This window comes from Phycodurus eques, chromosome 21 (assembly GCF_024500275.1).
Source record: "Phycodurus eques isolate BA_2022a chromosome 21, UOR_Pequ_1.1, whole genome shotgun sequence".
NCBI classification, from domain to species: domain Eukaryota; kingdom Metazoa; phylum Chordata; class Actinopteri; order Syngnathiformes; family Syngnathidae; genus Phycodurus; species Phycodurus eques.
In genome coordinates, this window is record NC_084545.1 from 14000381 (window position 1) to 14061328 (window position 60948).

Sequence of the window (60948 nt, forward strand, 5' to 3'; positions counted from 1 at the left end):
CAGTTAAATATTTAATTTTCGAATGTAATACTGACAGACATTGTCTATTTCTACAGTGGAATTGATAATAAGGTGTTAGATAATGGCTAATGGAATGTACTGATATTTAGAGCCTTACTGAAAAAAGACACTTGATAATAATAGTTAAAAGTCAGAATATTGGATTTTTCTACCTTACTAATTTATATGCTGCAGTACCTTTTTGACCTTTTCATTCTGTCCACTTTTTACAAAAGTACAAAAAGTAAATTTGTGTTCTTGTGATTTGTATTCAACCTTCTGTTACAATTCCATTTGGGAGGTACTTTATTTACTCTTACCCACAGGCGTGTTTTCACATTTGTTACTTCTTGTTTTAATACACACACAAGTAGTGTACTTTAGTGTGCATGCACAGCAAAATGTGTCCTTCATGTTTCGATTGGTAACCCTATGAATGGACCATTACCTTCAGTCCAGGGATCCAGTTTCTGCTTCACAGCTGGCCCCGCTTAACGCAAAAAACTGCTGTTTCTCTGATCTCTCAGTACACGTCATGCATTCACACACTCCATGCCTTCTTCATTCCATTTTTGTCCGGACAGTGGTCATCATGGCGGAACTGAGTTTTCCACAGGAAGTCTACGTGTTCTAAAATTTCTATAGTCACAACACTCGAGATTAGACTGTACTTTGCTGATTCACTCTTTTTAAAAATCTTTGGATAATCAAGTGGCGGCACGGTGGGCGTGTTCTGAGGACCGGGGTTCAAATCCCGGCCCCGCCTGTGTGGAGTTTGCATGTTCTTCCTTGTGCGTGCGTGGGTTTTCTCCGGGTACTGCGGTTTCCTCCCTCATCCCCAAAAAGCATGCGTGGTAGGTCGATTGAAGACTCTAAATTGCCCGTAGTTGTGAATGTGAGTACGAATGGTTGTTTGTTAACATGTGCCCTGCGATTTCTTGGCGGCCAGTTCAGGGTGCACCCTGCCTCTCGCCCAAAGGTAGCTGGGATAGGCTCCAGCACGCCCGCGACCCTTGTGAGGATAAACGGCACAGAAAATGGATGGATGGATGGATAATCAAGTCATTTCCATGCACTAAATGAATTCCAATCTATTTCCATGAGTCATCCTTTATGGTTCACCATGCCTATTAGGAGTTCTTCCCAACTTATTATGTCAATCATCATCAAGTACAGGGTCTGGTCGCCAGCCAATCGCACATATATAGACAAACAACTGGCCATGCTCACATTCACACCTACGGATAATTCAGAGTCTTCAATTAACTTAAGAAACATAGTTTTAGAATGTAGGAGGAAACTATAGTACCCAGAGAAAACCCTTGCAAGCCCAGAGAGAAAATGTAAACTTCACAAAGGAAGGCGAGAGACCAGAGTTGAAGCCCGACCCTCAGAACTGTGATACAGAGGTGTTAACCACTCAGTCGCATTAATCCTAGCGACATGTCACATCATCACAAACTCCCCAGAAGAGCAAATTTAGAAGTTGAGAAAGAAAAGCTGTCAGTGACATCGTCCTTTGTCATGGTATTACAAATTTTTGGTGGAGGTCAATTTTGGAATTGACTAAGAAAGAGGCAGGTCTTTGGGCAATAAAGGCGCCTCTTTATGGTTCAGTTGGCAACCTTAGACACAGCAACAGATTAATAATCGGAATACATTTAATTGAAGTTATCGGTGTTTATATTTTCTTTATTGGCAATGGGCATAATAATCAATAAAGTGATTGTTAAGAATTTGCCGATTGTGTGGAATTGGGGCAAAATGGATTGCATGACTTGAAGAAATTTGTCAAATACCCAGTCAGTTTAGTTTATATACTGTTCTATTTCTTAAAAAAATAAATAATAATCCACTCACGAGGTTCCAGTCCCAAAATGTCCTTATAGCATCTTATGAAGATACTATGTTTGCTTATTAAGATTATATTTTTGTAAATCTATAAATGTTTCTTCAGTCATAAATACATGCATGCAACACCTACTGTATATCGGATGCTATCCATAACATACAAGGAATTGATTTGAACTATTATTGTGTCCTCAGTTGGTTAAGGTCATACTCATTTTTATTTTTTATTTTTTGTTCCATAGAACGGTTTTGAATGTCTTTGTTTTCTTATTATTTTTTGTTTTCTAAATTTGATTTTTAACATCTGAGTGTGTGGGTGTGCGTGTTTCTGTGCGTGCATGTGTGTGTGTGTGTGTGTGTGTGTGTGTGTGTGTGTATCTGGATGGGCATCAAATTGTACACCGCTGGGAAAAGGCCAGAATTTTTTACATTGCTGTCACACCCACCTCATATTTTTAATTGTCAGTTTGGATTTTCCTTAAAAAAAAAAAAAAAAAAAGTATGTATTGGTACTAGTAGGTACTGGTCACATATTCTCTATGAGTAAAAAAAGTGTAATTTGGACATTGTGGAGAAGTTAATTTTGCTCCTTGGGTCTCACGTTTTTTACGCTTACAGAATGAGACATGATTCCAAATGATCTGTGTCACTTTTATTTACTGTACTCGGTGTCTGTAGCTTCCTCTTTTGGGGGTTCTGTTTAAAAATACGAACGGTATTATATTTCCTCCTAATGTGTGCTAAGGAGAATTAAGTAGGAAAACTATTAAAAGTAAAACGCCGTATTATGTATGATCTGAGCTATTTTCCAGCAACATATGCAAATGTTACATTTAGTTGGACGTGTGAGGTCTATTTCTTACAGCTAACAACATTATATTCTATTCCTATGTGTCTGCAGCTTCCCTCAATGAGCCTTCAGTTTAAAAACATGCACATGTAGTGTAGTTCTTCCACAAAGCAGAGTAAAGAAAAGAGTCAAAAAGTGGCGTTGGGACTAAAGGTGTTAGAAGGAGCATTGCGATGCGACGTTAAGCGCCATTGTTGAAGTTTTGTTCAGATCTTCAAGGCTGGACGAGGTCCTGCTCACAATTCTATTCAGCAGAATCGCATAACAATTTCCCCCTCTACTTACCTTCTCGCGCCATCTTTTTTGTTGCTCATTTCTTTTCTTGCCTTGACACTTTTCCTTTTTATCCCCGTCACCACCCGCACCCCCAACTGTACAAATATTATTACACCCCCTCCTGTCGTCCTCTACCCCCCCTTTTTTCTACTTCCTTCTCTTTATCTTGTCATTGCCTGTCAGTAGGGATTCTATCTATGTTGAGTGTTGTGTGCGTGTATATGTGCAAACACACTGAGACCGAGATACACTTAAGAGCTCATTGATTTAAAAATACCTTCGATATCGGCAGTCCCCTCCCGCCGATTCGTTCAGGAGCTTATCACGCACGTAGACATCCGCACACGGAGATATGCATAAAGCAAAGCTCTTACTCCAAAGTTTCTCCTTAAACTTTGTGATTGACCTAGTTACCGTGTCATTTTGACAAGGTGTCTGTTTTGACACGACATTCTCTGGTGTTTATCAACATTCATTCTGCCTATCACACGCTCACATTGGGAATTGGCGTACACGTGCTCCTCAAAGATAAATGAAACTGAGATTTCAAATTTGTCAGGGATTGTGCGCATTGTATTTGCGGTATGTAGTTCTAACGCCAAATACTGTATACTGTAAATGCCCCGGTCATTGTTTCATTCGCTTATTGCGCTGCCATTATACAGAATGTGACAAAACACTCCACCTTCCATAAAATGAGTTGTAATAGAAGTGATACATATAGTGCCGAATGTATGTTTTTCTCATTCCCCCACTGCAGTAACTGTGGTTTAGTGTATGGCAAAGAGCCTGGTGGCTGACATCCAAAGGTGTGAGGTCAAAGAGCCAAGTTAACTCCATCAATCCCCTTGGACAATTACAAATGAGCCCTCAACTCTCGTCAAAACAATCCCTGGATCCTTCGGAACCAGCAGGAGATGGAGAGCGGGAGGCAGCAGCTGGCTCAATTTATCACAAAGAACCGTTTTGAAAGTTTCGAGTAAACGTGTTCACTAACACTAAATGTATGCATTTGATTGAAACTTCTTGCTTTATTGATTCAGTTTCAATTTAGTTTCAGTAAATATTAAATGCATGTTTTGGTTTTTTTCAAAAATATGTTTTTCTAATCTCCTCTGAAAGCTTGATCTTTTGAAAAATTTGTGAAAGTAAAAAAATGCATTTCAAAATCCATTAATTAAAAAATGTTTGCAATACAAGGCTGCAGATATTCCACTGCCCCCCGAACACAGAAATATCTTGATAAAATGCAGACTAGTGAATTCGGTAAAGAAAAAGAAATCCATAACATTTTCCAGCAAAGTCAATGGTATGCAGCCGTGCGCAGACGCACGCATGCTTGACACACACGGCGTCCTTCAGTAAAAGTGGGTAATCAAGGGAGCTCACCAAGGAAGCAGACATAATGAAAGCAGTTGTCAGACACACTGTATTTCAAGAGCATAAACACCAGTTTCACTGCATATATTGTCTTCCGCACACCACTGCGCTTATCTTAAAACACAAGTCCAATAACATGAATATTTGATCTCAAATTGTGCACACAGCTGCCTTTACTTTGACAATGTAGAACCCTGGGAAATTGGGAAATCTTTTTTATTTTTTTATTTTTACAGATTCAAAAAAAGGGAGATAGAGATATATACGCTTTTCTTAAGGAGCTCAGTGAGAGTAATGAGAGGCTGACTGACAATCGGCAAAAGAAAAGAAAAAGAATGAGCAGGCTTTATCTTCTAGCAATAAATGACTGTGAGATCAATTGTATGATAAATACATTCACTGGACACTTTATTAGGTAAGCCTGTACAATCTAATGAGATAAGGACTGCATCAACATTTTTTTTATTTATTAGCCTCGCTAACCTATAAAACCCTTCTCATTATAATGTAGGACTGTTTCCACCACTGCAAACTGCAACCACAATAAAACACATATTGGTGAATGAATACTCCAAAGCTAAGCATTATTGTCTTGGTAAAGGCTGCATCTTTTATAAAAAAAAAAAAAAAAAAAAAAAAAAGCTTTGGATTGTGGAGATGCACTTAATGAAGTAGCAAAAGAGTATTTTTTTTTTTTATGTGTGGTGCATATCATTTTGCTCGTTTTTCTACTTGCTGACCCAGGAGAATAAGTCTTTGGTGACGTTATGTGAGGAGAGGGTTGATCTGATAGCCAAGATGAAGGATGTGAACACCCAGCATGTTCACCTCAGTCACGCCAAAGACACACTGGAGGTCGACTTTGCTCTGTGCCGAGAAGAACTACATACTTGTCACTTGGAGGTGCATGTTTATGTTTGTGTGAGGGTTTTTTTTCGTTGTTTTTTTTTTTTTGTTTTTTTTTTTTTCTTCTCTTTCTTTCCCCCATAGGATGTCTTTTTATTTTCTGTCTGGTCAGGTTCACAGCAGAGATCAGCTAATTCTTCAACTGCGATCCGAAATGAAGTCAGCTGAGGAGACGCATCAAACAACACAGCAGCGGGTATGGTGGACTGTGTTTGCCAGTTATTTTTTACATTTTGTATTCAGTGTTACTAATTTGGAGCCAAAGGAATTTTTGAAATTTTCATTTTTTGCACAAAAATGCATGTGCTATAATTAGTTTATTTTTATTTATTAAAATGCATTCAATTAAACTAATTATACAGAAATCTTGTACACTTTTGTCTTACACTTGAATGCAATTATGATTATTCACATATGCTATGCTCCATTAAAAAAAAAAAAAAAAAAGCTAACTTTTTCTACTTTCAAGTTTGTGTGCTAATCAAATCTTCTTTAAAAGGCTAGAGCTATTTTTCTTTTAGTCACCATTTAAAGACTGCACTAATACCTTTGTGGGTTTGTTGGCTTTTTCTATCTGACATCAACCTTGCTTTACACCCACATCCACCTGAGGGAGGTGTCTTTTTCTGAGCTGTTGCATTACAGCCGTGGGATGTTCTCAGCGGCTCCTCAAAAGTTGCGAGCTAAGGCAAGGGGAATTATTAGTCACTCGTGTTTGCCATGTCCACATTTTCCAATCTGTGTGGTGGGACTAAATTGGGAAAAATATCTGACTCAAGATTGAGTCATTGACTTCAAAGTTTTCTTGCAGCTCCCCGTTCTGTATTTTCTGTGTCTGCATGTGTGCTCCTCACAATTACGTACATTCCTATAACCATTTGGTCTTCCCTTTCCTTCTCAAATGACAACACCGTATAGTGAAGTAAGAACATTTTACCAAAATGTCAACGGTTACCAAGAAGAGGCCTGTTTACTAAGGAAAACAGTCAGAGAGAGATTGAGCACCTTAAAAAATTGACAGAATAAAAGAGAGGAGTAGCAATACAAGTAGCTTTGTACCAATTAAAAACAAGTATACGTGTTGCGGTACAACACCTCAGTGTGGTCTCATGCCACTTTGAACAAGATCAGAATATAATGATGAATCAAAATTCTCCTCGACAATCAAGCAAACTGAGCAGACGTGATGATCACAGAATGAAGAACATCAGACTGCGGAGATCAGAGTGACGTCTTTTCCATCTTGTTTAATGAGGCTTGTTTGTTTCCTGAAAGCACCCGCTTACTTATTATGGTCACAAGACAACCATGGTCTTCCTATTAAGACGTCCTATGAGGCCTTTCATCCAGCCAAGCAGAGCGACACGTAACTAACCACTAGCAAAGCACATGGTTCAATGTTACAATAAAGGAACATACACCGTTGTAGAGTCATATGACAAAACAACACATTACTTGTGCTCTAAATCGCACTCTATAAAAGTGCACTGTGAGCCTTTACAAGAGCTGAATCAAGAAATCTAACACCCACACATCAAAAAGTTTCGTTAGTTTCTTTTTTTGTTTTTATAGAGATTTAAAGTTAGTGGTGCACCTCCTCGTCCTTCCTCCCTTCCAACGCGTGTGCAGGTTTTCTGCTAAGATGCGCCGAGCATTGATTTGAAATGGGACTGAGCAAATCCATGGTTAAACCAAGCTGCGACGGACCTCTGCAATCTAACTAGTTGGCTGTCATTAGCTGTAAACCGCCAGGTTCTCATCCAGATTACAGCCGGATTAACGTGGATGAACTCAAGATGAGTGTTCTAGAGCCGGTTTAACTTTCTCAACCTCTCCCCTCGAGAGGTGAGCTGTGGCGGGATTCTTGGTGTAACACCAGGATTAAGCCTGGTTTCACCTCCTGGGTTCCCTTTTGTCATGATGACAAGCGGTGACTTCAGAGTAGCACTTTCTCTAGTGTTTTAATTGCATTTTAAATGACTCTCTCTACAATCCTTTGAGCCCAGTAGTCCACATTATCAGCATTTAGCTTTTCCTCATAATTACTGAACCAAGATTTGTTCTCATCTCCACGCACGTTCCGTTTGCTTTCAGTTTGCGGCATCAGAGGAGGAGTTACAAAAGCAGCAGGTGGATCTGGAGCTCCTCCATCAGCAGCTGAAAGTAGCCCGGGGGGAATTCAAAGGGGCTTGCTTGCAAGCAGAGGAGCAGAAAGAAATGGCTGTGATTTTTAAACACAAATACACTGCTGCAATGGAGAAGGTGCACAGGGTCCAAGGGCAGGTGAAGCATTTGGCTGAGGAGCTTCGATATTCCCAGCAACGGGTGGGAGATGTTTGATTTGATTTTACAGTATCAAAAGGGAGTTGGTTTTCACTTTAAAACTCACTTCATGCAATTGGCAGATAAGAGAGTCCCAACAAGCAACCCATTTACTGTACAAAGAACTATCTGAGCTGAAGCGGCGCCACCAAGACAAGGTGGGCCAATGGGAGAGCTCGCAGGTGGCCCTAGACCAATTGACGGACGAGCTCTATGTCAGTCAGAATCTGCTGACAGAAAGCCAGCAAAAGGTGGCCCACTTGGAAAGCCTTGAGTGTGGCCTGCAAGGGCAAGTGGAGACACTCAAGCAGCAGGTCAGGTCATACAGCGTCTTGTATATTTTTTTTAGCACCATAAATCTACAATTTATTGACATGACCATGACCCAGCCATTCATTATTTTTTTATTTTTTTTTAGAGCCAGACCATCGCAAAAAAATTACAGTTGGTGACTCACACCCGCATATTGAGCGACTGGATATACGGACACCATTTTCTGTTTAAATAGCAAGGTCCATAAGGCATTGCTATTGATGAGTTCGGTGTGAAATAACTCAAATGCCCTGACCTCCACTCATTCATTTGCGTTGAGCTCGAACAAAACCTTACAGAAACCAAAGTTCCAGTCGGTCTCTCATACTCTCCCATGCTGCACGTCACTGAACCCATTCAGTGATGTGGCATAATAATAATCTTTAACCACTCTTCCTGCTTTATTTATTTATTTATTTTAAATATAACTACGTCAAGCAACAGATGAATCATCTTTATTACGGAGAAATTTAATTTGGATGAACTTAACTGCTGCTGCCAAGGTCAGACGGGAAGAATGTCATTTTAATCCAATCAACTTTAATCTGTTGGTTATAAAAGAGTTAGGCTGCTGAAGAATGGCTGTATCTCAGGCCCTTTATTACGCCGGCTAATGACTTTGATTGTGTGGTGCCTGTCAAGAGGTTAGAAGTTCTTATGGAGCGTCTGGACATTGCTGCTTCTCTGCACTGTGCTTGGCGCAGCTTGCCCTGTTGTCAATGTTTACAGGTCAAAAATATATTTTAAAGTGAAGTACAGTTTATAATTGAACAAAAACTAATTTAAAAAAAAAAAAAAAAAAAACCCTAATAGGACAAGCGGTATAAAAAATGGATGGATGGATAAAAAAGTCAGCAACTAAGACCATCTAGCTTTTTTAGTTAACGATAATATTTACTAAATCTGAAATGAATGATATATTTGAACAGGCGGCACGTTAGATGACTTGTTAGCACATCTGCGTCACAGTTCTGAGGACCCCGGTTCAAATCCAGCCTCGCCTGTGTGGAGTTTGCATGTCCTCCCCGTGTTAGCGTGGGTTTTCTCTGGGTACTCCCATTTCCTCCCACATTCCCAAAACATGCACGGTCGGTTGATTGAAGACTCTAAATTGCCTCTAGGTGTGAATGTGAGTGTCAATGATTGTTTGTCTATATGTAAACTGCGATTGGCTGGCAACCAGTATATGGCACCAGTCCCAGATTTAATTGTTCATATGAAGTTGCTACGGCTTCATAATCGTGCTAATAGAGCTAGAAAGGGATGTCATGTGTTGGTATTGTCCGTATCGTGTACTTATATTGAAGTTATGCATTTGCCATCAAACAGCAAATCTAAATGCAAATGTGTGCAACACATACTGTACGTACGTATGCAACACATCAAGGTCATTGTCACTTTTAAGTAGAACCAAACAATCTGTTTTGAATCGCGCACATGCATCTTTTAGACTTGTAGTTTTATCATGAGAATGATATTGTATTTGTGGCATTTTATTGAAATTCCCATTGTTGAAACAAGGCTTTCTTACTTACTAAACATCCATCATTTGTAACTTTCATCAAAGCATCTTAAAATAAGGGAGCTCAGTGGAGTGGTGACCTCTGCCAAGGTCAAACACTCCTAAGTTGGATCCGTTGCACACCTCTATATGTATTCACTTCCTTTAGTTTGTCTTTGTCTTGCAATGTTAAAATCGGCACCTTTATTCAGAAGTTATACTGTGTATGAATGAACCAGATGGAAATGTAGTCTTTGGTGGAGCTTAAAAAAAAAAAATGAGGGGGGGTTGAATTCTTTCCCTGTTATGTTTCTGCAACGATACATATAGTGCTCCAACTTGAGTGTGATCTAATAAAACACATTTCCAAGGGCAACAAACACTGCTTTTCAGTGTAGCGATAAGCAACTCTGACATATGCTCGAAACGACTTTTCCTCCCGTCTTTATCTCTGCTCTCCTCTGCATGTAAAAACTCGTGTTGGAGTGTGACCTGCAACTTTATCAGCAGAGTCACTCTCACACGGATGAGGACTACCTGAGCCTGCATAGTCACAATCAGAAGCTGCAGAAGGTAAGGCCATGGAGTCCCAACGCACTATTATCATCTCATTGAAATAATTTTTTTAGAGGACTCCAAAATGAACAAATGGAAAATGCACACATCTCTGTAGGTTGCAGCTGAGCTTGACATTGACAAATATAGTGATGTTCTCACCTTTTGTCTGTGCATGTGTGTGTGTGTGTGTGTGTCTGTATGTGTCTGTGTTGGTTTTAGCGCTGTAGTGAGCAGGTGGAGCGCCTTGTGGAGTGTGAGAAGGTTATTCTACAGATGAAATCAGAGCTGCAGAGACAGTAATAATGGCATCTATATGAAAACTCTTTGCTGATCCCAGTTCTGTCCTTGTCCTTTTTCTTTTGCCCTTCCCATCCCCCTCTGCTGCCAGCCCCTCACCCCGTCCCTCTCTTGCTTCTGCTTCTTTATAGTCTACTTACCAAATGGCGCACTATAGTGGACTTTATGTGGCATGCAAAATTTATCATTATCTCTTTAAATCTTTTAATTCAGAGAAGCTGTTATATGGTTTAATCTCTCATTTCAGTGTGTTCATTGGGACTTGGTGCTGCTTTGCATACACTGCTCTTTGGACATTTGAGGCCCATGGTGTGTTTGCTCTGCTCCCCCCAGAAACCAAGAACAGGCCTGCCGTGCACACCTAAACCGGCGTGGACAATTGGAACAGGAAGTGGCGCAGCTAAAAGAGGAAGTTGCACGCTTAGAACTTGAGCTTGCAAACAGTCAAACGGTATTTCTGCTGACCGAAAGGGACTCATATAAGCCAGAGGTTCTTTTAAGTCCTCTGTCCATACATAGACTGCTGATTTTTATACCAATTTATTTCTCTCTGTCCACACCAATAACGTGAGTCTGCAACACATTTGCAGGCTATGAAGTTTAATCAGAAGCATTTGTGTAAAACGGAACAGATTGGAGCAGAAAAAATATATATATTTCTACAAAGCTAGAAATAATATGCTATAAAAAACTATACATCCATCCATTTCTTTAGCACTCGTAATTTATTAGGGTTGCGCGTGATCTGGCACCTTTCCAGGTTGTCTTTGGGCAAGAGAAATTTTGCAAAGTCTTCAATCTGGTTGGTGATTTCTGATTTCGTATATGTTGTGCACACACACACACACACGTGCGCGCACGTGCATACACACACATACACGCACACACTTTACTCAGCAGTCATGTGATTGTCCCATGCTTTGCCTGCCAGAAACAAATTGTCTTACCATTAATTAAAGCAACAAACAGTGCCAAAGCTGATGTAATTGACTCCAATTATGAGCTCAATGGGACACTTAATATTTAAATTACTCAAAGTGGCGCCTGTAGCCTGGCAAAGTGCCAACGTCACAAACATCACTCATGCCAGTGCGTGTCCGCGTGTATCATTGTGTCGCAGTGGCATTTTGGTGTGAACGCATTTATTTGTGCGTCCTCTGGGTTAGCACAAGTGCAACAAATCCATCATATGCACACGTAAACACACACATTCATCCTCACAGCTATGGTGCCCGTATGAGATCATACTGTCGTTGTTCTCTCATTGTCAGCACAAAAGCTTTTATTCAGCCTGTGGAGTTAACAATAATAAGTTTCTCCTAAGTAAGGACATGTATTACAGCCATGCGTTATGTATATACTCCGGATCATTCTTTATCATTACTAACATGTACAGTACATAATTACACACGAGTGGAGAGTTGACATCATACACATGACCACTCAGCTCAGTGCTACTGATGAGTTATATATATATTTTTAAATAAAACAAAAAAGTGATTCAATTTGAATAGCATTTGCATATGACGCATATTAGATGAATCCATCACAAGCAGATGGTTCAACTGAACAATTAACACACTTGAGAACACGATCTCTCTCAGGAGTGCGTAACACGAAGATTTTCTCAAGTGGTCAGAAATACGTATGCAGTAAATTATCTATAATCTTGCCATGAACATTAACATAAACATTTTTAAACAGTTTATTTCTGAATAGGAAAACAACACAGTCCAGATTTCCATGCGTCCTGGAAAACAGCTGACTATTTTGATCAGAAAGTCAGTTCAAGTGTGTTGGCGTTACTTACTTTGCTTTCAATACAACTCTCCCATCCAATCAAAATAATAATTTTTTTAAACACCAATTAATCAATTGGGTCAATAAAAAAATATTTACTCAATATCCCATCTCACAATATATTTTCCTGAGATTAATATTATTGTTTACCTTGTGGGACATTTCACAGATGTTTCTATTGAGGTTTTCCAGAGAATATTTTCTAGCTTTAAGAATGTTTATTTCATTTATTTATTTATTTATTTGCATTTTTGTTGTTGTTGTTGTTGTTATATACCATGCTGTAAGTGTAAACAGAGGTATTGGTGATCTCGTCCAAATCTTGTACTTCAGAGCTGCGTGCCTCTTCTCCAGCAGTCAGAGGAGGCTCTCCAGGAAGCCAGGAAGGAGCCCGTGAGGTGTAGCGGTGAGGTGGACGTTCAGCGGAAGGAGGTACAAAGGCTGGAGGATGCGATACACAAAGAGGAAGAGAAGCTGAAGAGCGCTTACAGAGAGAAACACAGTCTGAGCACTCATGTCAGGCAGCTGAGTCAAGAGCTTGAGGAGCTGCACTGCAAACATCATACAACAGGTAGCAGCAGTCTTACAATGTGATACTTACGATAGAGTATTATTTGTTCTTCTACTGAGTACATGAATGTGCTATTCATTAGTTACTCTTTAGGACTACCATACCCTTAAAAGTGTGTTGACCTCCACAATGGTTTTCAGTGTGCGTTTGCTGCTTGACAGGATCACTACAATCCAATCCAACTTTATTTATAGAGCGCTTTCAAAATAACATAGCTGATCAAAGTGCTGTACATAGCAGTAAGGTTAAAACATGACAGAGAATAATAAATGCGATACAGACGTGTGAAATGAGTTAGAAAAAAATACAAATAACAGCTGAAATAATCCATATAAAATAAAAAATAAAAGTCAACATCTCCAACTTTGTGTTAAAAGCTAAAGAGAAAAAGTGGATTTTAGTAGATGACTTGAAAACTGGAAGTGAACTGGTCTGTCTGATGGGCAGAAGCAGCTCATCCCACAATGTTGAGGCAGCAACTGAAAAGGCGTGCCCCTCTGAGTTTTCCCTTTGTCTTCGTAGAAACTCACAAGTGCTGTTCTGTTGACCTAGGGAGCGTACAGTGGTATAGGGCTGGAGCAGGTCGGACAGGTACAGTGGGGCGAAACCATGGAGCCATGTAAATACAAAGAAATTATTTTGAAATCAATATAGTGTGTTCTCGTTTTTTTTTGTTTTTTTTTTTTGCCAATTCAAAGCTTTGCAAAATCATTCTGAACCAGCTGCAGTCAGGCAAGTGATGTCTGGCTGAGCCCAACATAAAGTGTATTGCAATAGTCTAAGAGATTCGGGATTAAAGCATGAATTAAAACTGATTCAAAATGACAGCGAGGAAGAAAAAGTTTTTTCTTTTTTTGGGGGGGGGGGAGATGACACAGTTGAAAAAAAAGCTAGATTTGACCAAAGCTTATTTTCCATTTTCACACCCAGATTTTACACCGTAAATGTTAAATATTGTCTTAAGCGTCCCATGTTCACCTGAAGCGTGGCGGCCTCTTCGGCTCAAACAACAGGACCGCTGACTTTATTGTTAAAATAAAGGAAGTTTAGTGACGTCCTTGTTCTGATTTCTTCAGTCCAACCTATGAGATGTTTCACAGTATGCATTCTCTAGTTTCAGTTGCATTTATTATTGGCTGTCATCAGCATACAAAATATAAGAGATGCCATGTTTTCAGAGGATGGACACAGGTCGAAGTCGACAGAGGATGAAGAGGAGAGGCCCAAGAATGGCTCTTGGGACACTCCAGGTAACAGTGGAGGTCTCAGCAGCCCCAATCGGGACACAAAAACTTCTGTTTGTCAGGTAGGACCTGAAGGACTACAAGGCACAACCGCAACTGCTCACCCAGTCCAGTCAAGAGACAGGAGAATCTGCTGGTCCGTGGTATCAAAGGCTGCTTGACCAATGCCAAATGTGTCACATTGTTCATGGTCGACCAATGGTGAAGCAAAGTAGCAGAAACTTTAAGCACAGCATTTTCTGTGCTTTGAGTTTTAAAACCAAACTGGAGTTCTTCGAAAATGTTGGACACATTTTAAAACATTTTCAGCTGACCATAAACATCTGACCATCTTCTCAATGGCTATATTGTCCTGTGCGCACAAGTCAGAAAACTTTTCTGGCTACATGCACTCTCCCATCCACTCAAATGTCATTTACACACCCTCATGCCAGGTACGCACTCAAGGAGGAGCAACCTGAAAATGTGGGCGTTTGAAATTGTCATATACTGCCCTGCAGTTCCATTACTGGAGGCAGGAGAGTGCCTTGCGCCCTCTCTCTCTCTCCCCCCTCCCCTCTCTGTTTTCAGCACCTGTCTCCAATCATTATTGGAGACAGGTTATATACCACCGGTATATAAGCCTGCCTGTTCCAGGAAATCGTCGCCAAAGTATTGCAGTTACTTCCAGCGGTACCACGGCCCTTTTTCCTCACGTAAGTCACTCTATTCATCGTTCACTTTTTTTACTTCTGTGTCTCCTTGTTCTCAGTGTTTTCCCCCGTGTTCCTGATCCACGTCATTCCTGCCGCCAAGCCAGCCGCCAGTCCTCACCACTGCCTGCCACCTGTCCACGCCACCGCCTGCCAACCCACCTAGGACCACCGCCATTACCTTTCCTCAATAAACTGTTCATCATTTTACATCTGCCTCCGCCTGCTCTTGGATTCAGCTACTCCCCATACATGACAGAAAACTTTGGCCATTATGGACCCAGCAACTCCCGAGGCACTGATGAATGCACTCACTCTCCAAGGAGCCCACATAGGAAGAAAAGACTCTCCAAGAACTCATGGAATCCCTACACTCCCTCACACAACAAGTATCCCTCCTTTCCTCGACGATGCTATCCAAACCTCCGCCTGTAAGTACGCCTTCCGATCCCGCAGCCTCAGAGCCACCCTGCCTCCTGTACAAAGAACCTCATGTCCCGCCGCCCGAGCCCTAGTGTCCCTCCGTGACATGCTCAACCGATTCGTGTTTGTATACCTCGATGACATCCTCATTTTCTCCTGCTTCCCCGAAGAACATCGCATCCATTGACAACAAGTCATTCAGCGTCTCCTTGAAAACCGTCTGTATGTTAAACCTGAAATGTGCGAATTCCACCTCTACTCTGTACACTTCCTGGGTACGTCATCTCCAGAGTACAACTACCACCCGACTTTGCCAAGATCAAAGCAGTTGTTAACTGGCCCACTCCCACCACCCGCAAAGAACTACAACATTTCCTTGGATTCGCCAATTTATACCGTCGATTCATCCGTAATTACAGCAAGGTCGCTATTCCCCTCACAAGCCTCCCATCCACCAGCTCCCTCTTTCAATGGACCCTGGCAGCATCCCAAGCATTCAGTCAACTCAAGACCCTGTTCACCAGTGCGCCCATTCTTCGCCACCCCGACCCCTCCCTCCAGTTCGTGGTCAAGGTTGACACCTCGGACATGGGGGCAAGGGCTGTCCTCTCGCAGCGAGACCCCATGACCCAGAAACTTCACCCCTGTGCCTTTTTTTCCCGCCGTCTGTCCCCTGCCGAGAGGAACTACGATGTCGGCAACTGAGAGCTACTGGCCATTGTATGGGCCTTGGAAGAGTGGAGGCACTGGCTAGAGGAGACGAACTACCATTCATCATTTGGACAGACCACAAGAATCTCTTTACCTCTGTTCCGCCAAACGCCTTAACCCTCGACAAGCTCACTGGGCTCTCTTCTTGAGCAGGTTTAATTTCAATCTTTCTTTCCGTCCTGGCTCCAAAAACAGCAAACCAGATGCCCTGTCTCGACTTTACTCACCCCCCAACAGCCCTGACAAACCGGAACCCATTCTTCCTTCCTCGTGCTTTGTTGGAGCAGCCACTTGGCAGATCGAACAGGGGGTTAAGGAGGCCCAAAAGACTCACCCGGATCACAAGACTGGGCCTCCAAACCGCCTGTTCGTACCAGATTCTGCACGCTTTGACATTCTTCAGTGGGCTTACAACTCCAAACTCACCTGTCATCCTGGCATCACCCGCACCATTTAGTTCATCCGGCAGCATTTCTGCTGGCCCAGCCTTGTTCAAGACACCCGGTAGTTCCTCCAAGCCTGCTCCGTCTGTGCCCGAGGGAAGTCTTCACACCTGCCCCCATCTGGGCTGCTGCGTCCATTGCCTATCCCTAGCCGCCCTTGGTCCCATATCGCTCTGGACTTCGTTACCGGTCTACCTCCTTCTGAAGGTAACTCTATCATTCTCATTATTGTCGATCGCTTTTCCAAATCTGTACATTACGTACCCCTGCCCAAACTACCACCCGCCTTCGAAACTGCTAACCTCCTTGTCCAGCATGTCTTTAGACTCCACGGTATTCCCATCGATATTGTCTCTGACAGAGGTCCTCAGTTCTTATCCCTGGTATAGAAGGAATTCTGTAAAGCGGTGGGCGCAGCAGCCAGCTTGTCGTCAGGATATCATCCGCAGACCAACGGGCAGACTGAGCGGGCAAACCAATTCCTAGAATCAGCCCTCTGTTGTGTTGCCGCACACAACCCCTCCTCCTGGAGCTCATTCCTCCCGTGGATTGAGTATGCCCACAACTCCCTCACCAGTTCCACTACCGGTATGTCCCCATTCATGGCTTGCTATGGTTACCAACCACCATTATTCAAAGAACAGGAGCAGGCAGTGGCAGTCCCCGCAGTCAAGGATCATCTCCAGAGAATCCAGGCAGTGTGGAAAGACGGCGGACCGGGTCAACGCCGCAGGCAATAAATAGCTCGCGGACCGTCATCACTCCCCAACGCCCGAATACAAGGTGGGCCAATCTGTCTGGCTTTCTTCTCACGACCTCCCGCTTCAAACTGAATCCCGTAAACTCACTCCCCGTTTCATTGGCCCTTTCCCAATTACCAAAATCATCAATCCGACTTCCGTCCAGTTAAGAGCTTCCACAGTCCTTAAAGATTCACCCAACCTTCCACGTCTCGTTGCTCAAGCCTGTCTCCACCTGCGCCCTTGGTGGTTGTGCACGAATTCCCCGGTTACCGTGGGTGTATCAGAAGTCTGGAAGGGAGAAGGTGCCTAGGTGAAAAAGACTTGTGAACGAACAGAAAAATATGTTCCTAAGATATAGGCCTAAAATTTGAATTTTTTTTTTTGAGTTCTAGACCAGGCTTCTTGATCAGGGATTGTACAACTTTAAACTGGCTGGTGAAGTCCCTTTGGCCAGGGTAGGTAGGACCTCTTTAAGAAATCGAGATGTAATTCGTTCAGTTGGGGAGCCAGAGGGCGCATGTGACCGATTATATTGTTTTAAAAGGACAGACTGACATGCTCGAACATGTCCAAAACAGCAGCACAGGTAAATGAAATAGACAGGTCATAAGAAGAATAATACTCTCAACCTTGTCTGTAAACAAGCGAGCAAACCTGTTACTAGCATCGACTGATCAAACAAAAAACAACTTTCTGGAGACGCAAACCCAAAACATTTTAAATGTGATGACAAATGTATTTATTTTCAATGTAGAAATACTACTGAAGTGAAATTACATCCTCAAGCTGTAAGGAAATTGAGCATCTAAGAGGAGTTTATTTCTAAATGAAGTAGTTTTGTTAACAATGTGAAATAGAACACAATTTTTGACATGCTCCTTAATTTCTCCTGCTCCTTAAAAGACTAACCAGAATGATAACAAAATGGGAATCTTTGTAGGTGTACACCAAGGTTCTAATAAATGGTTTGGCCTAGGCAGAGGTCTGCTCTCTCCTAGATTTCTTTCTTGTCTGTTAGGTAGTAGAATTACACATAACGGCCTCTTTCCACGTAACTTTGTACAAGAGACATCTGATATAGAACGAACCCATCCAGTTGTGGTGCAGAACCAGATAAAGATGCAGACGTTTGGCTTACATTCCTGAACTAAATAATATATCCTTCATAATCAAATTAAAGGATGTGAAGGAGTGTCTTTGAAGGTGTACAATGCTTTTCCAAATAGGATTGTTCAACCATGGTGGAGGTATGCACAATACTTAATAATAGTTAACTCTTAACAAGTAAGGGGGGTGCATCTGCTTTTCATGCTTTTCTTTTCCAACTCTTGCCGAAATATGGGGGTTTGTTGCCAATTAGAATCCCACTGCATGCAAAAGAAACCATGCGACTTTCTTGTGCCTTGTGCTGCGTAACTTCACTGCCGCTTGCTCTGTCCATGACTTAACTCAAATTAGCCAGCAGTGCTACAACCGTGAGATTTGGTAGCAAGCTGTCTGCACGTAAAGCCACAAACAAACACACGCACATACACATTATGGCGAGAGGTTTTATTTAATGGCTTCTTTAGCACATGGTAATGATGTGTGTGCGTGTGCATGCATTGCACTGGCTTTTGTAGTAGTGTGTCATTGCAGGAATAGCGATGTCTGGGTTTTCTCCAGGCACAGAAATGTCTCATTAAGAATTAATGTATACCTCTTCGGTCATTCCAGGCAAACACCTCTCTTGTACGTGCGTACACACGCGCGCGCACATACATAGCAGCCATTTTTGCCCGACTCCCACTGCTTTAATTAGTGCATGCACACTTGCTCTCGGAGGTACAAACACACACATCCACACAATCACCTATTGTCCGCCGAGAGATGAATCTGAGGTCTCTTGTCTGTGGCAGCAGGCTTACTCGTTGAACTCTGCTCATTAACAAGATCGAGACAGAAAGACAACGCTGTGTGGCTTGGCCTTTGTCTGTGATCAAAACTCCCAGCCCCGACTCTTCGCTCAACACAAAACCGCATATTATTCCGCTTTTATCCTCCGCAAACACAATCTAGCACTATAGGGCCCCTTTGTAATGACTTCAGAAGAATAAATATGCATTACTGAAACAAAATACACGCCATTGTTTACCGAGATGTAGCATTGGTCTGAATAGATTGGGTTGAAGAGTCAGCTGGAGAAATTACTGTCATGAACAAAACAGCTTTTTATTGTACAAGCCCTTAATTGAACTGTTATGGGCGACACGGTGGACGACTGGTTAGAGTGTCAGCCTCACAGTTCTGAGGACCCGGGTTCAATCCCCGGCCCCGACTGTGTGGAGTTTGCATGTTCTCCCCGTGCCTGCGTGGCTTTTCTCCGGGCACTCCGGTTTCCTCCCACATCCCAAAAACATGCATAAATTGGAGACTCTAAATTGCCCGTAGGTGTGCATGTGAGTGCGAATGGTTGTCTGTTTGTATGTGCCCTGCGATTGGCTGGCAACCAGTTCAGGGTGTACCCCGCCTCCTGCCCGATGACAGCTGGGATAGGCTCCAGCACGCCTGCGACCCTAGTGAGGATAAGCGGCTCAGAAAATGGATGGATGGATGAATTGTTATGGAAAAGTTGCTTGATTAGAGCAGTCAGGTAGGAAGTCACTTTGTTAGAATGGCATGTAGACAAAACACGTACACGTGCAAGTGCAAGTGCAGTTAGTTGAGCTAATCAACTTGTCTGCACATCGTTTATTGTCCTTAGAAGATTACGAAGCTTGGTGATATTTGCATTGTTGATCTGGTAAATAAAAATACATTATAATAATATATAATGACATGTCAAGATGAATACTAATAATAAGAGTGACAATCTGATATTGATATACGGTATATATTAGTCATAATATGTAAGTGCAATATATAACAACAGAAACATTAACAATAACAGGAATAACAACAACAATAATATAATATAATGCAGATAAGAGTTTTTTAACACCTGGATGTTACTTCACTTTTAATATTGGACAAAGACTATACTATGAAAGTCAATTCTTAAGAGCATTTAAATTGAGACAAGGGGATTGGAAAGAAGACCAAGGTATTTGCTGATCTGTGACACATGCAGCACTTCACAATATTGAAGCTTCAGACTTTTAATATTTATACACTCAAAAGCCACAACATTTGCTAAAACTGCAATTTAATGACATATTCAATAATTGTGCCATTCCCATGGTGAGTAGTTTGGATTGAAACCGTCAGCTATTAAGTTAACATTGCTTCTCGTTTGCCCTCTTATGTCTCAATGATGTAAGTAAAATAATAATTTGTGCAGTACATAGAGTTCAGGGGGCACGGTGGCCGAGTGTACGAGTGTACTCTCTGTATAGTGTACTCTACAGTCAGAGAAGGGAATGAAGACCCACGAAAGCAGCTGCATTCAAGAGAAGTGCACCTATCCAGTACGAAATTACTATTTCGCAGGAGCATTTGCAAGCATTGCTCCATTTAAAGGGGACATATTTTGCCAGACCAACTTTTCCTCGTGTTTGAGATGTAATATTGTCTCTATGGTGCCTCAGTAAACATGCGAAATATGAATTAAAGTCGTACACGCATCCCTGAGCTCCAGACGTTTTTCTGCCGAGAGGCCTGACATCAGGTCATTCGAATTTGTCAGGCTTATTTACGTCGCTAGCCAAGATCTCCGCCTTCCTCTTTGCTCCCGAGCCAGTGCTGTGACATAACAAACGTGTGCTCTCACAAGTGGGTCCGCTACACGGCGGCAACCAATCAGGGCAAAGAGGGCGGTCTTAGCCAAATATGGACTAAGTGAATACAAAACTGGGTCAAACGGAAGTAGCTGTCAGAGGGGCCTTTTCTGGACACTCTTATGACAAAACCAAGGTGTTTTCCAAACTGAAATTGACACTTTAATTGCTAACTTATACATGCTAGATACTCTTTTCCTCAGGAGTGGTCTATACATAATGTATCGTTAAAGTAAGTAAACCCTTATTTTGCCGAGAAACAGAAACACATTTGATTGAGAAGCAAATACACAGAACTAATGTATGAAGCATGTACTGTATGTGTTGTCATTTAAAAAACTTGGTTATCATTTTAACAGAAAGAGGCACCCACCAGTGACATCCATCCATCCGTTTGCTCAGCCGCTTCTCCTCACTAGGGTCGCGTGCTGCTGGAGCTTATCCCAGCTACCTTCGGGCGAGAGGCCGGGTACACCCTGAATGTTTTTGGGATGTGGGAGGAAACCGGAGTGCCCGGAGAAAACCCACCCAGGGAGGGGGGGGGGACATGCAAACTCCGCACAGGCGGGGCCGGGATTTGAACCCCAGTCCTCAGAACTGTGAGGCAGATGTGTTAACCAGTCGCCCACCGTGACATGATTAGAATAAATATTCATATGGCGTTCCTTCTTATCTTATATCTAAAGTTAGTTTCATATATGAAACAAATGTTTGATGACATCAAATGCAATAACAGTACAAACAAAAATTCAATATCCACATGTTCACACTTTCACTAAAATAGAAATGTGATATTTCTTACGGGGCGGCACGGTGGACGACGGGTTCGAGCGTCTGCCTCGCAGTTCTGAGGCACTCCGGTTGCCTCCCACTTCCCAAAAACATGCATGCTAGGTTAATTGACAACTCCAAATTGCCCGTACGTGTGAATGTGAGCGCGAATGATTGTTTGTTTGTATGTGCCCTGTGATTGGCTGGCAACCAGTTCAGGGTGTACCCTGTCTCCTGCTCGATGACAGCTGGGATAGGCTCCAGCACGCCCGCGACCCTGGTGAGGAGAAGCGGCTCAGAAAATGGATGGCTGGATGGATATTTATTACCTCACCTCTGAGCGTGCTGCCGATGCGCATCTGCCTAAAGATGATGACATCGTCATGGGGCGCATATGTGTGCATGTGCCCATGTGACAGTATACATGTATATGTGTGTGTGCTTCTTTCTGATCTCGATCCCTGGGCACACATGTGTACAGGCCTCTCTCCTTCAATTCACCTCTATTACTAGCTATAATCCCATTTCACACTCTATCGATCCCCAAAACCGTTGTTCACCGGAACTGGCAGAAAACACTGGAATTTCTCCCCATCATTTCACCGCCACTGTTCTTTATTACACAAAGAGGCCACCCCTTTTTGTGCCAGAGCCTTGCAGAAGTATGAATTATAAATGTATAGCTAATAAAATCGGGAAAGAAGAGGGGAGAGTCATAGAGAGATGGGAAAAGAGCGAGATAGAGAGAAGTGGTTGGTGGAAACATCAGAGAAAATGACTCCTTTACAAGAGTCTATTGATCAGTTTCTATCAAAGAGGGATGTCAGACATGAGATTACCTGGCAGTTTGAGCATTAGGTGCCGTGTGTTATAGCCCCGGGCCCTTGTACCACTGCCAGAGGATTGTAAATAAAGCGGAGAGGAGAGTTTGTTGGGCCGATGCCTGTGTGAGTTTTAGATCCTATGTGTATGTGTTACTTTGTCTTCTGAGTGTTGTGTGTGCTCTCTCTACCTTGTGGTGTATTTGTGTGCATAACGGTGTGTGCAAAGACACCTATTGGCTTATACCCAAAAGCAGTGTTGCAAGTCCATGAAACTTCTGAAACATAGCGAAAGAGTTGGGAGGCTTTGGGCCGTCTCACGGGAGCACCTTAGCCCACTGCGAATCCCGCAACAAAGCCAAAGCAAGCTCCTGTGAAGCCTTTTGAGTCTTTTATGAAGGCCCGGTCCTGCCCAACAACTGACTCTAGGTCAGATGGGTTTTCATCCCTGTCATGTTAAAGGTTAGCTCAGAGAGTTTGGTAATCTGACCGTGGATCTGTGATGCGGCCTGACGGGCTTTGAAGCTCACATGGAGGGAGTGATGGAGGGAGCGATATTCTTATGGACTAATGTGGAAAGCCAGTATAAAAGGGTCAATAAAGTGATAGTGTAAGGAGAGCCAAGATCTAAGATTGGGCTTTTATGTCATAACATAACAGCTCATAAAAGATTGTAAATCTTAGCTTATGGACTACTGGTCAAGCTCCTTAAAGGTTTTGTGGAGTCCACAATTTTCTGTGCGTTCTTACTAAATGTGGAAGAGTGGTTATATATTAGTATTAGTGAGCGGGTTTAAAAAAATGTTTTGCTTTTGCAATTCTTTTCTGTACAGTGGAAAGGTGACTCGCCCGATTTGGGTGCAGGCAGCGTGGTTTGGGTCCCACTCAGGCACGGTGTGAATGGTTGTCTGTCTCATTATGTACCCTCTGATTGACTGGCAACAGTCTTGCTTTTTGCCCAATGTCAGTTGGGAGAGCTTCCTGCTCTCCGGTATAGAAAACGGATAAGATGGCGTCACTAAAGTCACACAGAAAGGCATATAGGTCAAACCACCACCATGAATGACTTGAGTAATAAGGAAATGAATCCACGTCTGTTTTGCTTTTCCTGTGTGACTTTCCTGTGTGGGTGTGATGACCACCATAAAACTGTGAATAAAAGGTTTTGCGACATAGCAGTAGTGCTTTGTCCTGGCTGCTCAGTTCAATATCGTCCACAATAACATTACAAGAATGGGATGTACTACGGAAAATGAGCTTGCGTTTAGTCTGGGTAAAGTGGCTCACCTCACAAACACGTATTATCGCTGCACGTTTGCTGCCGCATCACTCCTCATCAAAGTTGAAACTGAGAACAGCGTTTTATCGCTTATCAACATTGGTTGTCTTCTTTTACAGGTGAAGAATGACAGTGTAGGCAGTTAACATTTTACATCATGCACTGCCTTTATGATGCTCACAGTTTTGCTTGGGAACTGATTTATTCAATTTCCATTATTTCTCATGGAAAATTTTTTCTTCCACATCGGGACAAATGGGAGATTGACAATCTTCCTGGAACGGATTGTGTTTGGCCTCTGAGGTTTCACAGTATTTCCACAAATGTAGTGCATGATTCCCCATGTAGGTGCAAATGCCAGTGGCAGTGTTTTTGTGATGGACCAGTCTTTGCTGCTAATTGCTCTGTCCAGTCTCATTGGTTTCGCCGAGGTATCCCCCCCAACCCCGATTCAAGCTTTCACATCTCTGCTTTATTGATCATTTGAGACTCAAGGCAAGTGTTCACCTTGAGCTGAAATAGTCAGTGAAGCACACATGCACACATTATAAGACGTATTTGGGAGGCATTAAGTATTAAATATTTATTAGCAATGCTTCAATTTCTCCAGGAATCCAATTTTCCTGGTTTAAAATCTTCAAAACCATAAATTAAATGTATATTTGATTAAATGTAGATGTTCGCATATCTTGCTATGTGGTTTGAGCTCTTAAATCAAGTCTGTTTGCCCATCGCAACATAGCGCCTGGCACTAAAAGCATCACACCAACGGCTCTGTTACACATACTCTAATACGCATTAATTTTCGCAAAGTCAAGGTCCGGCCTGTAAATATTCAGCACATGCATGCACGCACACACACACACCTGCATGTTAAGCGCTCACTCCTCCTCAATATTCACCAGCCTTGACCACTGACGGCTGACAGTTTATGTTCTGTTGAATGAATACTGAATTGAGTGAAAAGGTTTTAAAGACCTGTGAGGGAACATTGACTCACAAAACAGGATATACAAAACAAAACAAAAAATGATGGGGGTAAGGAAGGAAGTCCTGAAAGTTCAGCGACAACTGAAAAGGTCTTGCAAAGCGAAGGCAAGCAAACCAATGAAGCTGCCCGGTGGTTTATTATGCAGCCACTCAGTGTGCCGCACCACTAAGTGTGGGACAATGGGGTTTTATTGCATGTAGACGGAGGATGGAGCCCGAAAAGGAAAATGATTGAAGGGCAGCAGTAGGAGTGTGTGAGCACAAATAGTGTGCTCAGGGTAAAGAGTGCCATCTATTGACAAAGCAAGGGAGCGCTTCTTTTGTTTAGTTAAGAAGTTGTGACAAAATGGACTGACATAGCATATTTTGTATATTGTATAGTGCTTTCCTTTTTAAACGTTGGACATAGAAATGTATTATAATTTTACCTCTTTGTTTTTTTTCCATTTGCCCGTTTTATAATGCATGCTTTTTAATGCCTCTTTTTGCTCTACACCTTCTCAGTGCAGGTTTTGGCGGCCCGTTCAGAGGAGGCAAAGCACATGGTCGTGTGCCTGAATGAGGCAAAGCAAGCGCAAGACAAAACAAGGTAGGGACCAAGAAGCTTCGTTTCCTTTGCCATCATCCCAAGTGCATGCTCGGTAATCCAACACATCGAGTTCTGCTATGTGCGGCAGTTAAAGTGAATGTGCTGAACAGTACAGTCTTAACAAGACAAAATGGTTCAACATACACCGAAAGATAAAATATCAGAAGCGCTCTTGAACTATCGTCCATGGATTTGAATATAATGTGTGTGTGTGTGTGTGTGTGTGTGTGTGTGTGTGTGTGTGTGTGTGTGTGTGTGTGTGTGATGGGACACATTGGAAAGGCAGATGAGAGTGTACAGTGTTCAAAGTTCAGAGGTGAGGCCCCTAGTTCACCCCTGCCTGCCGCCAAGCGCTGTGGCGGTGACATCAGCAAAATGCAAATCGCTTTTGTGTGTCTCTGTGTGTGCATGTGCCTAAGTGTGTGCGTGTGTTTTTGCGTGTGTAGATGTGTCGTTGTGGTTGTGGCTTTGGCTTAGACATGACCTCACTGCAACAAGAGTGCAAGAGGAGCTTGTGGAATGTTTTTTTTTTGTGTCTTTTTAAAAAAAAAAAAAAAATATATATATATATATATATATATATATATATATATATATATGTAGTTAACCGACAATTTAAAAGTCAGCATGGAACCTTTCTAGGTTTTCATTGTGAATGATTACACTTTATTAAGTTCCAAGCAATTTTAGGTGAACCAATCGCTGTGTCTGCGTTTTACATTTAGAGAATGGTGCTGTTTACGGTTAACTCAGTATTATCTAATAACTGCAAAGACATGAAAGTTTTTTTTTTTTTTTTTTTTTTTAAAAAGCAACAACACCATGCTAATGGCTTCCATCTGGGCAGTGAGAAATCCCCTCTTTTCTCCACGGGATGCCTCCGTCCGTCTCCTTTCCCCTTCTCGCTTTGACTCTGTTCTTCCTGTCATATGTTTTCTCTATGGACCAATCTATCAGCCGTATGCTTTCCTTTTTGTTTTGGCTGCCCTACTGCTGCGTTTCCCACTACATTATGCTGCTAATCACTCACAAACATTTATTGTGTAGAAACATACTGTGATACATTTTGATGTAATATTATTGTATTGATTTTTTATTTGTGAGCAGTGAAACTGCTATCAATTTGTGCTCGTTCTCTTTAAAAAAAGTCTTCTTTTGTCAAAGTGAACTGATAAACATTTTAAAGCAAATAATGGGCGTATGGATGGGTTTCTTTAACTCATCATGTCATCAGTTTAACGTCCCACAACATTCAGTAAGCTTGATCACCATAAAACCTTTTTTTCCATTGTGGTTTGAGTTTACAATGATGTAGACTGTATGCATCGTTTAAGGAAAAAATAAAAATAAAACTCTTGTCGGGATGATGATGCATTGAACCACTACAAATAACCACAATAATAAACATTCAATTGTGAAATTAATACCTCTATGACAATGTCAAGCATTACTATCTTTCTGAAGGGAGGATTTTTGATGTGCTCTTTTATTGGATTGTGTTAATTTTCGCAAATGTTCCTAAAGAAGTGCCTAGAATGTTACGTTTATGTTTTCATGTTTTACTGTTTAAAAAAAAACTAAATAAATAAAAAATAAAAACAGTCCTATCATGTAAATAAAAGCCTACAGGTTTATATAGTTGTATCTGTCTGTAACACAAACAGAAACGAGTGGCCCTACCTACACTTTAGATGTGTTATTGTAACCGAAAAATCCATAACAAAGTAGCTACAGATTGCTGCCCCGAGTCTTTTTATGCTCAGATACATATAACTCCTTGTTGTTTAAGGTTTTGGATTAGGATTGTGGGTGTTTTGTTTTGGTATATATATATATATATATATATATATATATATATATATGCGTTTGTGTGCACGTGTGGGATGGGATCGAGGGGGATGTTGAGGCCCACTGATCGGCCGGAGCCAGGCCACGGAGGGAGGTTTGTGGAAATGGTAATCATTTGTTGTATTGATCCTGCTGTAGCGGGGGCAGCTGACGAACACACACACACACGCACATGCTCACACACACACACACTAACTGACTCGCATACAGACAGTGGTTGTGCAGTAGTGTGGCAGGAATGGACCCCTTCGTATTGATCTCTATCACATTCTCTTAGCACGACTGCCACGCACACACACACACACACACACACACACACACACATAGACATTCACATTGTACCCAAGCAAGTATTCACTCAAATTTGAGTCATTATAAACTTTCTATTCTTCAAGCCAACAATATACCAGACATCCTTGATTATATGCTTTCACCTGCCACAACATAAAGTACACTAACTGGATCTACGACTTAATTCAAATGTTATCGTTGTGGCTCTAATTTGCTGTTGTAAAACTGCATGGCTCAGATGTCCTTCTTTTGTAACACAAGAGGCACACAATAATATAAACAACTCTCAATATGATGCAGTTCAATTCTGGTACTGCAGAAGTGTAAACTACAACCACAATAATAAATGCATGACATTGTAATTCAAAATTATTTATCCATCCATTTACTATACGGTTTCTCTTGTTCCGGGTCACTTTCATGTTCACACTGTCACTGAGTGGGAAACGGAATCATTCTGCCTGCAACAAAGTCGGACAAATGTACCACTATACCATCAGTGACATCAATTAAAAAGTAAGCTTAATTATCACATTTAAGTACCTAATAAAGTGTCCTGTAAGAATAGTGACATATCATGTCTTTATGTCCCCAAAGTGTTCTGTAAATCGACTGTCTGTTGTACTAGAGCGGCTCCAACTACCGGAGACAAATTCCTTGTGTGTTTTGGACATACTTGGCAAATAAAGATGATTCTGATTCTGATTCTGATTCTGATCATTTTGGAAATATTAGCATATGATGTTCATGATAATGTCCATTGTTTGGGCTGTGTGTAGTTTTATGGCTCGGAGATTGGAATCGGAGGTTGAAGAACTCAAGAGGAACCTTCAGCGGGCTGACATGGAGAAAAGGGAAGCAGAAGCCCAGGTATGTTAAATGATTTCGAATGGATTCACACAGAGGAAGGGGTCAAACTCAAATACAATGTAAGGTACTTATTGAGGTGGCACGGTGTACGACCGGTTAGCACATCTGCCTCACAGTTCTGAGGACCCGGGTTCAAATTTTGGCCTCAACTGTGTGGCGTTTGCGTGTTCTCCCCGTGCCTGGGTGGATTTTCTCCGGGTGTTCCAGTTTCCTCCCACATTCCAAAATCATGCATGGTAGGTTAATTGAAGTCTCTAAATTGCCCTTAGGAATGAATGTGAGTCTGATTGATTGTTTGTCTATATTTGCCCTCCGATTGGCTGGCGACCAGTTCAGGGTGAGCCCTGCCTCTCGCCCAGAGTTAGCTGAGATGGGCGCCAGCACGCCAGCGACCCTAGTCGGGATAAATTGTACGGAAAATGGATGGATGGTACTCATTGAAAACTGAATCCAACTCATTGCAATGATGCCATCTTAGTCATGTCTATTTTTGTACGCATTTTATATTTGAATCCCTCCTCATCTTTCACTCAAGGTCTCCCTCACCTCACCTTCATTCCTTCCTCTCTCATCTTCTTCCTTTTTGATGATTAGTGGCATATATCCAGTGCGAGAGCCCGGATTATCTTGTCCAAAGCAGGGAGGGGTGCATGCAAGGTGATTTGGAAAGTTAATTCCAGAGTGTGATATTCCCTGATATTCCCTAATGTTCCGAATGGAAGCGGGAACAATCTCTGAGGGAGAGCAGTTGTCAAAGCTGAGCTGGTGTTGTACAAAGGCAGAATAGATCATTAAGGCCAATGTCGGGACGGGTGAAGCTATGTTCATTTCGATTCGACAAACTTAAAATTCTGTCTTAAGCTGCCGTGAACCCTGCTGTTGTCTTGGATTTTGATTTTACGTTTTGGTTCCATCTGCTTTTTTTGTCCTTTTTCCTTCTCTCGCACTCACCTTCTTGTAAACTCTACCCTTGTAAGTAAGGCAATTAATATAGCTTGGCTTGCCTTTTGTTTTTTCACTGCCAAAAGTGATCGGTTCTGTCTCACGCAAATGAGCCATTGGTAACTCGGCCCCCATGTACTGCTGGGTCAATGTCGAGTATGGCCTTCGTTACCGTGACAGCCAGGGGTGGTGCTAGAACATGAGGTCTACTCCTTGAGTGTAAAGAAAAAGTGAGTGCTCATAAGATCAACTGTTTTCCTCTTTTTCACAATGCCAACAAATTACACTTATCAATTAATCAATGTGCATGTCCCAACTTCATTGGAATTGAGGTTTGTGGCTTGTTGTTTAATTTTGTACTTGATTGATTCCGTCACTGCCCTTTAACAACTTTATTCTGTTCGACTGAACGACTGTAATTCTCAATAAATATCCATCAGAATACAAAGAAACCACGGTGACAGCTTGAAAAAGTCCACTGTGACACAGTGAAACTGTTCGGGTATAAAGGGATGCAGACCTTCCTTTCTGCTTGACCTAACAGCCGAACAGGACAAAATAACAATAATAATAATAATTTCCGACTTGATTGGTTGGCAGACATGCCAGAAAACCTACTATTTGTATAAAAGGAATTAAAAAGTGAAATTTCCATAAGACCCCTTTAACACATAAAAACCTGCATGTGCCCAAAATACATACAACCAATGATACAAGGGTTATCATTGGGCAGAGGTAAAGAGGTAAACAATAATAAAGAAATAATACAAATATGCAACTTTACACATCGTGTAGTTGGACAGCCTGCCTATTGAGTTGAAGTCTCGCAAGATGTGCTGGCCTCACACATGATTATTATACCTGTGTAAGTGTAAAGTTTTGTCACTTTGAGGCAGAATTTTCCCAAAACACTGTTTTTCTCATTCCACTTAATATAAGTAGTTAATAGTGCACCATGCAATATGTCTAAGAATGATTATTTTTGTTGTTTCTTTCTTTTAGACAATCATTGCATTGATGTTTTTAATCAAATCGCTCGTTATTTTTAAGGCATCTACTTGTAAAGGTCAGTTACACTATGTGTCTGCGTTGCATGTTCATTTATGTATATATGTGTGTGTGTGTGTTTGTGTGAGTGAGAGAGCGAGAGAGAGGTGTGTGTGTGTGTGTGTGTGTGTGTGAGAGAGAAAGAGAGAGATTGTTTTTATGTATGTCTGTGTTTGATGGCCGCACCTGCACACAAACACAGTCTCCTTTATCTCCCCTTATGCATCCACTCTGCCTTTCATCATCTCAACAGCAGGTGAGCTTTTTACTGAATGTGCATTTGGAAAAACAGTATTTAAACACCGTCATGATGGGTGTTGTGACTGTGATTCCTTCATTAGGCTCCCAATCTTTTTTTATTGACTTCAAGAAGATGAATTTTCTGCCGGTGGAAAAACATAAATAAAGAAAGAAAGAAATCTGAGGTTTGGAAATAGTAAATGATACACTACAGTGGCTTATTGAGGCAATCTATATTACAAATCGCCTCGGTGCACAGTAGCTGAACTTCAGATAGCTCTGTCCATATGCGTGTCTTCTTCTTCTTCTTCTTTTCCTTTCGGCTTGTCCCTTTAGGGGTCGCCACAGCGCGTCATCCTTTTCCATGTAAGCCTATCTCCTGCATCCTCCTCTCGAACAACTTCCCTCACGACATCCATCAACCTTCTCTTTGGTCTTCTTCTAGCTCTCTTGCCTGGCAGCTCCATCCTCATCATCCTTCTACCAATATACACACTATTTCTCCTCTGGACGTGTCCAAGCCATTGACGTCTGTTCTTTCTAACTTTGTCTCCAAAACATTGAACCTTGGCTGTCCCTGTGATGAGCTCATTTCTAATTATATCCAACCTGGTCACTCCGAGAATGAACCTCAACATCTTCATTTCCGCCACCTCCAGCTCTGCTTCCTGTTGTCTCTTCAGTGCCACTGTCTCTAATCCGTACATCATGGCTGGCCTCACCACTGTTCTATAAACTTTGGCCTTCATCCTAGCAGAGCCTCTTCTGTCACAAAAAAACACCTGACACCTTCCTCCACCCGTTCCAACCTCCTTGGACCCGTTTCTTCACTTCCTGATCACACTCACCATTGCTCTGGACGGTTGACCCCTAGTATTTAAAGTCCTCCATTCTTGCTATCTCTTCTCCCTGTAGCCTTACTCTTCCCCCACCACCTCTCTCATTCATGCACATATATTCTGTCTTACTTCGGCTAATCTTCATTCCTCTGCTTTGCAGTGCACGCCTCCATCTTTCTAATTGTCCCTCCACCTGCTCCCTGCTTTCACTGCAGATCACAATGTCATCTGCAAACATCATGTTCCACGGGGATTCCAGTCTAACCTGATCTGTCAGCCTATCCATCACCACTGCAAACAGGAAAGGGCTCAGAGCTGATCCCTGATGCAGTCCCACCTCCAACTTAAATTCGTCTGTCACACCTACAGCACACCTCACCACTGTTCTGCTGCCCTCGTACATGTCCTGTATTATTCTAACATACTTCTCTGCCACTCCAGACTTCCGCATACCGTACCACAGTTTCTCTCTGGGCACTCTGTCATAGGCTTTCTCTAGATCTACAAAGACACAAGGTAGCTCCTTCTGACCTTCTCTGTACTTTCCCATCAACAGCCTCAAGCCTCCACTACTCTTTCTCATAACTTAATTGTGTGGCTCATCAACCTTATTCCTCTATAGTTGCCACAGTTCTGCACATCAACCCTTGTTCTTAAAAATGGGCACCAGCACACTTTTCCTCCATTCCTCAGGCATCTCACCCACTAGAATTCTGTTGAACAAGCTGGTCAAAAACTCCACAGCCACCTCTCCTAGATGCTTCCATACCTCCACAGGAATGTCATCAGGACCAAATGCCTTTCCATTTTTCATCCTCTTTAATGCCTTTCTAACTTCCCCCTTACTAATCATTGCCACTTCCTGGTCCACCACACTTGCCTCTTCTACTCTCCCTTCTCTCATTTTCCTCATTCATCAACTCCTCAAAGTATTCTTTCCATCTATCTAGCAGACTACTGGTACTAGTCAACATATTTCCATCTCTATCCTTAATAACCCTAACCTGCTGTACATCCTTCCCATCTCTATCCCTCTGTCTGGCCAACTTGTACAGATCCTTTTCTCCTTCTTTAGTGTCCAACCTGCCATACATGTCATCATCTGCCTCTTGTTTGGCCTTTGCCACCTCTACCTCTGCCCTATGTCGCATCTCAATGTATTCCTTTCGCCTCTCCTCGGTCCTCTCAGTGTCCCACTTCTTCTTCGCTAACCTTTTTCCTTATATGATTTCCTGTACTCAGAGGTTCCACCACCAAGGCTCCTTCTTTCCTTTCCTGCCAAAAGATGCACCAAGTTAGTACCCCTTCGATAAGGAAAACCACAAAATGGTCACTGAAATAACTTGAAACTGACACTGAAAAAGCTAACGAAAGTCAAGCATTGCTTTTTGTGGTGCAACAAAAATATTTGGACAAAAATAAAAACAATGAAACTTTCCTTTATTTAATACATTGTTGCACAACTTTTTCAGGCAATCACTGCAATGAAACAATTGCGGCAACTCTCAAAGAGAATCTTTCTTCTACAGAATTAAATCAGGGCAGGAAGGGCACTTCAGAATAGTATTTTGTGTGTGTGCGTGCAGTTGAGACAAAGCTTTCTGAATTTTGGCACCGCATTTTGTTCTAAAATGCCTTCATAGTCTTGACATTTCTTTACACACACACCCAAAGATTACAGACACTGTGCCCGGATACAGCAAATTGGCAAATGAGCTTCCTCCATCTTTCACAGTAAGTGCAATGATCTTTAATTTGTGTACTACCTTTTATTCGTCGAAACATAGAGCACATTAGAATTGTTTCATTTTCTCAGAAGATTTCCTTTTTTCTTTCTTTAACTGAAGGTTCCCAAGTATTTTGTCTCCATCTTTACATGTACAGTATGCATGGATAAGCTCACTGTTTGCGTTTTATGGGTCTGTTAACATGTCTCTCTACTGGCATAAGGGAAATGATTTGCATGGTGCCGGCTCGTCAGTGTGCAACTCTCAAAATGCACACGGACACACAATGCTGCCCCTCTGCATGGTTCCATTTTAAATAAAAGTCATGGTAAACATGAGGTATGTTGTGTGCTTCCTTCTTCCAAGACATTAGCAATCGCATTTTTTTTCTCCTCATTCAGCCACACACAAACACACATCATTAGTGGGGTCACCTCCACTTTTTGGGGGGTTGCAGGCGGCCTTAATGAGAATGTATTTGTTTAATATTTTCATTATAATATTTAAATATTCAGCGAAATGTTGATAAACATTTTCTAGCTGCCTTACAGAAAACTTTGAAGTCATTGATGTGACCAGTGACATTGATGTCTGTACAATTAGACTTTTAATCACACTGGGGAAGCGACAGGGAAGAAGCACGGTTATAAAAAAAAAAGCAGCCTAGCATATTTGCAATATGCACAAAAAATGGTCCAATAGACTCTTTTTGTGTTGTGGACTACTGGTTAATGGTGTTCGTGCCTTCACTTCGACAAGTCCAAAACTTCAGAATAGCCTTCCCCTTTCAATCTTTTTACACTTTGCACCCAATAGTTATGGCTACTTTTTAATAGCTTTAGTTGGCTGTTTGTTGGGTTTGAATATAAATGTTGCCCTCTATCGACGGGCATGCCCATCCATCCATCCATTTTCTGTGTCGCTTATCCTCACTAGGGTCGCGGGAGTGCTGGAGCCTATCCCAGCTATCTTCGGGCAGGGGGTGGGCTACACCCTGAACTGGTTGCCAGCCAATCGCAGGGCACCCATCAACAAACAACCATTCGCACTCACATTCACACCTACGGGCAATTTAGAGTCTTCAATTAACCTACCCTGCATGTTTTTGGGACGTGGGAGGAAACCGGAGTAGCCGGAGAAAACCCACGCAGGCACTTGGGGGTGGGAGGAGGGGTACACCATGCACTGGTCACCAGTCAATCACAGTATACCGTAGATAATGGACAATTTATTCTTCAATTAACCGAACATGCATGTGTTTGCAATGTGGGAGGAAGTACCCACGCAAGCACAGGAAGGACATGCAGAGATCGAACCCGCGGCTTCTTGACTGTGGGGCAAACTGGCCGACCTGCTCTGTCGTTAACTTTTAGGGAGAATTCATCCATGTCAAACAAACCGAGAGCGTCAGAAAAACGTTTGGCAGTTATTTTATTATTGATCCATATTTACAACAGACATAAATATTGAGTTTAAAATGGTATGTAACTAGTTTCTGGGCTAAAAGATCAGGATAGAATGTCATTTTGCAACTGTTTTCCAATTAAATGTTGGTTGTGGGACAAACTTCTCCTGAACCCTGGCAAAGTTGCATCCCAGCAGGCGGACTCAAGTCGACAGGGAGCCTCAGTAATGGCGGCCGCTGATAAACAAGTCGAAACCGCGCACGGGGGAGTGTGTGATGAAAGGGCTGGGAAAAGGAGCGGGGCCATACGGCGGCAGCAGACGACGATAATTAAAGAAGCCATCATCAGCATCATTAATATGCTAGATCTGCTGTGGTCCACTGACTAGTCTAATGGAGAGCATGTCATCATCGTCGCCATTAGTGAGAGTAGGACACACACAAATACACACACGCACAGACTTAATGTTGGCTCATGCCATGATTATCACCATTCAGCCTGGAGTGGGAAGACCGGCTTGGGAAGCCTCATTCTCCGCTCGCCATCTTATGCACATTTAAAGTACACACAAACACACATGTGCGCAGGCACACGCACGCGCACTCACACATACACACATGAGCGCGCGACTGTAGATCTTTAATTCAAACCCTGTGAGTGATAAGTATGCATATCGAAGTGATTTCAGGCCTGTTGGGTCTTTTAATTAGACAGAATGAATTAATGTTTTATAAAAATGTGTTTAACAATAAATGTGTTCATTAATTTGATGAAAGGATGTGCTCTGATGAGCAATGAGTTGACAAGACTAATGGCTCGTATTCGTCTCTGATAATTGCAACAACTGGATGAGTATCACTTTTTGTGTGTCCTCAATTCTGTGCTAAAAAAGTTGTTTTGTTTGGTTGGTTTGTTTTAGCGCCCTCTAATGATGGATAAACTTGAAACAGCTTCAATCTTGCATGTTTTGCTTGATGCATTCAGGAGGTTATGTTTTGTCCCAGAAAACATGCAGCTGAGAACAGTTTACGATGGTCCCGACATACGTCATTTGGAGCTTACGTTTTGAATGAAATGAAACAATTTAGTTTTCTAGGTATTGATTCAATTAATGTTCATGTTTATTTTGGGGCGGCACGGTGACCGACTGGTTAGCACGTCTGTCTCACACTTCTGAGGACCGGGGTTCAAATCCCAGCCCCGCCTGTGTGGAGTTTGCATGTTCTCCTCGTGCCTGCGTGGGTTTTCTCCGGGTACTCCGGTTTCCTCCCACATCCCCCAAAACATGCGTGGTAGGTTGATTGAAGATTCCGTAGGTGTGAATGTGAGTGCCAATGGTTGTTTGTTTATATGTGCCCTGCGATTGGCTGACGACCAGTTCAGGGTGTCGCCCGAATATAGCTGGGAGACCCTAGTGAGGGTAAGCGGTACAGAAAACGGATGGATGGATGAGGCTGTGTTTTGGCAGCCAAGATTTAGAAGTACATTAAAATTCATGGTTGCCTCAATGGTATGTACTTACCAACTTTATGTTCAACATTGTTGGTTATGAAATACTGTACTGTGAATGTGTCTTTGGACAGTTATGTTAGCATCTGGTTGGTAAAATAAATTGGTGTATGTAATTGATATTTTAAGATATTCCATAGCTCGTTACATACTGAGTAGCAAGGCATATATTTTCCCAGAAAATTCTAAAACTTCTACCATTAATGGGGTGTTGGACTTTAGGGATTCCACTGGAACTGTAGGAAGTCAAATAATAATAATTTTAAAAAATGCTTTGGACTTAAAAAAAAAAAGAAATCCACCTATTTTCAGTAAAAAGCTTGCACTGTGCACATATTCATCATGATACCATCCTCTAACAGCCACTGCAGAGTCCAAAGTCCTTCACTAGTCAACTCATTTTCAAGCATAAAAAAACAGAAAGGAGCAGTGGCATCACCAGACTTGCTTGTAAGTGTCCCAAATGCATTTTGGTGCCCCTTTTAGCCCCTATCATCTGCTAAAATATTTGTGCAACAAAACCAATCTAAATGTTAAGCAGATTTGCGTCCTTCCACCAACCCCCGCCTGCAATCACACCTCCTTTTGCCCCTTTTTTTCTGCTCGCTCCCGCCTTGCGTGCACACACACACACACACACACACACACACTAGCACATCCTCTCACTGCCTCCCTTGACAATGGTGAAAACAGAGTGATGATGTATAATTTAGTCCTAATCACAACATCAAACTGGTGCTGTGATTTACATCCCTGCACCAGCCGACTTTGTCAGACTGTCAGAAGGGAGATCTTAATGTGAGACCGTAGTAATTACTGTCATTACAGCACGTTACAGCGTTATGCCTGTCTGTGCAAGTGTACGTGTATGTGTGTGCATGCAAACCCATGCATTTCTTTGGCAGTGCTTTGTGAGTGTTTTTTTTCTATTGTCTTTTTATTTTCTAAGTCATGTATAAACCTATCCCTAAGTACACATCATAATTAGATACTTCAAAATTTCATGACTAAATGTGCATCACAAGGCCATTCTTAATCTATGTATCATTCATTCTTTCCATTTTCAACTGGCAATCAAAAATCAAAAAAATGAAATAGCGACTGATTTTGTTTTTTAATCTAAAACAAAAAAATGGGGGGGGGGGGGGATGACAGCTGCAGCAGGGCTGAATTAGATTTTAATATTTAATTGCCCTGGTTTGCGTGACCCTGATGTTTGCTTGTTAGCCGCCTCTATTAGTCAGGACCAAGACCAATATTTGCATGATCCATCAGCCATACTATATCAAAGGACAAGCACATATAATTCACTTCATGGATTCCGTCTAACACGGAAGATATGCTTGCACCGCTGTTTGTCTGTCCGTTGCATTGTGTTAAGCTCATTCATGTCCACGGAAAACCACGTGGACTGCTCGACTTGGGGCAATTCACTTATTAAACAGCAGCGTCCTTTTCATTCTCCTTTCAACCACTGTACCATGATCTGTGAGGAACTTTGTGTATATGTCAGTCGCAAAACGGTTCTTGGTTCTTCTAATTGCAATGATTGTCAGGTTAATAACAAAACACCGCAACCTATGAAGTCCAAAGCGTCAAACATAATCTCACACCTAGTCATATGTTCTATCTTTATCTATATGTATTTTGATGTACTATTATTATATTTGGTGCAGCTCGCGTGTGTGAGGCTTTCCGCGCATGAGTTTAAAGAATTGTGATCATGTTAAAATGCGTCCTTGTATCCGGCTGATATGTGCGCACCATAGATTAACCTGTTCAAGTGCACTAGTAAATATTTTATGCCAATGAAAGTTTGATAGTTGGTGGTAGAGCAGTAGGGGAAAGTGCATCTGGATCTAGCTTTATTACGATTGAGATGGCTAACATCTTTACTAATTGTTGTTACAATGCTTCTCTACTTCTTTTTCCCTCTTATTGGCGGGTGACCATTCCAGGGTGTAACCCGCCTGTCGCCCAAAGTTACTTTGGACAGGCTCCACCTTACCCATGACAAGAATGAGGGTAAAGTGGTACCGGTATAGAAAATGAATAGATGGAAATTCAATCCTGTGCCCCATTTTTCCATGAGGCACTTTTAATCACTTGAAATTTGTGTATGTAGCATAAATGTTTAATCTTTGCTATGAATATAAAATATTGTATAATAATATCCATTAGTCAATGTTCTCTTGTGCTTGTCCTCATTTGTGTCACGCCAATCCCATCTGATTTTGGATGAGGGGATATAATTATCCATCCGTCCATCCATTTCGGTGCCGCTTCTCCTCACTAGGGTGGCGGGCGTGCTGGAGCCTATCCCAGCTATCATCGGGCAGCAGGCGGGGTACACCCTGAACTGGTTGCCAGCCAATCGCAGGGCACATACAAGCAAACAACCATTCGCACTCACATTCACACCTACGGGCAATTTAGAGTTGTCAATTAGCCTACCATGCATGTTTTTGGGATGTGAGAGGAAACCGGAGTGCCCGGAGAAAACCCACGCATGCGGGGCCGGGGATTGAACCTTGGTCCTCAGAACTGTGAGGCAAGATGCTCTAACAAGTAGTTCACCATGCTGCCGCATATAATTATAGCATTTAAAATGTCTTTAATTTATTTTAAATAATTGGTATTAATAATGTACAGTTGATGAAATATTTCTCATGACGCTATCAGCTATTAAAGTTTGTAAATTGTTGGATTTGTTTTTTGTCATGCTGTGTTATTACATGCAAGAGGCAACATTGCAAGTGCATCCAATTTAGTCAGGCACGTGTACCATTGTGCAAAAGTGTGAGAAGGTAGCATAGCCATCATAGTGGTCAGCTCAACACTTTCATCGTGGCGTCACGATATTGATTTCATACTTGATTCATGTTCTTACAATTTATACGTTGACTGAGGTTTGTCCTCAAAATGTCCTCGTTTGCGCAATCTCAATTTAATAGTTTCACTGACTGTATGCATGCAAGTTAAATATTCTGACAAGATTTTTACTTTACTTGCATAGAATCATTACTGTAGATGACTTTCCAAAATGTATTTGAAAAGTAAAAATATATATGCAGACACATGCAACATGAGATTTTATTTAAATTTGTTTCTCCACTCTTTACAGTAAATTATTGCACGATGTTTTTTGGGGGATACTCAAAGGCTCTTTAAATTGTGTTCTTTTCATGTTTGCAAGTCTTTCTGGGTAGAACGTGTGGCATATCAATGTGTTTCCAGGGCGATAATAGCAATGTGTCCCTGGAGTTTAGGCACCTAAAAGGTCCTGAGTGATAAGCGGAATGGGAAAGTCAGCACTTTTGCCATCCCATCCTTGTTAACCCCACACAACCATCCACGGTTTTCCCTCCTTAAGCACCGCCTAATGCCTTATCCTGCTGTTTATATCTGTGTCAGCAAATGCCACCTGTGTCATTTGTCACTATTACCCAAGCTCCAAATCTTTCACCGTTTGGCCTTGTTTTCGGCATGTACTGCCATCATCACTTTCTGCCTTCCTTTTTGACTGTTTCTATGCATTTTATGTTTTTGGCATTTAAACAACTGTATTACTGGTAACCATGCGATCTGTAACATTAAGCTCTTGGGGAGAAAACTTTTTTTTTTTTCTTCAGGGGCAATAAAGTGTTGTTGTACCTTCCCTTTATTACAGGTGGACACGCTCCAGTACAAGTTGGCGGCATCATGTACAGACAACGACAACCTTCGCCACGAGAGCCAGCTCATCGTGACTAATCTCAAACAATGGGTCACTGAACAAAAGTATGAAAATACAACGCAGTTACACTGTAGACTGTATTTGATACAAGAAGAGTGAAACTTGTTTTGCAAGTTGCTTTCCAGAAGTGCTGTGGCTCTGTTAATGCGCTCTCTGTCTTAGGGTGTCTGAGTAGATGCAAGGAATTTTGCCTTTTTCTGTCAGTGTCTAGTGGCAACCTTGCATAGCAGATGAAAGCCCAAATCCAAGTTCTTCTCTGCGTCACTGAAGACAAAGTGTCAGTTTTTACTCACCAGAAATAAACCTGCACACGTGGGACATGCCCAAGCAAAGAAAAAAAAAAGAATTTTCACTAGTCTGCATGATGGTTTTCCAAAACTGTATTCACTGCATCTAGCTTACATAATGAACTGGCTTGTGTCCAGTGTAGGGGAGTAACGAATTACATGTAACAATGTTACATTATGTCATTTCGAAATTTACATAATTGCAATTTGTTGTATTACTGGGAAAAAAAACATATAATTCAATTGCAGTTGCTTTTGAAAGATTCCCATAATTACAATTTTAGTTACATTTATAAAATCACTGCAAAAGCTCAGATTTATTGAGCAATTAGCAGTTAGAACACGCAAGCATTTTACAGTCGCTAGGTCTTTTCGCAATATGGCCAACATGACCAAAGCATCGTTATTCAACATACAACACACTTTCATGGTTTTATGAAATGATAATGCCCACATACCAACTAGCCCAGCAAATCACTAAAACACAAATCTGTAACAATGCAAACAGAAACAAAGGAAAGAAAAGAGCAACGTTCAGCTTGTATAATTACAATTCTTTACAAAAGACATGTTGGAAAGTAGCATAGCTTCCAACGTCGCTACAATATCAACTTCCTCCTTCTAAGCAGACGTTTGTGATTGGCTCTCTCTGGTCATTTGCTGGCTATGCAACGTGCCCACACGGGGGCCATGTTAGTGGGGAGAAAGTTCCCAGTCCCCTTGTTGTGATTGTACGGGGTTGTGTGTAAGAATGTGCAGCCATTCTTGTTATTTTGGTTTTCGACGTCAAACCCGTGGATACATTTACACTTACGTAACCTGTAACATCTGTTAGCTTTATGTATCATTCTGTTACAGAGAAAGTGATTTAAATCCTGCTGCAAATGTGCATTGACTGTTAAGTCTTCACTATGAAAATTTACAGATTTCTTAAGACAATGAAAAATGTTACAGTAAGTGTGCTGGATATAACTGTTCTAACAGTAAAAAAAAAAAAAAGTCAATGAAGTTCACTCCTGTAGAGTCTTGTCATATTGCCTTTGTAGTCTTTTTTTTTAAACTCAAAGTGAGATACAGTTTATGATAGCATAGTGAAGCATTTGGTTCCCGCCTCACAGTCTAAAGGATCTGGGTTGAACTCTTAACCAGGGGCGTAGCCATAAATGTTTGGGTGAGGTGCCCGAACCTAATGGTTGCTGGCTATAGCAACACCTGCTTGTGCTGCATGTTAACACCACTAACTAGCTTGTATGTACGTGTAACTTTGTGTATGCCAATGGATATTAAAATTTGAGTGTATTCAAATGTGGATATGTGCCTGTGATAAAGTGATTCAGGTCATCTGTTTTGACATACTTGTACCTGACAGGCTTTCTGTCATGCGTGCATCATCATGACTCACACAGACACACACACACGCACACACGTGTTATGTGCACAGACAGGGTGTGACATATTTGTCTTTTAAAGGGATAAAAGTGCTCTTGTCAGACTCTGTCTTGATGCTGTCATGCCACCCCCCGCCCCCATTGCGCCATAACCTTCTTAACCCTCCTTTTATTGCAGCATACAAAAAAGTGCGGTCAGTGTTTCTGTCCTGATAAACGTAGTAATATACTGTACGCTTGAATCTAAAGTTGCAAACTAAAAATGCAATTTAAAAAGTTAGTGACCACTTTCCTGTGTCACAGTAGTCAACGAAAAATCAATATATGACTTGCCACATGGTTGAGTAATAAATGATACTGCGAACCTACACATTTTACGATCACAGTCAGACCATCTCGTTTTTGTGTGTCTTTGCGCATTTTCTCTGCCACATGTAACAAGACTCTCTTGATGATAATAGCGTCTGTCAGCCTGACTGTGTACTGTCTGCTTGAACTGGGTGTCTGCATTTCCCTTTGGTTTGGCAGAAATCTTCAGGAGGCTAATGACACGCTGGTGGCGGAGGTGAAGCGACTGAAAGAAGTGGCGACAGGGCAGAAGAAAGAGATGGGACATGTCAAGGTGAGACAATGGAAAAGATGACAGATGTTTAAAAAAATAATCTTTTTTCATTCTTTTGCAGGCCCACATGAAGAACCTTTGTGCAATTCAAGATGAGAAAATGTAAGTAACTATTTTTACACCAATTGGTACAATTCACTTTATGTCACCATGGTATGGTTTGGAACGGTTAACAGTGATCAGGCCTGTCTCATTTACTAACGCATTTTAACATAGTAGTGAACAAAGGACAACAAGGGAGGACATCCATCACTTTTCATTGCATTTACTGTTTTTTTCTTCCTGTCAGAAGATAAATACAATGGAACCTCTAAAGTCAATTCTGACTCGTTCTGTGTTCAGTTACACATATTCGTCACCACGTAAAAAAAAAGTTAAAACCTTTTGTAATTTTGATTTTAAAAAAAAAATTATAAATACAAATCCACTCGTTCTCATTTTCACCGCTCCACTGTAACTTCACTTCATAGCCGCAACCGTGCCAAGTTTATTTTGCAGTGGTCTTTCTGAATCAAGTTTGCACAAGCACTCTAAAAGATAAAGTGGGGAAGGGGGGGGCAGTTGAAAGGATCATAATCATCGGGCCCCCTGGAACTCTCGGGGCCCCAGGGAATTGCCCATGTTTGCCGAATGGTAAGTACACCCCTGATTCTAAATTATCCAAAAAATTCTCAACATCGTCAGCATCCCAGAACAGATTGTGTTTGGCTTTCGAAGTTCCACTGTAAAAAGCTTTTAAAAATTGTTTGAGAGAAGGACTTTTGGACTTCAAATTCCAATCTTGATGCCAAATGCAAGTGATGATTCCCTGTTGCAGTTGCGCCACCATTTATTTTGCTAATGAACTGTTCCAACAGGCCCTTTGACGCACATTTGTGCCAGCCACCCCTTTCAACGAGCACATTTCCCACCATGTCTCGTTGTAACACAGCATCCTGGCCTGACAATGCCACTGATGACAATAACAGCAGGAGTGCCAGGCTGCGAATGAAACACCCCGTGGGCTTTGCCACCTGTGTGTGCGTGTCGTGCCGCATCCCCAATCTGAATATGTGATTCATGCTGGGCTTTTACCAATGATTACACTCCAATCAAGGGCGCATCCTCTTCTACTTGCCACCCCCGTTGGCTGTCAAATAGCATTCATCATTGGTTGGCAGATATATTTATTATGTTCATTAAGGCAATGAGAATGAATGGGGCACAGATGGGAGCAGGATGGAAGTGAGAAAGGAGTGTGCGTACGTGCATGTGCGTCCGCGTGTGTGTGTGCCCGCGTGCCCGACGGGGCACCTGCCTGCAGCACAACTCCCCATACCCCCAATATGACCCCTTAAGGTCTTCCTCATTATGAATAATCGCCCCCACCCTACCATCCCTTCCACACCCTGTTGTAGACCCCCACCCCCACCCCTTCCCCTTAATGAACCACACAGGCTGTGTTTCCAAAACGGATCAGATTTGTTTTGACTGGGGTAAGTTCTCGGTGCTATTCAAAGCTGTCAGTCATTTTAATGATATCATTAAGAGGCCGCGACAGGAAGATGAATGACTTTTCTTTGTCTTTTGCTCATAATTGGGAACAAGCGAGAGAGAAGAGCAAAAGAGGAGGTAGTTCATATAGATGTTGGCATGAGAGTGGTTTGATTGAGCGAATATAATAACATAGAAAGAGATCAAATAAAAATCAGTGAATGAAAACTTCCTCTGTAGTGTCTCCCCATCCTTTGTTATGATGAATCCTAATTCATTTCATATCATTATCATAACCCCCACTCAATACCCCGACACACACACACACACCTACCCCAAATGCCATCTGTATGAAAATCATACATCTGCGGTATATGGCAACAGATATGTCATGTTATTTGCATGACAGCCATATGCATTCCGTGTATAATTAGTATGACTGGTGGCAAAGGGGGATAGCTCAGTGTCTCTATCACTGACAGCAATCAGCGGAATGTGACATTTTTTCATTAGGAGGGCCTTTAATAAAGCAATGTATGATGATTACATTGGCCTGTGCGTTCAAGCGGCTGTGGCACCGTGGCTTCATATTACCCGTGGCATTTGCCGCCAACCCTCACAGGTGAGGAAGAGTGACCTAGGATCAATATTTCAATTAATAAAAGAGACCTCTGTTGAAAATCAGAACACTTATTTATTCATTTATTTATTTTTTTGGGTGAGCAAAACTTTAATAGGGGGGTCGGTTTTTTTGTTTTTTCCCCCCAAGCTTTACAGGACATAATATGTGTCTTCTATTTGCTAGCAACTGTGCAAGGCATACTTTAACAGCAATTTGCATTTGGCACAGGGGGACCAATAATATAATCTCTGCTCCAAGTTACACTCTTAATTATTACCCCCTTCATTGTTATAGCCGTTTGTTTGCCCGCTAGTAAACATTTACAAAAGAAAAAACCTTTACATTGCCCGTTAAAGATGAAACTTTCCCACATTTTTAAAGGTAATTCTGCATCATTGCCATGGGGTGACCAAGTCATCCCGGCAATATTCCACATTCGGAGTTGGTATCAGAGCCATACTGTAACCGCGTAAAAAGGAAAGCTGGAAGCTGAGACAGGGTTGTGAATTTCCCACCAAACATCCATTTCTGTACCGTCGGTCCTCAGGAAGGTCACGGGTGAGTTGGAGCCTGTCCCAGCTGACTTTGAGCATAGGTAAACCGTGAATGTGAGAGGTAGCAGGAGAAAACCAATGTCACAAAGGTGGAGGCTACAGCAGCCGTGGGGGCCTCCAGAAAATGGGATTTTGTAGCATGTAAAATGACAATCTTTAGATTCTTTGAACACACCTTCCCCCCCCCCCCCCCCCCCACAATGCATTCTGATTGATCCAGTTCAGTGTGTATGTTGAAAATGGTGCAATGGGCCACCCCATCTACACATTTGGCATTTTCTCATGTCACCTCAAAGTAACTACCAAAAAAGGAACCATTGCAAATTGACGTGCAGGCGATGATGGAAGGCGAGGCTGTTGATTATTTGCTGTTGGGACCACTGGCTCAATGGCTGTGACACAACCCATCAGGGCGAAGCGCTCATCATGCGTGCTCTGCTAACGATGTGCTTCCAATTAAGAGCACTCTGTGATCACAGCAGAGGATTTGTGTAAACAGAGAAGCGATGTGGCAGACGAACAGAGCCGGCGATAATGGAGAGTCTAGCCTTGCATAAAATATACAGCCGTGCAAGAGCAGTAAATAAGAAAGATGCAAGGGAGATTGGGGGAGGATGGGGGGGGGGGGGCATCAGAGAGTTTATTGCTTAGTTTAGAGAGTACGGCTGGTAGGCGTTGACACTAATGACTGTAATTATATACACACTGATTGGGTTAAGCAGCTAATTACACACATCCGTGTTTGCGTTTAAACACAGGAGCAGATGTTTACACAGGCGTTCCGCCCAGCACGGCTACATCCTCACATAAATCTCGCAGTTGTCTCTGCTCTGGCTATGTCTCATCATCTGCTCAATACCGTATTAGCATCTGGGAAGGCCTTTGTATCATATTTTTATTTTGTGTTTGCACATCTGCGCATTCTGCTGAGATGGAACCCTATGGAAGACATACTGCATTTTGGAGAGGCAATTCGACAGATCAAAGTAAATGTGTGCAATTCTGCTCATGGCTGTTGGGTGTGCGATAATTATGGTGTGAAATTAAAAGATCTGGAAGGTTCCGTTGCAATTATTTTCCGTTTTGTGAATGTCATTTACAGAAAATTTGGTTTCATCTTTCAAAACGATGCGCTTTTACAAGGCTAAATTAGTTTGTTGCCTAATGGGGAGTGATCCAAATTACATTCTGTCAAATGGTGCAGATAGGATTTTTTTTTTTTTTTTTTTTTCTGACAATCAGGTCCATGTTCTGTTTGTACATACAAAGACAAGGTCAAGCTTACAAAATATATATTTTTTTAAATACTATTAATATATGCGGTCACTGATGGTGTAGTGGTACACTCGCCTGGCTTTGGTGCGGGCACCGTGGGTTCAGTTCCCATTCAGTGACGGTATGAATGTGAGTGCGAATGGTTGCCCTGCGACTGACTGGCGACCAGTTCAGGGTGTAGTCCGCCATTCGCCCAAAGTCAGCTGGGATAGGCTCCAGCACCCCGTGACCCTAGTGAGGTTAAGCGGTGTAGAAAATGGATGGATGGATTAATATATGCATGTTTCCCCCTTCTTTGGTACAAACCCCAATTCCAATGACATTGGGACATTTTGTGAAATGTAAATAAAACCAGAATACAATGATTTACAAATCCCTTTCAAACTATATTCAATTGAATACACTACAGAGACATGTTATTCAATGTTCCAACAAACATTTGATTTTTTTTTTTTTTTTTGGCAAATATTCTCCCATCTTGAATTTGCAACACGTTCCAAAAAAAGCTGGGACAGGGGCAACAAAAGACTGGGAAAGCTAAGGAATGCTCAAAAAACACCCGTTTGGAACAGCAGGTTAATTGATTGCGTATAAAAATTGGGTATCACTGAAAGGCTCATTTGTTCACAAGCAAGGATGGAGAGAGGTTCACCACTTTGGGACCAACTGCGTGAGCAAATAGTCCAACAGTTTATGATTACTACATTTCTCAACATGCTATTGCAAGGAATTTATGAATTTCATCATTTACGGTCCATAATATCATCAAAAGATTGAAATTTCTTCAATGCCAAAAAACAACATTGAATGCCCGTGACCTTCGATCCTTTAGGTGTTACTGCATTAAAAACTGGCATCATTGCGTAAAGGATATTGCCACATAGGCTCGGGAACTCTTCCGAAAACCACTGTCAGTGAACACAGTTTGTCACAGTCATATTAAAGCTCTACCATGCAAAACGAAATCCATATATAAACAACACTAAGAAATGCCGCCGGGTTCTCATCTGAGATGGACTGACGCAAAGTGGAAAAGTATGCTCTGGTCTAATGAGTCCCCATTTCTAATTGCTTTTGCAAATCATGGACGTCGTGTCCTCCAAGGAGGAAAAGGATCATCCAGATTGTTATCAACCCAAAGTTCAAGAGCCAGTATCTGTGATGGCAGGGGTGCGTGTTCGGGTCTATAGCATCTCCATCTCCGGCAGCAGATTGCGACCAAGACAACTACAACGGTGAACTCTGTACCCAGAGAAACCCCACACAAGCGCGAAGAGAACATGAAAAGTCTAAACAGGAGGGCCGCCAGAGCTGAAAATTTCACCTTCAATGTTGGAACTGTGACGCAGACATGTTAACCACTAGATCACCATGCTACCCGATTTATCGAATATTCTGCTGTTTAAAAGAGGAAAATGCTTGGTTGAAACTGAAACTTGTCATGGAAGTACTGTCATAATTTATTGATTTACACACGGAGCTGTTTCAAATTCAGGTAGTTTTCCCCTTTCATAATGTAAATACCTCTCAGTATGATGCATTGCAATTCTTCACCAATGCGACCAACCGTAATAAATATTGTTAAATTCGTTCATCAATCAATAACCACACAGTGATATAATCTTAGAATAAAACAGTAGTTTTAAAGGCAGAATGTTGGATGCAGGGTCTCAAATTCTGGATGTGTACCTAATGGAGGGACTATTAAGGTTTTCTTTCTTCTTTTATTACATAGATGATTATTTTAAAGCAAAGTTTGCCATCACGAATACATACAATCTTAAAAATATTTACGATGAATCTGAAACTTTCCAGGCAAATATATTCATCCAAATAGAAACATTTTCCTCCCTTTAAATTCTTCTTTTAAATTATAAGTTTGTTCTGGTTTGTATTTGTGAACATGATGGAACAAATAATGTCCTTTATTAGCATTTCGATGAGCTTGTGCATCTTATCAAGGGAGGCAAAAAGAGGCTGTTTTTGCACCATCGCCTCACAGAATTTCCCTTCTTGGTGCTTTACCAGTACATTAACATAGGGGAGGTACAGTGGTACTTTAATGGCCTAAGAAGTCTTCAATAAAGTATTTAAGCCCCCCCCCCCAGCCCACCACCCCTCTCAATGCTAACTAGACAGGTTCACTGAGGCATGAAAGAAGTAGCGCAAAGCAGGGGCAGCGCGCTCTTCAGCCCATACAGAGGGCCATTATTCGCTGTCGTTAATTTAATAGGCATTTCTTAGTCGGGGCCTGGGTCTGAAAATAGCAGACTTCCACATTTGTTTGTCCTCTACCACAAAAACATTTTTAATAAACAGTTAAAATCTTAAATGGCTTCTTGTACTCTTAATGTTCCCCTGCATGTCTGCGGTTGCGTTCATTTTGCTCTCGGTATCGCTGTAGTACGATTTAATGATTTCTGAAAGCCATTTACTCACCCATCTTTGGGTTCAGTAATAAGGACGTGCTCATAATGAAGATCATACATGGCCACTTCTTTTCTTGCCCCAGATTGGAAGGATGAACATAAATGAGAAATGAACGTGCTCTGCAAACACGTTAAAAGTTTGTGTTGATGCATAAAATGTGTACAACTCTACGAGGTTATGCTTATAAAAGATTTAAAAAACCCATAAATATAGTAAGTTACTATAACTTACTATGATATATATATATGTATATATATATATATATATATATATAGAGAGATTTATTTTTTTTAAAAGACCACAATAATCATTAACTAACAGTTAAAAATTACCTCAACCTGTAATTTGTAGTCTGAACTCTGTATTTAAAACTACTGTTAACTACTGCTAACATTTCAATCGATTCAGTATTAAACATTTGGGAAAATATTCTATTGTGAATAACTGCATCGGTAGTAGCAGAAACATTCACGCACATTTATAATGTTAAGCACCAGCCTTAGATTCATTTATGTTTCACATTTTTCCACAATAAATACAAAGTCATCGCTGTTGTTTTGAAATTAAATTATTAACTTATGTTTTGGCGGCACGGTGATCGACTGGTTAGAGCGTCAGCCTCACAGTTCTGAGGACCGGGGTTCAATCCCCGGCCCTGCCTGTGTGGAGTTTGCATGTCCTCCCCGTGCCTGCGTGGCTTTCCTCCGGGCACTCCGCTCTTGATCTGAAAACAGAACATACTGTTTGGGATCACGCATGGATTCAGTCCTGGACAATGTGTTCTGTTGGTCTTTACCTACCAGTCCAGGGGGTACAAAGTCAGTAGGGATAGGCTCCTCCTAATAAGGACAAGCACTATTGTGACTGGATGAATGGACATGCAGTGGGTATGGAAATTATTCAGACCCCCTTAAATTTTTCACTCTTTCTTATATTGCAGCCATTTGCCAACATCATTTAAGTTCATTCCCCCCCCCCCCCCTCAATCTACACACAGCACCCCATATTGACAGAAAAAAAACTAATTTTTTTTGCAGAGTTATTAAAAAAGAAAAACTGAAATATCACACAGCCATAGGTATTCAGACCCTTTGCTCAGTATTTCGTAGAAGCACCCTTTTGAGCTAATACAGCCATGAGTCTTTTGGGGAAAGATGCAACAAGTTTTTCACACCTGGATCTGGGGATCCTCTGCCATTCCTCCTTGCAGATCCTCTCCAGTTCTGTGGTGGTGATTGGATTTAAGTCAGGGCTCTGGCTGGGCCATTCAAGAACAGTCAGGGAGTTGTTCTGAAGCCATTCCTTCGTTATTTTAGCTGTGTCCTTAGGGTCATTGTCTTGTTGGAAGGTGAACCTTCGGCCCAGTCTGAGGTCCTGAGGACTCTGGCGAAGGTTTCCGTCCAGGATGTCCCTGTACTTGACAGCATTCATCTTTGCAGTGATGGTTGACTTTTTAGAACTTTCTCCCATCTCCCGACTGCATCTCTGGAGCTCACCTACAGTGATCTTTGGGTTCTTCTTTACCTCTCTCACCAAGGCTCTTCTGCCCCAATTGCTCAGTTTAGCCGGACGGCCAGCTCAAGGAAGGGTTCTGATCCTCACAAGCGTCTTCCATTTCAGGATTATGCAGGCCACTGTGCTCTTAGGAACTTTAAATGCAGAAGATTGTTTTTGTAACCTTGGCCAGATCTGTGCCTTGCCACAATTCTGTCTCTGAGCTCTTCAGGCAGTTCCTTTGACCTCATGATTCTCATTTGCTCTGACATGCACTGTGAGCTGTAAGGTCTTATATAGACCGGTGTGTGGCTTTCCTAATCAAGTCCAATCAGTATAATCAAACACAGCTGGACTCCAATGAAGGTCCAGAATCATCTCAGGGATGATCAGAAGAAATGGACAGCACCCGAGTTAAACATATGCGTGTCACAGCAAAGGTTCTGAATAATTATGGCGGTGTGATATTTCATTTTTTCATTTTTAATAAATCAGCAAAGATTTCAATATGGGGTGCTGTGTGTACATTAATGAGGAAAAAAAATACCGTAAATGTTTTTTAACAAATGGCTGCAATATAACAAAGAGTAAAACAATTAAGGGGGTCTGAATACTTTCCGTTACCACTGTATATGTACAAAGCTATTAATCTGTGATTACATGTTTATACATTAGCTATTAATTAGTAAGTTCAAATACCACATGTACTTCCAGCCTTGATAAGGAGACTTGCATGGTGCTGAATCTGACCAGACTGGCTGACATGCAGACCAAACTGCAGCGCAACATGGACGCCATCAGTCTGCTAAATCAACAGGTGAGGTGAGACAGTGCACACAAACATAGTGCACAAAAACCTTGCGGCCCTCCTGCTGTGGAACTCACAAAGAAAAGAAAGACTTCATAGGTCCAACTTCAAAATAGACAGGCATTTCCTCTTCCGACGATAAAGGGTGGCGTTAAGGGGTGTGGTGCGAGATGTGCAAGAAGGTGGAGGAAGAATAAGAGCAAATTATATCAAAGAAAAAGCTATGACGTCTCTTTCCACCGGTAAATGATTTCCCTTTGATGAAAGTGAGGTAGGGGTGTATAGCAATACTGCTGTGCTGATCTCCCCTTGATAGCGCTGTGATAAAACAGTGTGTGTGAGGGGACACAGGAATATTCTCAGGAAAAAAACTGGCATTTTTTCTTCACTGTGTTGAATTTCGCAAGAATCACCAAATCACCAAAGGAGGACAAATCAAAAGTACTCATCAGCCCACTCAGAAAAGAAAGAAAGAAAAGAAAAGAAAGTGCAGGGCTTGCAGAATCGCTCTACTGACTTTGGAATAGTTTTGTGCGCTGGCCCGCTGACTGGCGACAAGCGCTGTTCAAGCTCGTGTTGAACTTGACTGACATGCAAATTCAATGTTATCTGTGCACATGAGAGAGGGGCTATTGAACAGGCTGGCTGTGTATTAGCATCTCTTAATCTGCTGTGTGAATCATTCCATTCATCCAGTGAAACACCAAGACACGCACACACTCATTTCTACACACTGACATCGCTCATGTTCCGCTGGAAAGTGTCAGAATGATGTTACAAATCAGGTCTACATCTCTACTTTCTACCACGAAGTCTCGTTGGTGAATAGCCAATGGCTTGTCTTAAGATTTACCCTTGACGTGCACCTCACAAGTATTTAGGGATTGTTTTTCTTTATTTTTTTATTTGACTGAAAAGAGAGAGAAACATCCCTTTCGTTTTAGCCATTCGCTTACATGACAATAGTGTTTACGAGGCCGAAAACATAACGTTCCAAGGGTACTTTGTTTATCATGTGAATGATTTTGGGTAGTTTGTCTAAAGTTTCATTTCCAGATGAAATTGTTGTCCAAACGATCCCCAAATACACACCTGCAAATATGCCTGAAAACACTTATAGAGTTTCAGGGATCTCGTTTGATGTGCGTCCCGCGTCCTCGACGCACAAAAATTAACAGCGACGCATAAAGTACGATCAATCTGCGTCTTTGGACTCATGGCTTAGTACTCTGGCGTGGTGCTAGAAATCCGGTGTATGAAGTTTTTCGGGACGAGGCAGGGCTATTTTGGTCGGATATGCGCCCTAGTTTCTGAATGGTGCAGCCAAAAAAAACAACAACAAAAAAAACGGTGCGTACAGATGTCCAGTCATTTGAGGAAGAAAGTGTTTTTTTTTTTTTTTTCATAAGCAGACACACAATGGGTTTCACCATCTTGGTCTCTAAACCAATCAGAGATAGTGAAGAGCCGGAACCCTCCGTGTGTGTCTCGCTGTGCGTTTGAAATGTAGTCGCTAGCGTACACGAAGCTAAGTTCTCTGACGGCAAGCGGGCAGCTGCAGTTCCAGAAAATTGAGCAGCATACATGGAATTAGTTCCAAAGCCTATTGCCACCGCGACGATGTGGGAACATTTTGGACTCAAGCCAGATGATCGCGGCCCTCCCGCTAACAACAACAAGCTGCTATGTGAAATTTGTATGAAGTCGCAACAAAGACAACACAAGTTAAAACCTCAAAGTGACAAAATCCATTTTAAACACAACCATCCCACCCAATTTATTCAGCTGGGAACAAAAAACACAGTGGGCCATCTCCCGTTTCCCGTCAGCTTGTAATTATGGAACCCTTTTCCCAACAATGCAAATGCAAACATGAACATGGCGCACATCTGCTCATTAAATAAAGTACAGCATTACAATTGTAAGCTATGTAGCCATTGTACATGTTGACAAAGCAGCGTTTAAAGAAAGGCTGCAGACCTTTAAATAGTAGTACAAATCTTGAATCAAAACAGGTTGCTTTGGTCTACTTGTATTGTCAGTGTTGCTACTTGGCACTTTTTCTTAACCAAATGGAAACTTGACTGACAGAATATGGCCTGTTCAAGCATTAAGGATTGTTATCCCGCTGTGACAAATTTCAATATATGTAGATGTACAATGTTTGTGAACAGACTGTTTTATTTATTTTGTATCTGATATTTTATGTATTGTTCTACATTACAATGTCAATGTCTATTAGAATCAGAATTAAAAGTGAATTGTTCTTGAAAATTATGTACTTGAATTATTATGATCTAGTATCATTGTATCAGTGGCATAAAAAAACATCGATACTCTTGTTTGTCGTAGCTTTTGGGAAAATATATCGTCCTAAAAAATGTGCTATCATGACAGGCCTAAACACATACTATACTGAGAGAACAAGAACAATGGATGACACAAAAATATTGTACAAAGGGTATACAAATAGAGTAACACCTGTAATAAAAATCTGCAATATCGTGGGGCCGCGAAGCAAGAACCATGATATAGCGGAGGATTACTGTATCTGTATTCCGTGATGATACATTGCAGGGATTCATTGTTCCCAGCTTGGGACTCATTGTTTCCATGACATGTGCATCCCAGGACTCACATAGTCTCAAGTGTAAAATGATCTATGTAGTTTTATGTTGTGAAAGTACAGCAGTAAATCCAAATACAATATGTTTGAACTTTAGTCACACCCAGAGCAAGAAGAGATTCCTGAGCAAGAGAGTGATAGACACACTGTATGTGGTAGCTATTCTAGTGACTGTATCCTGTAATATTATATAGTCTGTTTATGTGCCGGTTATCAGAAGCTATCACTGTTAAGGCTGGTAAATAACGGTAATTTGTTCATTCAACAACGCTCCAGCAATGTTTAGCTTTTGGCCTATGTTACGGTTGCCCTGAAGTGCAAAACACAACAGCAAATAACTGAACACAACTTCAAGTAAAAAACACAACAACAAATAACTAATCACAACAGCAGATAATGAAACACAAGAGCAAATCAAAAAACACAACAGCATATAACTAAACACGACGGCAAATTAAAAAAAAACACTGTTGCTGTTGTGTTTTGCACTTCAGGGCCACCATACTATTTACTGCAAAGTTACAAGTGGCAGGGTTACTACCTTAACTACACTCCTCAGTAGTGTGGTCACACATTGTTTTCTACATCAAATAGCTTTTCAGTAGTGAAGCTTTTTTCGTGATTATGCAACATGGTGGCTGGCATCCACTGACGCTATGTTTCCCAAACGTTAGATAGTTTATATGCCCGCAAATTGTCTGATAATGCATTGAAGTGGATGGAAAGCGCACGGCTGGAGACCATGGCAGAAGAGGAGGCAGGGAAGTGCACAGTGGGAGGGAAAAGTATGTGAACCCTTTGTACAGCCCAGACTTGGAGACGTTGTGTCCTCCGGGCCAAAGAAGAAAAGAACCATCCGGACTGTTATGGACGCAAAGTTCAAAAGCCAGCATCTGTGATGGTATGGGGCTGTGTTAGTGCCAATGGCATGTGTAACTTACACATCTGTGAAGGCACCATTAATGCTGAAAGGTACATACAGGTTTTGGAGAAACATATGCTGCCATCCAAGCGACGTCTTTTTCATGGACGCCCCTGCTTCTTTCAGCAAGACAATGCCAAACCACATTCTGCACGTGTTACAACAGCGTGGCTTCGTCGTAAAAGAGTGCGGGTACTAGACTGGCCTAGCTGCAGTCCAGACCTGTCTCCCATTGAAAATGTGTGGTGCATGATGAAGCGTAAAATACGACAAGGGAGACACCGGACTGTTGCTGTACATCAAGCAAGAATGAGAAAGAATTCCACCTACAAAGCTTCAACAATTAGTGTCCTCAGTTCCCAAAGGTTTATTGAATGTTGTTAAAAGAAAAGGCGATGTAACACAGTGGTAAACATGACCCTGTCCCAGCTTTTTTGAAACGTGTTGCAGCCATAAAATTCTAAGTTAATGATTATTTGCTAAAAACAATCAAGTTTATCAGTTTGAACATGAAATATCTTGTCTTTGTAGTGTATTCAATTAAATATAGATCGAACATGATTTGCAAATCATTGTATTCTGTTTTTATTTATGTTTAACACAACGAGAAGAGAATCGCAACACTTTCCAAGTAGCTTACTTGGGAGATGTAGCCATGTAGTCAGGCAAGAATAGAAAATGAATTATCTTTCGCCCAGGTAGCTGCCAAGTCATGGGTAGAGGAACTCAGTGTGAAAGCAGTATTATTTACATTTGACTGATTTGATGTAACAAGAAGGTCAAACTTGTTTTAAGACACATTTTCTAACTTAGCTCCAAAAAAATATTCCGTTGTGTAATTTCACACCTGATAGGCAGGCACTCCAGAGACCAATAGAAGCAATATGAAAGTCAGTTTTCCATAATGTGTCCCCTTTAAGTGTCTGCTAAAGAAAATAATTTTATTGTAGTTTCACACAAAGATGGAAAACGGGGATGCTTTTAACAAATGTTCCAAAGCACACATTACAAATGAAGGCCATGCAAAACAATTTCACAGCGACTTTTCTTTTAGACAGCTGGCGATTATTTTCCATGTTTTGTCAATGATGTCTAATCTGCATTTAAATATTCGAATACAAGTGCAAACACACTCCTTTCTCACACACACACACACACACACATGCCCTTTCATCCAAATACAATCACCTGAGTTCACACATTTTTGTGAAGGATGAGGAGACAAGCTGTGATTTTTTTTTTTCCACCACCTTTCCAACCCTTGTAATTAGGCATACTTAAAGTTGAAGAAAATTAAAATGCACAGCTAATTATAAATGTCACTTTTTTTTCCTTCCACAAATTTGATTGGATGTTTTCCTGTCAGAGCGACTAAATACTCCTTAAGCGCCTTTGGCTGGTTTTGACACATCGTGTCATTGGCTCCTCAAGGGTTAAGCCTAAAACCCGAGTTATTTGTAGTCATCAGATTAGTCTCTGTGTGCACGTGTGTGTATTTAGTCGGGCAATATTAGTGGAACCTCATAGAAACGTCTTTCCTATATCTGTACACACGCACACAAATACACCCAGATGTGGATGTATGCAGCTGTCATTACCCGGCAAGTCTCTTGTCTTCTTTAATTTCTTATTTTCCTCTCCCTCACTGCTAAAAATACATTATTTCAAATTGCTCTCTCCCTTTTATCTGCCATATTACAATTTTTAGACTGCCACTTTAGCAATGTAATTACCCTGCTCTTAACAACAAATGCAAATATTTGCACTTTTTAAACTCCCCCTCATGAATGGTTGAATGTTCCAAAACCCTCAATTTAGCTGTTTCTGTCTTTTTTTTCATGGCCAACAAGTTATTGTGACACAGGACCTTTTTTTTTTTTTTTTTTGGATGTCCATCCATCCATCCATTTTCTGAGCCGCATCTCCTCACTAGGGTCGCGGGCGTGTCGGAGCCTATCTCCTCACACACCCTGAACTGGTTGCCAGCCAATCGCAGGGCACATACTAACAAACAACCTTTCGCACGCACAGTCACGCCTACGGGCAATTTAGAGTCTCCAATTCATGCATGTTTTTGGGATGTGGGAGGAAACCCGAGTGCCCGGAGAAAACCCACCGAGGCACGGGGAGAACATGCAAACTCCACACAGGCGGGGCCGGGGATTGAACCCCGATCCTCAGAACTGTGAGGCAGATGCTCTAACCAGTTGTCCACTGTGCCGCCTGTCATGGATGTTTTGTGTTAAATTGTCCTCTCATGATTGCTTCAATTGGTTGGTTTGGTTTTAATGTTGAAATATACATCACAGTGTGACACCCGCAAGCATCCATATAACGCTGTGAGCGCGCACACAAGCACACAGACCCGTGCAATTTTCCATGTCTTTTTGCACATGCATAAAAGCAAGTGTGAAGCAGCAATTAAGCATATAATGGGATGCCGGCAAGTTCATCACCATACTGTTGTTGGCTTCTGATGATTGATTTTTATCGGTAACTTTGAATTAGATTTTTAATTTGGTTGATGGGATTTAATTGTGTGGACGAAACATCTCTCAAAGTGACACCTCATGATAAACTGAAGTTGTTCCTTCTAAAATATTGCGATGGTCTTTGCTGAGGTTTTTTTTGTTTTGTTTGTTTCTTCTCTCCCCCTCTCCAGTTAAAGGCTGTCAGCAAGGAGAACAAGCACTTGCGGAGGCAGCTGGAGGAAGAGAGGTGCATGTACACACAAGTGGAGTGCCATCGCCCGCTTCCTCCCACCTGCGTCCACCTCCCTGCCAGTGCCCGCCCACCTCTCCTCTCCATCACCCGTCCTTCATCCCCTCCACCTCGCCCCTCCTCCTCCCAACCTGAAAGAAGCGACAAGGGGCACTGAGCGGATCTAAAACCCAAGGTGAGCCCAGTGGAGCCAAGTTAGCTTGACCAGGTGAATCCCAGGCTTTGGTTGAAGCTATACGGGCGAGGCCTCCTCCCCTCTACTCCCCAGGAGAACTAAGACCAGGTAGGGAGCCGACCAAATAAAGCCCGCAGAACACTTTGACCTGTCACGGCTTTTTGACCTCCAACTCCTCACTGGGGAGCATGCTCAGTATGAGGTTAATGTCCTGCGGGTCAATGTCAAGTCCCAGGGTGCTTATCGCCTGAAGGAAGGAAGGGGGAGCTCTCCAGAACCGGCAGATAGTCGAATTCCCTTAAAATTACCTTGAATTTATCTGTACTTCCTGAATTGGGACATTCCCTCTTAGTATTTTATACACATTTATTATAGATTTAAACTCTTACCTGATACGCAATGCACACTGCAAAATGTTAAAACCACTTGATTAAAGAAAAATCCTAATTTGTATCAGTGTCAAAAATAGATGCTATGCTTGAATTACAACGTCATTAAAATGAATATATACAATATACATATGAGGGGTAAAAAAGATCAATAATATTCATCACTCTACACTTTGATCCAAAACCGTTCCAAAATGTAATGGGTTCTTCCTTGTTCCGTGTTATCCATCTACAATAGTTCACAGAGTTCAGGTGGAGTAGATTTTCTGTAATCCTGCTAACAAACAAACAAACTTACTAACTAACTAATTTGAATCGTCACCACAGCCGGATCAGACTGATTCAGATCAGCACCACACTGTGTACCGGAAATTAAAATGTTGAAAAATCTCTCAATGACAAAAGTAAAGATGGATTCCTGGATCAAAATTTAACAAGGATTTTTGTTTTAATTTTATTCCAATATAAGCATAGTAAGACAGTACACACTAAAAAGTTAGTAAGTTTCTGTACTTCTGTTATGTTAAGGAATGTCAAGCCAGGTGGAAAGAAGAACAATACATAATTTACATGGAAAAAAGTCAATGTGATTCCAACAGATTGTAATATTCCAAGAATAAAATAATGATTTCTTCGAAGTCATTTGTCGGGAGAGTAAAATCTTTTTTTTTTTCTACAAGCACAAAAAAAAACGGCACACTGAAAGCATTTTAGTTTCTGCACTTCTGTTATCTTAAGGAGTATTTTGGTCCACATGGAAATAATTTAAATTACGAGAAAAAAATCATAATGTTCTGAGAACATAGCTGTAATATTACAAGAAGAAAACCATATATTTAAAAAAAAAAAAAGTAAATAATTGTCAGGAAAACTGCATGATTTCTTTTTAGAAAAAGTGGTCATTTGTCAGAATGCTCACAGTTTCTCAGGAACAGATGCAAATGTTTGCACAATCACGTTTAACTGTTCACTTATGGTGAGTTGACAATTTCGCCTTCTGTAGAATATTCTGTGAAAACAGTCCTCATCGTAACGCAACTATGTGACTATGCTTGTAATATTATCATAGATCATTTTACACTTAAGACTTATGTGAGTCCCAGGACACACATGTCATGGAAACAATAAGTTCCAGCCCTGGAACAATGAGTTCTAGTTATATTGTATATCATCACAGAATACAGATACAGTAATCCACCGCTATGTCACAGTTCTTGTTTTGCAGGCCCACTATATTCCAGATTTTTATTACAGTTGTTATACTATACAGCTTTTATACTGTTTGTACAATATTTTTTTGTTATCCCTCGCTCTTGCTCTCTATCAATATATTATGTGTTTGAGCCTGCCACGATAGCACATTTTTAAGAACGATATATTTTCCCCAAAACCTTCACGATAAATGATGGTCTTGTTTTGTTTTTGTTTTTTAATGCCCCTAATATAATTATATTAGCGCATAAGACAGAATTGTACACATCTTACAAATTCTGCCCTGGTAATAAAACATATGAGCACAACTGTGTAATGTTCTGTCATTTACAAAATAAAAGTAGAGCGGTATTTCACATTAAGAGCAGTACTGTAAATAAAAAGCGAAAGTTATACGCGTTCAAATGAAGTCCATCCATTTTCTGTACCGCTTATCCTCACGCGGGTCGCGGGCATGCTGGAGCCTATTCCAGCTATCTTCGGGCAAGAGGCGGGGTACACCCTGAACTGGTCGCCAGCCAATCGCACGGCACATATAAACAAGCAACCATTCACACTCACACTCACATTCACACCTACGGGCAATTTAGAGTCTTCAATCAACCTACCACGCATGTTTTTGGGACGTGGGAGGAAACCGGAGTACCCGGAGAAAACCCACGCAGGCACGTGGAGAATATGCAAGCTCCACACAGGCTGGCTTCTCCGGGTACATCGGTTTCCTCCCACATTGCAAAAACATGCGGACAGACTCTAAATTGCCCGTAGGTGTGAGTGTGAATGGTTGCTTGTTTATATGTGCCCTGCGATTTGCTGGCGACCAGTTCAGGGTGTACCCCGCCTCTCATCCGAAAGATAGCTGGGATAGGCTCCAGCACGCCTGCGACCCTAGTTAGGAGAAACGGTACAGTATATGAATGGATGGATGGATGTTAGTTCAAAACCGTATTTTGCTCCATAATGGCGTTTCGCATATATGTACTTTTAATAAGTTCTCCCAGTCAGAACGTCCCACTGAGAAGTACAAATAAATATGACACTGTTCCATTCCGTTCCATTTTAAGCACCATTTGTTCCTAATGTTTTCTTCCTTTAATCCGTCATTGTCTGATCTTTCACCATCTTGAACTCAACTTACACGCTGAGTCTCGTTCTCTATCCCCATTTACGTTTCCCCTCGTCTCTGTCTGGGCTGCGTGCAATCAGCGATCACCGCCTGACATCAGTATTAGGTCCCTGCTTTTTGCAGACGATGTGGTGCTGATGGCTTCATCAAGCAGTGATCGTCAACTCGCGGTGAACCGGTTTGCAGCTGTATGTGAAGTGGCTGGGATGAAAATCAGTGCCTCCGAATATGAGGCCATGCTCCTAATTTGGAACAGAGTGGAGTGCCCTCTCCGGGTTGGGGAAGAGATCCTGCCCCAAGTGGAGGAGTTCAATTATCTCAGGGTCTTGTTCACTCGTGAGGGAAAAAGAGAGCGGGATATCGAAAGGCGGATTGGTGCAGCGGCTGCAGTAAGGCAGACTCTGTATCGGTCTGTCGTGGTGAAGAAGAAGGGTGAGAAGCATCCGGAAGGGGCTCACAGTCGACCCGCAGCTCCTCCGCATCGAGAGGCGCCAGATAAGGGGTCTCGGGCACCTGGTTAGGATACCCCCCCCCCCCCCAGGACGCCTCCCTGGTGAGGTGTGCACGAGAACGAAGGGTTATCCCATTTCCAAGGGGAAGCGCAAACACGAAAGGTTGTATAGGCCTTGAAAGCAAGAGTGGTCGGGGAGCTTACTTGAAAGCGAGGGGTATGGGACTCGCAAAGAGCTTGCTTACAAGAAGGCGGAATGGACAAGGAAATACGGAAATGTAAGTGAGCATAATTATTGATATTTATACAAATGACAGCCATGTTTTTTTTTATCCATTTCAATATCAGACGTTTTGAATTGTTGGTTAAACGACTCATTCTGACGAGCTCGTGTCTCGCCAGTCCACCGTCAGACTACAGTGACAAATTTGCAGCAAACACACTTCACTACAATGTACTGCATTTTATGGACAACTCGAAAGAATTGTTAGACAGCTAAGTCACATTCAGAAGCTACGTAGCTACTGTAGCGTTGCTAATTATATTGCTTCTGAGTATCCCACGACGTTCGTTTTCCACATAGTTCAGCTGTAGCCTCATCACTCATGTTATGCAGTATTTCATCAGTTTGATGCCGTTAGCTGTGATTCCCTGTGAATATCCTTGCCTGACATCAGGTTTACTAAACACACATGAAGTCAACGTAATAAATAACCGGACGCCTTTTCCTCCACAGTGACACGACAAGGCAACCATCTTCTACAAACAGCACACAACACCAGAACGACATACGGATATACCTGTGACATTAACAATAAAGTTCTTTTCTATTT

At 41.8% G+C, this 60948-nt stretch overlaps 1 protein-coding gene across 1 annotated transcript; it reads left to right on the forward strand.

Annotated features, from left to right (window-relative positions):
* Positions 1–25375: 25375 nt before the first annotated feature.
* Positions 25376–56919, forward strand: LOC133396828 (rho-associated protein kinase 1-like). Its single transcript, XM_061667059.1, has 7 exons — positions 25376–25401; positions 28004–28094; positions 39475–39584; positions 41744–41837; positions 41899–41939; positions 50400–50502; positions 56704–56919. Exons 2-7 carry the CDS (start codon positions 28008–28010, stop codon positions 56917–56919), a joined length of 651 nt encoding a protein of 216 aa, XP_061523043.1. The 5' UTR covers positions 25376–25401; positions 28004–28007.
* The last annotated feature ends 4029 nt before the right edge of the window (positions 56920–60948 follow it).

What these genes read in the sequence shown, in the direction of transcription:
- LOC133396828 (XM_061667059.1), top strand. Translation starts at nt 28,008, where the DNA reads ATGGCTCGGAGATTGGAATCGGAGGTTGAAGAACTCAAGAGGAACCTT. An exon ending in AAAGGGAAGCAGAAGCCCAG is followed by an intron (nt 28,095 to 39,474) that starts GTATGTTAAATG and finishes CCTTTATTACAG; the next exon opens with GTGGACACGCTCCAGTACAA. An exon ending in AAGAGATGGGACATGTCAAG is followed by an intron (nt 41,838 to 41,898) that starts GTGAGACAATGG and finishes ATTCTTTTGCAG; the next exon opens with GCCCACATGAAGAACCTTTG.